The sequence below is a fragment of the Lampetra fluviatilis genome, chromosome 2 (genome assembly GCF_964198595.1).
Source record: "Lampetra fluviatilis chromosome 2, kcLamFluv1.1, whole genome shotgun sequence".
NCBI lineage: Eukaryota > Metazoa > Chordata > Hyperoartia > Petromyzontiformes > Petromyzontidae > Lampetra > Lampetra fluviatilis.
In genome coordinates this window covers 34,426,847-34,493,112 of record NC_136276.1, presented here as the reverse complement: position 1 = coordinate 34,493,112, position 66,266 = coordinate 34,426,847, and the positions used below count along the sequence as shown (strand labels likewise).

At 45.2% G+C, this 66,266-nt stretch overlaps 2 protein-coding genes across 5 annotated transcripts; both read left to right on the top strand.

Moving 5' to 3' along the window:
- Positions 1-15,948: 15,948 nt before the first annotated feature.
- Positions 15,949-30,841, top strand: ELOVL5 (ELOVL fatty acid elongase 5). Its single transcript, XM_078875107.1, has 8 exons — positions 15,949-16,170; positions 20,168-20,237; positions 21,213-21,400; positions 23,877-23,954; positions 24,628-24,799; positions 25,466-25,590; positions 26,869-27,003; positions 27,934-30,841. Exons 2-8 carry the CDS (start codon positions 20,180-20,182, stop codon positions 28,060-28,062), a joined length of 885 nt encoding a protein of 294 aa, XP_078731233.1. The 5' UTR covers positions 15,949-16,170; positions 20,168-20,179; the 3' UTR covers positions 28,063-30,841.
- Positions 30,842-35,878: 5,037 nt separating this feature from the next.
- LOC144946213 (uncharacterized) lies at positions 35,879-62,523 on the top strand. Of its 4 annotated transcripts, none has more exons than XM_078875085.1 (17): positions 35,879-35,985; positions 38,344-38,427; positions 38,557-39,451; positions 39,592-39,749; positions 39,941-40,071; positions 40,293-41,027; positions 41,195-41,816; positions 42,859-43,000; positions 43,950-44,109; positions 44,214-44,330; positions 44,459-44,551; positions 44,671-44,803; positions 48,895-49,285; positions 51,478-51,607; positions 52,082-52,171; positions 53,109-53,304; positions 57,018-62,523. In XM_078875085.1, exons 1-17 carry the CDS (start codon positions 35,964-35,966, stop codon positions 61,241-61,243), a joined length of 8,325 nt encoding a protein of 2,774 aa, XP_078731211.1. In that variant the 5' UTR covers positions 35,879-35,963; the 3' UTR covers positions 61,244-62,523. The 4 variants fall into 4 exon arrangements, with proteins under 4 accessions (XP_078731211.1, XP_078731202.1, XP_078731193.1 ...); XM_078875076.1 differs by having other exon boundaries at positions 38,221-38,427; XM_078875067.1 differs by having other exon boundaries at positions 35,883-35,985; positions 38,163-38,427.
- Positions 62,524-66,266: the final 3,743 nt, after the last annotated feature.

Here is a 66,266-nt window from a genome sequence, read left to right as displayed (position 1 = left end):
CCGCGAGCTCCACGCATCAATAATTATTGCTCCCACTATCAAACAGAGTTGAGATTCTCTGTTCAAGAACTCCTGCGACTAACCGGATCGAGCCCTCGCCATTCATGTGCCCCGCTGCTGTTGACCTCTTGCGAGCACTCGGTTCACGGCCAGTGCCATCCTCGCTGCATCCCGGTGCCCCGGTGGCTAGGAGATGTTTACAACCTCGCCTGGTACACAGGAGGTCGTGGGTTCGATCCCGACCCTGACGTCTGCTGCTGTATATTTGGAGTTTCAGTGCCTCTCTCATCAGCACGGTGGCTAGGAGATGTTGACTACCTCGCCTGGTATACAGGAGGTCGTGGGTTCGATCCCGACCCTGACGCCTGCTGTATATTTTGAGTCTGCGTCTCGCTCTCTCCCCGTAGAATTTTCTCCGGGTTTTTCCCTCCACATTTAGAATCAACGCGCGTTTATAGTATTTCGCTGCTATCCATTTCCACGTGATAAACCAATTTCGTTGAGCTATCATTTGTGATAGCCAGGTCGCTTCTGAAAAAAAGAGCTCCATAGCTCAGTGGGCCTTAGCCTGGTAACAAAAAAAATGTTTAGTGTCGTCTGTGCCACCAGACCAATCACGTTGCAGGCTATGGACGTGGTGATGTGAGCTCGAGGGGTGGTGATGTGACCTCGATGGTGAACCGGGGCGAGCCGGAGGCGATGGTATGCGACCGATAGTCAGTGCCGGATTATCGTAGTAGCTAAAGTAGCTGCATATGCTAAAGGGCCCCGCACTTTCAAGGGCCCCGCGCTAAATGCTTTCAAGCTATCAATTCCGGTTCAGTGATTCTGCACTTGCTCTATTACTATAGTACTATACCGCCTTCGACTTTTATGAACGACTGGGTGTTTAAGGTTAGCGATGTGTCGTATTATCTGGCTGTATAACAAATGAAAAAATACAATTACTTTACTATGCAAGTAAAAAATGTGTGTTTTAATATAATAATAGGGGTTTTCCCCTTTTTTCTGGCAACAAAACTGAAACCTTTTTACAAGGAATCATGTGTGCATTAACCACGATACTTGTGGTCTCATTACTTTGATAGTGCATTGTCTTTGAGCTGGACGCCTTTTGGCGTCCTCTGGTCTAGCGCCAATTGAGACGAGGCTCAAAAGAAAGCCGTCTCTGGTGTGGACCAATCAGTTTCAAGGACAATGCATATCTATATTTGAAGTTTATATATTATCAGAGTGTGTGTTTTTCTTGCATTTTGACCATAAGTATTGTGGTTAATGCACACATTATTTTTATAAAAAGGTTTCAGTTTTTTGCCAGAAAAAAGGGGGAAAACCCCCTATTATTATATTTTAGTACTGGCAAAGGAGGTCTAATGATGTGTGTTTTAATGTTTACGTTTTTTTTCCCTTTAGGGCCCCTTTATAACAAATGCTACAGGCCCCACACTGGCTTAATCCGGCACTGCCAGTAGTCCACACAGCCCCAAGGATGGTTCCCGCTCGGTTGCCCCCCTTGTTCGCTCACGTCCGAGTGACGGAATCGCCACCCCCTATTTGACCACGCATTGCAATGCGCTGTTTGGAGACGTTTTACTGTGGAATGTCTCGCATCGCGACCCGCTCGCTGTTGAGTGACGTTCCACTTCAGTCGTGCCACGGGGGGCCATGTCGTACCATCGTCTGGTCTACCTTGTGTTGATCAGCGAAGGGGTTAGCTTAGTCATACCATCGGCTGGTCTACCTCGTGTTGATAAGCGAAGGGGTGAGATTAGTCATACGGTCGGCTGGTTTGGCTCCTGTTGGTTAGTGCTAAGGAGTTGCATGAACCCATCACAGCCGTGAAAAAGAGCTTAGATACGACCAGGATAAATAAATATTCTCATTCTGATCACAACAAATAGGAAATGTATTCTAATCCATTGCATCTAACATGGGCAACGTTACACTCCTGAGTCTGGCTGCGTCCTGCGACTGTCCCTCTCCCCACCATCCACAGATGCCGACGTTCGTGACGGGGCTGTTGGGCAATATCCGTTCGGAGTTCACCTTCCACTGGAGCGTCAGCAAGAGCGACGTGGACGGCGATACGCGCAAGCAAACGATAACAATAAGAATGCGACTCTAGCATTACCATTTACGACATCACTACCATCAGCAGCCACCACAATCATCACCGGCATCGTCAGCATCACCACCATCACCCGAATTACCAATAACGACATCATCACGACCACCAGCATCACCACAATCACCACTGGCATCATCAGCATCACCACCATCACCCGAATTACCAATAACGACAACATCACTACCACCAGCAACCACCACAATCATCACTGGCATCATCATCATCACCACCATCACCCGCATTACCAATAACGACATCATCACTACCACCAGCATCACCACTATTACCACTGACATCATCATCACCACCATCACCAGTATTGCCAATAACGACGACATCACTATGACTAGCATCACCACAATCACCGCCATCACAGTCACCAGCATTATCAATAACGACATTATAACTACCACTAATATCATCACAATCACCACCAACGTAATCCCCATTACCCAGGAAATTCTCACCGAGTCTGGTGACTCTTTTTCAGGAATGTCTTGCCAAATGTTCACAGGAGGGCAATTATTGATATCTATAATCCCAATTGAGTAATTTGCGGGTATTTTTTTTACATTGGGATATAAAAAATACATTATTGAGTTTGCCGGGCGGCTTGGAGGTCAGAGAGCTGAGCTAACACATCTGAAATCCACGTTTTGTTAATCTTCATTAAAGTTTAAACACGTGCATTGTACAGTTTACTTGGTGGGCAGCAGAGGGCAGTGTAGCTCAATACTGTCCAGTGCTCCCTCGTCCATGCATTTCGCCATTATACCCCCACACTGACAAACGTTGCTCGCTCAGTATGGTCATACATCTCCCACTTCCCCCACACCGTGGTATTTAGTGGTCGCTGGGCCACCAACAGGGCCCTTTCTAAATGTATCCTCCAGGTGTCGACATTCCCTCGCCCCTAGTCCAGGCCTCGTGGACAGGCTGGTCGTCGACATCGAAGGCGATGATCTGTCGAGCACCTGGTTGAGCGTGGGCATCTCCCTGGGATGGTGAGGCCCACGTACGGTTGGGATCTGATTTCGACGCTCAATCGCAGGGCCAGGGAAGGCGGAACCTTCCGTCTGGGTGAAGACGAGCTACATGCCCGGATAGGCCCAAATGGCAGGTGTCAGATGAGGTCCTTCAAGTTCAAGTTCATTTATTAGGTATAGCCCTGTGAGCCATTCGGCTCTTGAATCGGGTGCAACCGCAACAAACAAAAAACAAAAACATGAACAAAAACATCTTAAAGTGAATATGTGACTAAGTGCAAACAGAAAATCCAAGAAAAGACAGCAAAATATTGCAGAAAAAACACCGTACACCAACGCCTTGATGTTGGCGAGATCAATGCGGGGATGTCATCGTGGCATTTGTGACGAAGGCAGACCACCTGATCTCAAGAATGCACCGAACGCTCGAGGGAGGTCTTCATCCAGCAGTAGATAGACGAAAATTCTATACAATGTAGATGTACATTTCTCCCGAGTAATATATTCCCGCTTCAAACCGTGGTCTCCGTCCATTGCAATGGAGAAACTGCTAAATGCTTCGGTGATAGATTTGCCCAATATCTTCAGATCAAAATCCATAATATACGATATATATACGTAAATTTTGCTAAATATTTTGGAAAAATACTTAAGATTGCGGATGAATGTTGACCCTGCATTTGACCCTGCATTTTTTAAAATAACTTTTCTATAAAATTTTGACTTAAAACTTTCGTGACTGCAGGAATTCGTATTCTTTGATTCTTTTAGTAAAGTAACGCAAATAGAAAATATAAAAACCACGACGTTTCGATCGCAACACAAGCGGTCGTCATCAGGAAAAGTGGCTAAGCCTCTCAAGGCAAACTGCTTATATAGGTTTAAAATTGGCGTAGCCCAAGTGTCAGCAGCATGGGCGGGGCAGCTAATGTTAATGTAAGTGATGGTCACTAACGGCGCTGGTGGTGGGTTTCCACCAATTAAAGGGCTGCCAGGTAAAAATTAGCATGTTAATGTAAGATCGGAGAGCAGCCTCCACGGCGAGCATGCTGAGGTGGCTATGTTAATGTGAGAGATTAGCATGTTAATGTGAGAGATTAGCGTGTTAATGTAAGATCACAGAGCCCCCGCCACGTCGAGGTCGGCACGCGGAGGTGGCTGTGTTGGTGTGAGAAATTTAACCTGTTCATGTAAAATCGGACAGCCGAAAATAACAACTAACATCGGAAGGTGGCAGGATGGGAACATCACAGGCAGTTATGACTTAAACTGGTTGATCACGTCCTTCCAATGACTGATAAGTTTGTACCCATCCTCTCGGTTGAAATTGTGTCTGTGTCTATATATGGATGACTTCATGAACGAAACTTTGTTGATAGCCAGTGGGTTTGCAAAGTACCTTCGTCTTAGAGAAATCAATTTCGTGTGAGCCCACCGCATTAAAATAATGATTAGCCACGGCAGAAGTATTGGTCCTACCGTGTTTCAGATCTGCCTTGTGTTCACGAACACAGTCCGAGACATGTCACTTAGTTTCCCCAATGTAACTACTGCCAAACACAGCTCAGTTTGTAGACGCCGGGATATTGCACGTCAGAGACCTTGTCCTTCACAGATGGGATCAGATCACGAATTTTATGTACTGTGTTAAATCGGACCTGGATCTTGTGTTTGCTCATGATTTTGGAAATATTTTTGGTTACCCCTGCTATGTATGGCAAGGTGATGGTTTTGATTGGATCCTCAGATGGCTCCTTCCTCATGGTTGGGGTGATGGCTTTGCGGATTGTGTAGTCAGAATATCAATTCGCCTTGAGAGCTTGGTGTACGTGTTTGAGTTCATTGGTTGGGTGTTCATTGAGCTCTATGGTGTAGAGTTTTGATGAGGGAATTCTTCTGGGATGGATGGTGGTGGGAATCATGTTTTAGGTAGGCATCAGTTTGGGTTGCTTTCCTGTAGACAGAATGGCTCATGGAGCCATCTGGTCTCTTTTTGATGTAAATTATATACAGTGTCTCGACACTATATCAACATTGACGCAGATTTGTTTTCTCCTACAAATCGTTCACAAATGAAAGAACGTCGATAATTTCATGGCGATATTTTAGTGTGCGTCGATGTTTTTATGAAAAACTTTGCGTGTTCGAAAAATCGATGTTTTTATTTCGAAGCCCCATCCCTACTGAAGGTCCTTCTGCCAGCAGTGGCACGAGCAAGTATTTGCAGGGCTGCACCTTTGCCTCTCTTTATCTTTCAGATAAATATAAGCATACAATTGAATGCACGTATACAGTGTTTAAGCAGAAAACTGCAGTTCTATACACCCCACCTTTGCCCCACCTCCCCCAACCCGCACTGACCAGGGTGGTGAAGTATGGTCAGGTAACCAAATGGGCTGTACTGTATGCGAATTAGCAACCCATGTTTAATAATGCGTGTTTACACAGGAAAGTCACACTGTTTCTCGATACTTTTTTCCAAAGAGGATGTTGTAACGAGATGTTGAATCAATGCCATCAATTAGTGGCATATTGAAAAGCAAAGTGTGTGAAAAAGCAGAGGATAATACTGTACCTCTAAAAACACCAATCATACACTGACATTGTTACCTTTGCTGCACTGCCATCTCTTGGCCAGATTCGCGCAAATGAATACAGACATTTATTCACAGTGATAGAGGGGACCAAGTTTGTATTGTTATCCACGGGGTTATCCGCGGAATTACTCCACGTACCTGGACAAAAATAATTGTGGATAACAGGATGAATTTGCCGATGGTGTGCACTTATCCACAACATTTTGCAAATATGAGTTTTACTTTCTTGTGCTTCAACATTGCCATGGCTAAACGCAAATAGGTTGAATTTGCCAACAGACTCCACTCATCCGTGAAAAATTGGTGATAGCCATTCCAAAATCCAGAATCAGAAACCCCACGAATGATAGGAAGAATATGGTCATATATTATATGAGTTTTTGCAGACCATTTAGGAATCGTGGATAACAGTCCTTCAATTGGGATGCAAAGAGCGAAAAGCTTGTATTTGAGATCACTATTAGCTTGTTTGCAACACATAGCTACCGATTAAAGCTACATTTACATGACCCATTATCATAATGATCAGCAATAATGGCCATGTGCTTGTAACGCAAATGTAAAAGTGAAAACCCAGTTGTAAACATCTATTCGTCACCGAACATTGGCATTCAGTAGGTCATTTTGCATGGCTAACATAATGCATATTTGCATTGTTTTGCAACGTGTAATTTAAAATCATTGCAAGGGTCATTTAGTTTATGTTGGTGCCGATGCTGATCCAGAATGTTTATAGACCCTTGTCAATCCACTGCTGGATGAGGGATTCCCTTACCTCTCCATAATGGTCAGTGTTGATTGGTGAAGGTGGGGAGCATAGTTTTTTTCAGTTTCATTTCATTTATTTGGTATAGCCCTGTGAGCCATTCGTCTCTTGAATCGCGTGCAACCGTAACAAACAAAAAACATGAACAAGAAAACATCTTAAAGGGACTATGCGCAAACAGAAAAATCCAGGAAAAAATAGCAAAAAGAAGTCCAGTAGCCTGACCAAATCGCCTAGAATGTGTCCGATGACCTTATCAGACCTCGGAAGCGAAGCAGAGCTGACACCAATTGCAGATCCCTAAAAGTCCAGCACGTGGGAAAGCCTACATGGATGACACCACCATTACACAACTGTGCATCGATGATCGGTGCACATATTCTTACGAGTAGACAACATTAACCGTGAGATTCACCCCATTAGGTAAAGCCCTGCCCCTATCTCCTAAATCCGAGTGGTAGGACTTATTGACTGCTCATTACTGTGCTTCATTACATATAATGCGCACACTAATGACCTCTGCCGAATGCTGCGAAAAGAAGCCACAGTAATGGAATTTGCCAAGTGGTCCACTTAAAAGCACTTTGCACAGAGTGGATATCCTTTAATGTGTTACGCTAATACATTTGTGTGAATTCAAAACCACAAAACAGGCGCATAAAACGAAGGGAGAACAGATAATTGATCCATAAACAACGGCTGCATACACAGCATGACCGCATTGCATTGTCACGGTGTTGCAGTTATGAAACAATAAAAACAATTATATAACATATATATCGGTGCCATCACTGCGTGTAATTGCAGACAATTTGTGTGAGAAGTGATTAATGTTGGCAGCTTCCTACAGTGTTCTCATAATGCTTAAATTCGATCCTGCACGAGGCCCTACCTTTATCCTGGGTCTTTTCCAGAATTCTACATCTTTGCCATTACATCATTTTGGGAACAGCTCTGTGTGGCGGTCACCGATCTGCCATGGATTCTGAGAAGCCCCTGTGGTATTGGGCAACGCTGACACTAGGTTATGTGACAAGACCCCCACATGGATGGGGCTGTTGGCCGACGGAGGACACTGTCCCGATTATGTAAGAAAAACCTCCAGGAGACTTGTGTTTCGACTGAAAAGCGCTCGCAGCCACCCCCATTTCACAAACTATATTGTCCCAGTGCTGGGCCGGAGATGGCCAATGTCCAATATTGGCCCCATGTCAGCATGTGTTTTTTTTGGCAGCTTCAGTTTCACGGTCTGCGCTGACTCTTTATAGAGTGTACACTGCACAAAGTATGTTGCTGTGTGGGCTTTACCTGTAAATGCTTTCTCAGGGTTATGATAAAGGTTACAGACTTAAGGGTCAAAGTCACTTAGGAGATAAAATAAGGGGCCGTCCATAAATGACGTCACGCGCCTAGGGTGGGGGGGGGTCAGACATTTGTGACGATGTGTGACGAAGGGGGGTTCAAAAATCGTCCAAAATCGCGTGACGTCATTTATGGACAGCCCCTAATACTGATCCAACACATTTGTTGTGATAGTCGTGTGTGATCTGTCTGCACTGTTTTCAGTTGTGCCTATATATCTGGTTGAACATTAGTCTCAGTACATTGTTAATACGTGTCCTGATATCTATTTTTTATCAAAGCATAGCAACACGCCGTGTCATGTGTTGCCTCCGAAACGTCGTGATTTTTTATTTTATTTCTATTATTATTTCTATTATTTGTACTTTTATTTTATTATTTCTTTTAACCTACGTGACTTTACCGAAAAAAACCTAAGAGTATGAATCCTTGCAGTCACGAAAGCTTCAAATCTAGAATGAAAACAAGAGCCAAGTTTGCACAAATATTGCTACTACGATTGCGCTTGACAGGCAAAATGTCGGTAGCGGCCTCCACCCAGCCAGTCACTTTCAACATCAGTCCCTGTTTGTGGAGCATAAGGACCCACGCCCATCTCGATCTGGCACGGCACGTTGTGATGAGGTTAGCCAAATGGATGCATCCAGTCACCTCTTGGCATCGACCTGACACATAGCTGTACAGCGGCATGGGCTCGGGTGTTCTGCATCCATTATATGTGGCAAAACAGTGGTAACCGCCTTTCGGTAATCACAATGTTAAAAGTGTCTTGTTTAAATAACCACTTTTACATGAACTTGACTCTATTTGCAGCTGCCACGTATTTAAGTGTCTGATACCTTTATCTAACTCATTTGTAAATTCCTTATGGGGTTTGATCAAATGTGTAAACATAGGTACAGCAGAGAGTCCATTCATCATCAACCAGCCACGGATTTATCGAAATTGATTAATGGGATTTTGCCAGATTGTCCTGGGATGCCCTCTGGGCACTGTTCAAACCGATCAACGTGCGTTTTGGACATGGCCTGATACCCAGGGTTTCCTCTCAAAAATTATATCTAAATTCATAGGATAAACCACAACACGCTCTCACCAATAAAATAATCAACACTGCTGAATAATATAACTGAACAATATGACAGGACACCAGAACATATTCATTGAAATGTTTAATGTTGGTGAGATAAAAAACAATATCCTGAACATTTGGAAGGAACACGAACCCCCATCCTCAAAGCATTGGTAAATACACTTTATCAAATGGCATCAATAGAACACATGGGGTGTAAGCTGAGAAAAAAAACATAGAATGCTATAAAATGTGGTCCATTCCTAGCCTCTAAACTAAACTATGAACTCTTTTTTTATCCTTTATATTAAGTTCGCTTGCTTGCTTGCGTGCTTGCTTGCGTGCTTGCTTGCTTGCTTACGACCGTGCAAATCTTTCAGTCGTTTTTTAACCTACTTCCCGTGATCCAATCGAGCTGACATTTTCCACACAGACTCGTTGTGCGAGACAATTAATGTTCGTGAAAAAAAATTCCCAACATTTTACACTTTTTAAGCAAAAAAAAATTATTTTACATATATTCAAATAGAACGCACAGTGTAAGAGCCCAGAACAGGCTGTGGCGGAGTAGCGCAGTTGGTAGCGCCCTCACTTCCCATGCCAAAGGTCGCGGGATCGATCCCCGCGTCCTCCACAGGCGAATGTATTTTTAAATTCTTTATATTAAGTTCGCTGCCACGCATATAAAGGATTTATAGTGAAAAACGTCGTTTTTACGGGTTATACTTATATTTTACCAGGTAAGACACACTGAGCTATATCGATCTTTTTCAGAAGTGATCTGGCCACAAATGATATTTCGATGAAGTGGATTATCATGTGAAAATCTATTGCAGCCAAATACTCTAAGCGCATGTTGATTCTAAATGTGGAGGGGAAAACCGGAGGACCCAAAGAAAAATCCACGCGACCACGGGGAGAGAGAACACGCAGACTCCAAATATACAGCAGGGTCGGGATTGAACCCACCATCTCCTTCATACCAGTAGAGGATGTTAACATCTCGCCAGAACCCCTTCACTGAAATAGAACTCTACCCCCACCCCCTCCAATACAAAGACATACAGGAGATGTGATAATTTCGGCAGATTTATTCTCAGAGCACATTGCCACCACCTTGCTTTGTCTAAGAGCCAGTCAGGGTGTTCATTGGTTCGGATTTGTTATAGACACAATTGAAAATAACATTTTGAAATAAAAAATATAGAAGACTTTTTGGACGGAAGCATCTGGAAAACAGGTAAATTTGTGTATCGAGTGCGATATGTGTGGCAGATGTTTATGGGGACGGCACGGGACAATGTGATAAAATAATGCATTCCAGTATCATACCTCTCAACCCATAAGGTTTACCCGTATTCCTGTAAAGGGAAATTGAGTTTTTAGGTCCATACGGCGTACAGCCGTTTCAATAGGGGCAACAACAAAAAGTTGTTGTCTGTTTCTGTTTCTCCCTTGTGATGGGAGTTTGTAGGATGAACGTTGAGATTTATATGGGCATGGGGTGACCAATAAGGTCTAAATGGTTCTGGAATAAGCTAGGCGCTGATAAGGGTATGCAGTCTACAACACCCAGAGAGGGAATCAATAAATAAAGTGTGAATAAACAAAGGTTTAACTCGTGCAAGGCGCCACAGAGTACACAGGACCCGTGCCACATTCTTCAATTCTCGCACGGGATGACTGCCACTTTTCTCACCGCATCCACACGCCACCCGACAGCCAAACCTCACGCCCCCTGCCGGCCACTCTCACGCATTGCCCGTCAGCTGCCAACACGAGGAGCTCGCTCTCAAAAGGCACGTCCTATAAAGGATCAAAGGCGCAGCCCTGCAATTTCTCGCTTCACGCCACTACTGACTGAAGGGCCTCCGCAACGAGAGGGAGGCTCTTCGAGAGCGACGTCTCGCTTCCTTACGAATGGTGTATTCGGCCTGCTCTTTCTTTCACGCTGGCCAGACTTCTTGGAAGATGTGGGAGTTACCTCCTCTACTTTACCCCACCGTCAGCAACCTGCTTGCTTGCTGATAAACACATTCCTGCGGAGGGAGCTGGTAGGAACGTTGGGTTGGTCGGTCAATGGCCAGGGTCAACGGCGGCGTGGTGTATTCCGCAAATATGGCCGACTGTGAGGGCGGGCACAAGCCGGCGTGAGTCGGTTAAACGTTGAGTTTTATAAGGGCACCACGAGGTGAGCAGCCCCTCCCCACCCAGCCCCACCCCTCCCACCTCCCACCCAGCCCCTCCCCACCCAGCCCCACCCCTCCCACCTCCCACCCAGCCCCTCCCCACCCAGCCCCACCCCTCCCACCTCCCACCCAGCCCCTCCCCACCCAGCCCCTCCCTCCCCACCCTCCCCTCTCCACCCAGCCCCACCCCTCCCATGTTTGGATCCACGACGGACGGACGGACGGACACAATCATCCCCTGTGGGCTGGTGTAACCAGGAGGTTCCTACCAGTATTAGTTGTACCAAATAATTCTGCAGCTGCACAGTGGCCAAACGTAGTAGGGGGAAGCAATATTCAAGCAACCTGCACCATTGTTTAAAATGCCGCGCCGAGGGATCGAACTGGCGACCTCTTGTGGCTTACAAGCCCCGGTGTGCGTCAAGACCCTGTAAGATCCCCCCTACCCCCCTCACGGACCCCTGTGAACCCCTGTGAACTGGGGTACCCCCCCCCCACCTCTCTCTCTCCTACCCCCCTCATGGACCCTTGTGAACCCCTGTGAACTGGGGTACCCCCCCCACCTCTCTCTCTCCTACCCCCCTCATGGACCCCTGTGAACTGGGGTATCCCCCCACCCCCCTCTCTCCTCCCCTCGCCCCGCCCACCCGGGTTCAGGGTCGCCTGGCGTGGCGCGTGGGGCCCGACGAGCCCGGTTCTGATTGGCTGCCCGGCGCAGTCGCTTCATGGCGTGACAGCGCCTCCAGCCAATGCGCTGCGGCGTGCCGGGAGCACCCCGCGATATACACAGCGGTGGTGGTGAGGGAGTGGTGGTGGTGAGAAGGGGGGTGGTGGTGGTGAGGGAGTGGTGGTGGTGGTGAGAAGGGGGGTGGTGGTGGTGGTGAGGGAGTGGTGGTGGTGAGGGAGGGGTGGTGGTAAGGGGGGTGGTGGTGGTGAGGGGGGGGTGAGAAGGGGGGTGGTGGTGGTAGTGAGGGGGGTGGTGGTGGTGAGGGGGGGGGTGGTGGTGAGGGGGGGGGTGGTGGTGAGGGTGGGGTGGTGGTGAGAAGGGGGGTGGTGGTGGTGAGGGGGGGGGTGAGAAGGGGGTGGTGGTGGTGGTGGTGGTGAGAAGGGGGTGAGAAAGGGGGTGGTGGTGGTGGTGGTGGTGAGGGGGGGGTGGTGATGAGGGGGGGGGTGGTGGTGGTGAGGGGGGGGGGTGGTGGTGAGGGGGGGGTGGTGGTGAGGGGGGGTGGTGAGGGGGGATGGTGATGGTGAGGGGGGTGGTGGTAGTGAGGGGGGGGGGGTGTTGGTGAGGGGGGGAGTGGTTGTGAGGGGGTGGTGGTGAGGGGGGGGTGGTGATGGTGAGGGGGGTGGTGGTGAGGGGGGGGGTGTTGGTAAGGCAGGGGGGTGGTGAGGGGGGGGTGGTGAGGGGGGTGATGGTGATGATGGTGGTGATAGTGGTGGTGATGGTCAGGGGGTGATGATGGTGATGGTGGTGAGGGGGGTGATGGTGGTGATGGTGGTGATAGTGGTGGTGATGGTGAGGGGGGTGATGGTGGTGATGGTGGTAGTCTAAGCCGGCCAACTGCGCCGCTACAGGCCGACGACGCCAGTGACGAATTATCCAAAACCGGTCCCGGGCCAACCCCTATAGGTCGACTCAGCCGCAAATGAGTCGCCTGGAGTGGTGTGTGTAGTTAAACGTCGCCACTCGGGGAGACAAAGGCGGCCGGGCGTGGTGCCGTCCACCCCCTTCATAGATGCCACACGCAAACAGCACGTGCCCCATCAGTCTGTTCAGGCTATAGGGGAAGGGAATATTTTAATATGGCAGGGGCTGTGGTGTCTGCCTTGTTAAAGTGCACAACATGGACCAAACACTCCTCCTGCTTGAACTTGTTAAAGTGAACAACATGCACCAACTACTCCTCTTGCTTGAACTTGTTAAAGTACACAACATGCACCAAACACTCCTCATGCTTGAACTTGTTAAAGTAATACAACATGGACCAACACTCCTTTTGCTTGAACTTGTTAAAGTACACAACATGCACAACTACTCAAGACCACGTGCAGCTGTGCACTCACTCACTCACTGGTAACAATGCAATGCGGGTGGGTTGGACACTGAGCGTGGACTAATTGAATTGTCATGTAACGTTGACCCCAAGGGTTGCAACCACGCGTCATTGAGAACGTTAGCATATTTACTGAATGCATCAATAGTATCAATGCATGCACACTACGGTGTGTAATGTAGCAACTGCTATACTTGGTGGTAACAAGTGGTTATGATACAGTAACTTGCGGTACACTGCATGTTGTACGAATAGCGATGGAAAGTGCCATGTGAGACTAGGCTCTAAGAAAAGCTGTCTCGGGTGTGGACCAATCAATTTCAAGGACAATGCATACATTATCAGAGTTGTGTTTTTTGTTTGCATTCTAACCGCAGGTATTGTGGTCAATGCAAACATGACTCCTTGTAAAAAAGGTGTCAGTTTTGTTGCCAGATAAAAGGGTAAAAAAACCTATTATCAAGTACTAAACTAGTATGCTTTGCACATGTGCTGACATTTAACACGGGAATATTACATGCACACTCTGGGAATACAATGCTCTTGTCGTGCATGCGTTTATATTGTACTGTAATTGTGCAGCTACACCCAGTGATGGGAACAATATTCACAAATAGATAAATACACGAGTCACTCGAAAATGGTGCAATGTAACTGCTTATTATATAACTCGTATCGTGCTCTGCAATGATTACCTTAAGGGAATTATCCAGCTGCACTCATGTTCCCAAGATGCATAATACCCTTAAGAATATAATCAGAGCACACACACACTGGCATAAGTGTTTGCTTTGTGTATTTTATATACAGTAGGCCAATAAACCCTCTAGGCAGACTCTCTCTAGCGCTCCCTCTAGCTGGGGCCACTTCCACCAGCAGTGACGTGAGCCAGCAATTGCAGGGCTGCGCCTTTATTACGCATTACGTTCCTGCTATATAGAGCTGGTATCGTCTTGGTTCTTTCGGTAAAGTCACGTGGAAGGGAAATAATAAAATAAAAAAAAATAAAACATAATAAAATACAATTCTTACGACGTTTCGGCCACAACACAAGCAGCCGTCCTCAGGTGAAGACAGCTGTCTGAAAGACAACGCTCCAATGAACACTGCTAAGTGTTGTCTTTCAGACAGCTCTGTCTTCACCTGAGGACGGCTGCTTGTGTTGTGGCCGAAACGTCGTGAGAATTTTACTTTATTATGTTTTATTTTTATTATTTTATTATTTCCCTTCTACGTGACTTTACCGAAAGAACCAATAATATGAATCCCTGCAATCACGAAAGCTTTAAATCGAAAAGAGCTGGTATCGTCAGTGTGAACTTTGTGGATTTGCTCTCCAACACACCGGAGTGCTGCTTTACGTTTAACGAATTGGCCACGTTCTGTTTACGTGACAAACCTTACTACTAATTGGCTGTGTCGGGTGGTGGCGGGTTTAACGACACATTTTCGCGATCTAACCGACAAAAAACCTTCCATTATGGTTGTATCGTCATGTCGAACTGAGTTTCTGATATCCATATACAATTATAAATCACAATATTTCTATTATTTTTTATTTTTATCTACGTGACTTTACCGAAAAAACCTAAGAGTATGAATCCTTGCAGTCACTAAAGTTTCAAATCTAGAATCCATATAAAAACTACAGCATTAATGTTAGCACATCGAAATAAAAAAAAAATCACCATGGAATGTAACACAACACACACACACACGTGTTGCTGTAACACACAACATGTGTGTGTGTTGTGTGTTACAGCAACACGTGTGTGTGTGTTGTGTGCCACACCGGTTTCCCCTATACAGAACCAGCAGCGTCTGCAACCACGTGCGCCGGGTCCAGTTTCCCGGCACACCCTGCGCGTGACGCCTGCTGCTGCCGCCCCCCCGCCTCGTCTCCCCCAAGCCCCAACGCCTTCATCTTTAAACTCCCCTCTGTAGCCCCACGTGTGAAAACCCAGTCACCCTCCGGGTCCTTATTCCCTCGATAATACTCCACGTAAAATGCAGCTCTCCTTGTCCCCTCTATAGCCCACGTGCCATCCAGGTCCTATAACAGACCTCATTCAATCTGTATGCCACACGTGTATCCCAGCTCCCCTCTGCACCCCACGTGCAAACCCAGGTCCCCCACAGCCCCTACCCCCTCTCTACACCACGTGTATCCCAGCTCCCCCTACCCCCTCTCTACACCACGTGTATCCCAGGTCCCCCTACCCCCTCTCTACACCACGTGTATCCCAGCTCCCCCTACCCCCTCTCTACACCACGTGTGCCCCAGCTCCCCCTACCCCCTCTCTACACCACGTGTATCCCAGCTCTCCCTACCCCCTCTCTACACCACGTGTATCCCAGCTCCCCCTACCCCCTCTCTACACCACGTGTATCCCAGCTCCCCCTACCCCCTCTCTACACCACGTGTATCCCAGCTCCCCCTACCCCCTCTCTACACCACGTGTATCCCAGCTCCCCCTACCCCCTCTCTACACCACGTGTATCCCAGCTCCCCCTACCCCCTCTCTACACCCCACGTGTATCCCGGCTCCCCACAGCCCTTACCCCCTCTCTACACCACGTGTATCCCAGCTCCCCTACCCCCTCTCTACACCACGTGTATCCCGGCTCCCCACAGCCCTTACCCCCTCTCTACACCACGTGTATCCCAGCTCCCCCTACCCCCTCTCTACACCACGTGTATCCCAGCTCCCCACATTGCCTCCCTCCCGTTGTAAGAGGCGGGACCCCGGGGTTACTGCAGGTCACTCTCTACCCCCAGCTCCATCCCCTTCTCCCCCGCGCCACACAGCACGGGCGGCGGTGGGTGGAGGCAGCTACCGGACAAATCTCCATCATCTCCTCCTCCCCATCATCATCATCACCACCACCAAGCCTCCTCCTCCTCCTCTAAGTAGCTCCTCCTCAAGGCGTTCCAGCCATCATCTACATCATCTTCATCACTGTCGGCATCGTCCTCATCGACTCCGTCTCGTTCATCTGGAGTCGTCGCCTTCTGGTGAGAGAGCCACCAGCAAAACCAGCGCATTTGCTTTTGCGAGATTAAATGTTATATTAATTCAGTGTTCTACTGTCGCGTGAATTAAATATATATACTGTAGCAAGCCGTTATAGCAGCGTGTGTGTGTAGTATTGCTGATATCGTACATACATCATTATAATTTACGACGTTTTAACAGAACAGCGATTACTTGGATTCACGTGGTCGTTGTAAATCAGCACCACCACCACCTTTAACCGAGCCAGGCTTAATCCCTTTTTACATCACAACACGGTAACTATGGTAATGGCTAATGAACGTAATTGGGTAATAATTTAGTTAATTACCGAAATACTGTAGATGATGTGTTATCATTTGCTCATCAAAGAAAAGCCAATTTGTACATTTACAAACATAAAACAAGGCCCCCCCCCAAAAAAACAAAAACCTTCGTGGTCATTTTTGGTCAAATTATTTTCTGGCATTCTGCCCCGTGTGTTGTAGACTGTGGGTGGTGGATGACTAGTTTTTTGCGTGTGTTGGCAATGCTCACGTGTTGTTTGTATGGTGTAAACCCATGCTCAAAAGCAGTTTCATCCGCTTTCCATCACCACCACCTGCCACTGCATTTGAAGGTCGAGGCAGAATGCCGTACACAATGTTGTCTTTCTATAATTATTGTGTTATTCCCAACCAGACGACTCGTCCACGTCAATTCTGTATTACACGTGTTGCACCGTGCTTATATGCACCACAGCCATGGTGAAGTATGGTCAAATAATGAGGCAGCTTCATCCAGCAGTGAATTGACCAAGGGCCTGAACGCGTGCAATATGCACACACACACCGCAAGTGTCCACGGTGAGAGATAAAGACGCAGCCCTGCAATTGCCTGCTCATGCTAACTGCTGGCGGAAGGGCCGTTAACTTCTCGAGGGAGGTCGAGACTGGAGCGAATTCCTACAGAGGTTATTTGGCCTCTCTTCTGCACTGGCCAGGAGTCTTGAAAGAAGTGAGAGTACTCACACTTTACCCCACCACATGCAAACCTGCCCATTGAACCTGACCGTGGCAGTGTGGTCCACAAATTTATACGGCTTTGCTAAAAAGCACGATACTGCACTGACGTATTTCACACTTTTTACTGCAAAAGAATGGTACAGTACTGTGTTGAAGGGTACATCAATATCGGTGATCTGCCAAGTGGGATGATGGTGGGATTGAATGACATTTGTCTGCTTTGAAATGACTGCATTGTGTCATGGAATATGCTCTCTGTTAGAATTCATGATTCAAGGCCAAAATGTAAAATTTGTTGTAAGAATCAAAACACTCTTCAGCTTACATTTTGTGGGGTTTTCTTTTATTGAGTGAATGTTTGACACATGGGAAGGAAGATGGATGTATTCCTCATGCTTTCTCTGGAGGTGCTCTTGCTGATTTTGAACTGCGTTGCGAGCCAGAGTCATGGGTCATTTCTCCATGCTTTTGCCTCTTAAGGACATATTACCTAATACCCTGCAATGCGCCCCACGGTAACCTAGGTAGCATTACCACTGCAAGGTTGAATAACGCAACTTTAAGTGCAAGTATAAATATTACCTTTTCTCCCATTGAGATCAATATCAATTCAGGGAAATCTTCACTCAAGATGTTATTTCGTGACTGGCCCACAGGTCCTTAACTTATTTATATACAAGCCAGTACACTACCGTACAATGCAACCTTTCAGAGTTGTAATTCTATCATGGTATATAAATTTGTGAAAAAGAAAATATATGTACGTTAAATTTGGTTAATGGCATCATTACAAGGACAAGAATAATGACAGTGGCGATGGAGCAATGGAACCTGCCGGGACGTCTAATTGAGGAGGTGGCGCTTTAAATCGGATTGTGCGCAAGTGCTAATTGGATTATATCTCAGAATCGAGATGGGATTGGGACAGCTTGAGGTGGCCTTCATCCAGCAGTGGATTAAACATGGGTGATGATGATGGTGGTGGTGGTGACACGAAATCTACCGCCGCAGATTTAATGGAACGTGTAATGTGACACACTCGTACATTCCCGCAACACGACCTGCTATCTGTGCTGGCACATTTGTGGTTGTTTCGTGCGTGGGCATATTATGAACTGATCGGAGGGAGGATGTGGCTTGGGGATTGTTACATATTTTCCAGGAGATGGCATTGCTCCCAATTATTTTACAGTACGGTAGCTGTACCCCAGTGCATACTGCGCCTTTATTAAAGGCTAGGTGTTATATTCAGGTGTTGGCAATTAATTACATCGATCACAGGAGACTGGCATTACTTGTGCAGTATTGTACAAGTTGTAACCCGCGTTTGTCAATCCACTGCTGGATGAGGGCCTCCCTACGCCTTGTGGGCCGTGAGGCAGAGGTCGCAACCGGGTACCCGATACCCGTACCCTACCCGATACCCGGCTACCCGTACCCGGCCGGGTACGGGTACGGGTACCCGTTTGCGACCCTGGTGCGGCCGGGTACGGGTACGGGTAGGCCGTGAGTCACCGGTGAGTCACCGTTTGTCACTCATTTCCCAACGTCTTGTCTCTTCTCACAATTCAAGTTCCTAGAATCAACCCACCCGCGCCTGCAACATGGCTTCATCCCAGAGGTCGCAATCAGGCACCCGATACCCGTACCCTACCCGTACCCTACCCGTACCCGGCCGGGTATGGGTAGGGTACGGGTACGGCCGGGTACGGGTACCCGTTTGCGACCCTGGTGCGGCCGGGTACGGGTACGGGTAAGGAATCAAAACCCGTTTGCGACCTCTGCCGTGAAGATAATTTGACCATCCAGGTCTGTGAAGTTTGAGGGGGAGTGCTGAACGAGAGTGGATCTTTGCTGCACAACCCACGTGCATGGTGGTCAACCATCCAAGCATTGTCCAGACTGAAGCATGCTTAGCTTCCTAGATATGAGAAAATTGGGGAGTATATTGTGTCTGATTTGCTCATAGGCACGATCGTGCTGTATGCTTGTTTGGGCATTACATTCAATTCGCTCCAATCAAACATCACATCTTTTTTGTCTTGATTGTGGTATGGACCGCACCTAATTGTAAGCGCGTGCTAGCATTGGCTTTGGCTTTCACAAGAGTGAGTGCTGGCGGCTGCAGTCATCTGATACACATTGACAACTTTCCCACAACATATGCGGCCAAGACAAGCACACCCTGCATGTTAGAGTGAACATGGCATGACTCAACTTCATCAGCACAACGTTAAGCAAAGTTGGTTCTTATGAGTGGTTGGCCTGTACAAAACAGTTTTGCGAGCATGGACATGTATGTCTGTCTTTTTTGAAGTAACAACGCACGTGCCTCCGATTGGTCAGTGGCAGAATGGGTGGGGAAGGGTTGTCCCCAACTATGTGGGGCAGAGGTCATTTGAAGGCATTTCAGAAGTAGTTGTCAATTTTCCGCTTCGATGGACCATTATTAAAACGACACGAATGGTTGCACTGCTCTTTCACAGCTCTTCCACAGTTCCGATTGGCTACTTTTTGTCTCATGATATTACACCGTTAGCAAAATCAGGACAACGTTCTTGAATCAAGTCTACTCCAACGTTGGGCTGGCCAATAGTTTTGTGTACAGTACTGTAGGCTAAAGGGCAAACGATCACAGAATTCCTTTATAAAAATGGCATTTACTACATTCAATTTTTACCTTTTAGATATCAAAACAATAACAGAGCTGAATGTTTGGCGAAGATGGATCACTGTACTATGATTAGAATTAGGTAAATGTATTATCAGTCTCTTGATTACCCACTTGACAGCTTCTAGCTTAACATAGTGCATCTAGAAATATATCAGTCATGGGACAACATTGCTTTAATGGATGACAACATATAGATGAGCACTGACAAGTAACGAAGTTTGTCTGTGTTCTGGCCATGACATCGTACTCGATAGGTGTGCAAGGAGTGTGCCAAATCTACAGTGCTGTGCTTATGCTCACTGAATGTGTTGTGTGTTGTAGGCTGAAGGAACAATGGAGGCACTGGACACAGCACTGACAAAGATGCTGGACGACAAAATCGGACCACGCGGTGAGGCTTTTAATTCGTTGCCGTCTCCAGCAGCATGCTAAAAAACGCTGGGTTCATCAGCGTGTCAAAACCATTGCCCCAATCCATTACCTCGAATTGTGTTTGGTTTCTGAAGGACCTTTACATAATTTTCCAACTTTGAATTGCTCGGCGCTTGCCTTTATAATCTTCTCAACAGGCTGCCCTGGGGATTAGGTCTCTAAATTGCCACTGAACATACCTACACGTTCATTATCCCAAAGAGAACCAATCCATCCACTTATTTAATAAAGTTATGAAAATAAAATGTATTAATATGATTTATGCCATTAGCATCGTCATCAAAGCCAATAAACTTCCAGGCATGTGCCAATAATCCCCCACACAAGCACACTGTCTTCTATATCACGACATTAAATCCGATATTAAATTTCACAATACGACGATTGCTGTGATATCAGCTTTCCATAACTTTAAAATTGTATTTTCCATTTTTATTGTATTGAGTTTGTGCTTGGCAGTGCTTCCAATGCAAATACAGATTAAAAGATCTTCAATTCCCTTTTACTCAATACATGTCTGGCTCCGGGCTTCTTATCATTGCCGCTTTACAATCTCTAACACTTACAATGCTATCAGAAAACGGTGACGTCATATCACCACCATACTGTCCTTTATCCAGAAAACTTTTACAAAGCACTCATTTCATGGGAGACAGCTACCTGTTTTACTTGAATTCTTGTCAATGTTAATGGTTGTTATTTCACAGACATTTAGTCAGGATTTAAAATCTATGTTTCAAAAAATTTACAACAATAATCACGATATGACAATATCGTGCCAAAGGGACGATGTACGATTTGCGTGGACTTCATGTCGTACGACATATTGTAGCGCTCCATCGCCATATTGCGGCAACCTAAGCTGGAACCAAACTTGTGTAATGAGGGGGACTACTCCTTTTCCTGCTAATAACCCCCCGTATGCGGGAAACAGACCCGCGCATCCGTGGGTGGCTGCTGCTGGATTCATACCTGCCCACGCTGGTGTCCACGCTGGTGTACTTGCTGGTGGTGGCGATTGGGCCCAAGCTGATGCGTGAGCGCCAGCCGTTTTCGCTTAAGGGGCTGCTGGTCGTCTACAATGCGCTGCTCACTGGCCTCTCCTTCTACATGTTCTATGAGGTCTGTCTCGCTCTGAAGGTCCATCCAAAAACGTCACGTTTTAATATTGACAATTTTTACATATCAGGTGATTGCATGCCAGGTGTCTTTAAAAAGAGGATGACTGTGTTATGATGGTAACATACATACTCTTGAATTATGATGCAAAATACCGGTTTATGTTGTCATTGTATCAGTTGTAAAACAATTAAAAAGGCTTATCACTGAAATAATTTAATGTTATGTACTTCGAGAGAAAACCAAACTGGTTAAAATTAAAAGGTGTATTGCCGTTGACTGCGTGACCTTTAACAACCCTGTGGATGTTTCCGTAAAAGGAGGAAGAGAATATAGCTAAAGGTTAAGCTGTTTCTTTTTCTTCTGCTTAAATGCATTAGGATTAACTCCCAAACAGAAAGTTTCACACAAAATTTTAAATCAGCCTTTGTATGACATCACATATATCATCCATCTGCTATCTTGAGCAAAGCATACAATGTTTTTTAAAAATGAATTGAGTAACCGTAGGTTTCAATAAATAAATAGCTAGTTGATAAATAATTGACATGTCATGAGCCCGACTTGATGCCACAGCAAAGGTTGCTGTCACCTCTGTTAACAACTCGTTTACGATTGGCTTCTCTTCTGTGGTCTGATTGATACAAAGTACGGCGCTGCGTGGCGATGGCATGTCTTTCAACCTTGGTCCCACAATTAATATACCCTGTCCAATTCATTGAAAGTCAAGTCTGCCCTTTCACATAGTGGCTATCTTGGTGACATTGACGCTAAGAGCAAAGTCCTCCGATTTGGGTCACTGTGCGTCAAGTTGAGTGAACATGTCCTCGCGTGCCATGTCCCATGCTGTATCTCGGATTCGCATGGCAATATCGTATGTCCGTCACCCAATGTAGTGAATCATTAATCGTAGGTCATTGCACCATTGGCTGAAAATTAAGCACCGCCACGTCTACAGTGGTGTGATGTGTTCCAGGAAGACACTGTTCGGAGTTTAGTTTTTTTGTGTGCATCACACGTGGAGTACAGATAATGAAATGTATTGCACGACCTGCCCAGTGAGGCACATACTACAGTAACTCCATTTGTGTCGCGATATGAAACCAAAATATTAATAAATATCGTAGATTACCAACGCTTTAAAATGCACTACGATTTTAATAAATCGCATTAACGGCTTTAATGAAATTCCTAGGAAAGGTCACTCTGTCATACATTAATTAATCTTTTTTGTAAACTGTTGTATTTTATTGTCCGTTTAATCAACGCTTTCAGAGAACATTTAGCACCTGGCGGGATTAGGTTTGAAGGTACAATTCGTGCACGGCATGTGTGTGCCTTGTGGGTCTCTAACCTGACAGATTTTGGCTGTAGCAGTCGACCAGCAACCCAGGGGGGGTTCTGGCTACATTGTGTCTGCATGGAGTCAGGCTAATGGCATGGAGCACATCATTGGTGCCAAATGAATGAGTGAATACTCTCTGTGGACTGTATATTCATATATTTTTCTCCACCAACATCTTATTGTAGCCGAAATGCATTCCTGCCTCAAAGTGCCCATAAGCGCATGGGATTTTTTGTTTCTTGCAAATGCCTTAGAAAATTGTAAAAATACAATGGAATTCCTTAATGTCCTCCATGTTTGAATAATTTTGTAAAACGGTACAGTACTTTAAAATGTTGATTTTAAAGACGCAAGTGAAATGTGTTTATCATACCATGAAAACATATTACATCTTGTTCTTTCATTGCCTGAATCCTATCATCGAATGACATATTAACCATTTTTGAGTGCAAAAAAATGGAACATGTACAGCCTTTTGTAAAAGCCCTGCAGGATTTGAACCTACAACGCCTTGCAGATTGTGTATTATTTGACCATACTTCACCACGCCGGCCAGTGTGGGTTGGTAAAAATGAGGAACATAAATATGGGAGGATAGAAGTACAGTACAACAAAGGATTTTTGCTGCACTGCCCTCTGTTGCCACAACGTAATATGGAATAATAACAAAGTTCGATTTATAATGCCCACAAAATGTGTGGTGAGTTGCTGACGTCCTTTAGAGGCACGTAGTCACACAGCAGCCTATAGCACCTGTTGTAAGCATACTGAGCACTCTTCCAAGCACCATCTAGGCTCAATCCTGCTTAATATCCAAGGTCTGACGGAATTTGGCACATTCCACATGATTTGGTCATAGATGTAAAAAAACTATACATTCATTTCACCTTGGCGTGAAAAGGGGGAGTTTTCTCAACTGGCAATCAAGCCGTTCCATGTTCAAAGAAACCTAAAGCACTTTGTCCTGAACTTCCATACCTACTCTTGCAAATGCTTCTAATTAGCGGGCTTCAAAACAATAGGTGGGTCTGCACTTGCAGTGAAGCTGTGGTGCTGCCTCGCATCGCTGGAATGCAGCTTGCAAGTTCCATGATCGTGGTTGCTCACAAGTAGTTGCTTGTTGGTGCCTCGCAGCTCGTGGCCGGCGTGTGGACAGGGGGCTACAACCTGCGCTGCCAGAACACGCACAGTGCGGGGGAAGCTGACATGAGGGTACGGCTGCTGACATTTTTTATTTATTTTCTCCTTGTGAACACATCCACCAACAATAGAAACGTGTGTACAGAACAAGTTGATTCACCTGCTGGTGTTTGGTTTGTACCCAACAGCAGTGTCGGTTTGCGGGAAGTCATTGATGGGTGTCCAGTGTACATACTCATCTATCCCATTTCTTTTTCTCACTCTTTTTAGTCTTTCTGCGCACTTGTGGGTCCTTGGCTCAGACTCTTTCCTTCCTGTTCAATTTTTTAAATATTTCTTCTTCGTCATGCTGTTATGTGCAACCCTCTCCCTCCGCCTTTCAATTGTCATGCAGTATCTTGCTTTTCCTACCGCTTGGCCATTTTCCCAACATCATATTTTCTCGACAAATAGATATCTGAATAGATAATGGGAGTTGAACTATGTGAGCTGTGACTATTGATGTACAGGTCCCTATCGGTTAAACCAGGAGTATGAAAGGTAACTGTTTTGCAGGCAAACCCAGCCAACTATGCAAGTTGGCTGGGTTTTCCAGTTGGTGTATCCTTGTTACAGTTTATAGCATTGTCATAAACACTCAAGTTATTTACAACACGAGCACTATTTGAAACTTTTACCAGTGGAGGGGGTTGTGTACTGTGACATTAAAATACATTCGATTGATTTTTTGTTTCTCACTGCACAGATTGCCCGTGTACTCTGGATCTACTACCTCTCCAAGCTCATTGAGTTCTTGGACACGGTGTTCTTCATTGTGCGCAAGAAGAACACCCAGGTCACAGTGCTGCATGTCTACCACCATGCCTCCATGCCCACCATCTGGTGGTTCGTCCTCAACTGGGTGCCCTGCGGACACTGTAAGCTACGAATGCCTGCCACGGAGCACTTGACTGAGCGAGGTTTTTGAGCTCATGACCTTTAAATTCCACTTCTGTTTGCAATGTGAAATTCACATCAATTTTCTCATTTTAAAATTGCTTGTGAAAATATAGAATTGTATTGACTCGCCCCCTGCCAAACTCTCCCCTCTCATCTCACTCTACTCCCCTCCACGCACTCTCCTACCTCTCCCCACTCAACTCATCTCACTCTACTCCTGTCTGTGCTCTCCGTACTTGGGCAACCAAGGCTTTTTCTGTCAGAGCCCTCAGATAACTTGTCAGTGGAAGATCCCTTATTCTCCCCTGCTGCCCCCATAGTATGGAGAACTTCCTTCCCCCAGCCATCCATGCTGTCGACTCTACCGCTGCTCAAGTGGAGGCTCAACAACTTCCTTTTTTCTTCTGCCTATAAATGGCTGCCACTTTCTTCGTATAAAATAAATATGCCCACTGTTTCTGTACCGTATCTTGAGATGCGGTCACATCTAACCGCTACATCCAAATTATGTTGTATAATTGAATGAAACTGTACTAATGGTGACTACATTCCTTCCCAAAGAGAGGACGGTAACCCTGCACAATTTTTCGCAAAGGTATTTTGATGTTTAAAAAAACCATGCCGTGCATTGGTGTGCATTGCAGCGTACTTTGGGGCAACGTTCAACTGTTTCATCCACGTGCTGATGTACGGATACTACGGACTCTCTGTCATCCCTGTCATGCGGCCCTACCTCTGGTGGAAGCGCTACATTACCCAGGCGCAGCTGGTATGTGTGTAGACCCGCCTAACTAAACTGCCTTAACGTGCTGTTTGCTTTGACATTCGTTTTTGTAAATATAAAACACAGGTTCTTGGAGTGGGACTTTTGGGTGAGGTCACATATTGCTCTTGCCAAAATGTGTGTCACTTGTACACGTGACATTTTCATTTGTTGGGGTATGTTGAGTGGTGGGAGGGTCTTAATGACTAAAATTTGGTAATATTTTTGACGTGGCCTAACCCAAAAAGTAACTATGAATCATTAATTGTTCTATTGCATACTGTTAAACCTCAGCGTGAATATTGCATGCACATGTAGTTAATTTTGATTATGTAAACAATTTATTATCCTGTCCAGTGATCCGAAGCCCTCTGCTGCACGGATGATTGGATAATAAATGATCAATGCTGCTATGTGTACTGTAAATGCATCCGCAGCATAGAATTACATTACATAAGAGAATTCATGTGTATGCCAAATACCATGGGTGTTTAAGCATTTAATAAAGAAAACCTGTATTTAAATTATGTTACCCTGTTTTTGCCGTGGTGTAATTATTAGGACGTTCGACTTGCAATCCAGAGGTCACTGGTTTGATTTCCTGGCATAGAAGTTAAATCAATAGTGCAATTGTAATAGGTTTTTACCCTTTTAACTGGTACAAAAACTCACACCTTTATACAAGGCATCATGTTTGCAATAACCACAACACAAGCAGTCAAAATGCAAACAAAAAGAAACAACTCTGATGATGATAATAATATGCACTGTCCTTGAAGTTGATTGGTCCACACCCGAGACAGCTTTTCTTAGAACCTAGACTCACATGGTGTTGGACCAGATGACGCCAAAAGGCGTACAACTCAAAGACAGCGCAGTTTTTGTACCAGTTGAATGGGTAAAAACCTATTACTATATTTTGCCACTGGTAAAGGAGGTCTCATGGTGTCAATAGTGCAAGTTTCTTAAATCCTACCCGCCTCTGTCCACCCGGCGGTATAAAAAGGGGGCGGCACCACAGTTAGTCGATCGGTATGTTGCTCATGGTGGGGCAATGTATGGGTTCTCCCAGCTCTTCCAAGACATGTGGCCAGGGTTGCTGAGTGGGCCAAATATCCTCCAGAGGGTCTCTCCAGAGCTCCCTTTAGTGGAGGCCTTTCTGTCAGCAGTGGAATTAGCAGGGCTAGGCCTGCAGTTACCTTGAGTTTATTGATTCTTAATTTCAGATGATACACGCTGGATTTGTATAAATGTATGTTTTGTGTTGCTCCTGGTCTCGTTTAGACCCAGTTCGTGATGACAATGGTGCAGTCGGGGAGTGCCATCGTGATGCCGTGTGGGTTTCCAGTTGGCTGGCTGTGGTTCCAGATCTCCTATATGATGTCACTGGTGCTTCTGTTCTCCAACTTTTACATCCAGGTAATTTTTACTCATGGTTTGGGCTCGGGAAATGATCATCGTATTGAACAATAACAACAATAACAAGATAAATGGGAAACATGTAGTAGCTGTGCTCAAACCCACCCTAATGTAACAGTCCAAACCCTCTCCCAGTAAATGACATTCTCCTGAATGCCTGTCATTGAATTACTGATAATTTATTGGTTGGCTTTTGGAAGATGTACGTATCTTTTTTTTAACACACTATTCAAAAGCATAGACCCAAAGGACAAAAATGTCAAGCGGCCAGCTACAAACAGTACGATCCAAGTCGCGATAGCTAATTAACACACTTCTAGAATTGAGAACATTGGGAAGAAGAGACTATGGGAGGGAATGCCAAGTATATGTTGTTGCACGGCCATGAAAGGAGAGAGGAGCTTGGCTCCTAAGATGTTCGCACAAAATGTTCCTCGTTGAGAAAACACATTGTACAATCAATATAAGAGAATCAGCGTTCACCATTCATAAATAATGACTTTATTTATAATACAACGGATGTATGACTTCTACAGATAATACCCGAGCATGCCGTTGCTCGCTGCAGCACTTTGGGCGGTTTACGTTGTTGAGTGGAAGCACGTCTGCCGCACTTTGCTCACGGTTCAAGTCCCGTGGTTCTACCCTGGTTAATGTTACGGGTGTCCAAACTAAAAATACGTTAAGTTCCCTTCACAGTGGACATTAAAGATCCTGTGACGCCCTTCGCAAGTGTAGCTAAATATGTGCCGGCGTCACGGTCAAATTTTTTTTTTACTTAGTTGGCATATGCACAGCAATCATTTCCCCCCTACTGTCTAAACTTGGCTGGATCTTCCTGAAAAAGAGTGACGAGACTTCGCGAGGATTCTTCTGGGTAAACAGTCGTAAAAAGAACGATACTAAGAATTCTTGGTGTTTGCTCCACAGACGTACATCAAGCAGGGCTCGCGCCCGAAGCTGGAGAGCCACGCGAACGGCAAGATGGAGCCACGGAGCACTGGGGACCTTCACGAGAACGGCAACAGCACGCGGCAGCGCAAGCCCAAGCGCGTGTAACACAGCGATACCCCAGGCCCATTTATTGGGCAAGGCCGACACGCTTGGGGGATTCCAACTTTCCCACACCCTGTACATGAGCCGTTGACTTAAGCCCTCAACTTGGTATGTCAAAATTGGAAGAGAAGGAAATACCAGTTAATTTGTAAATCTAACATTTTCCTAATAAGTCGGTGCTCACGTTCTGTACTGATCATCAACACAAAAAGCTGACACTGCATTGATGACAAAAGTGATTGTTTATGTCTGTTCCCAAGCTGCAACATTGGTATGAAATGCAGCCTTCTGCAGTGTGTAAATTCGTCAAATTACACTTATCTGGGAAGATTCAAGCTGCTCTGGTTTGATTTACATTTTCATGAACTCCACGATAAATTTCTCACACTTTAAAGCGGGGCATTTAAATACTCTCATTTTGAGGACATTTCACAATGAGGATACACATTTCAGAGTTACTAACTTGGAGAAAAATGCACTTCAAAATGCAAACAAAAAGAAACAACTCTGATGATGATAATGATATGCACTGTCCTTGAAGTTGATATGCACTGTCAGAATGAAGCGTTGTAGTGAGGCGGTTTATTTCAACAAATTGGTGGCACGTCTCGCGGCTAGCCGTTTTCTCAGACATGTCCTGAATAATGTAAATGCCCTCAGTGACTGCGTGCGTCATCTGCGCGCACCGTGACATAGCAACTCCTAAACGCTTGACTTCCTGGCATTCTCACAAACTTACACTGGCACAATGTTGCCACCTTTTGAAGTCAAGAACATGGTCCTTGTCGTCGTCGCTTCAGGATAATATGAGCAAAAGGCAAATGTGCAAAGGTAAACGTGTGCTGAAGTGTTTGCATAACTATGTTTAAATTTGCTTAGATTTTAAGTCCAATGCAACTTAAATATACTGCTGACAATTTTGGCGTTGCTACCTCTTGAGTCCGCAGTTATTTCGTTTTTATATGCACAGATAAAAAGTGGCTTTCTCTAAATTAGTTTTGTTAACAATGTGCGCATTATCTTGTGGCTATAGAATAAGAAAGCCTGCCCTAGGACTAACTGCTTCGTGTATTGCCATGTAACCCTTGTAGCCTGCCTAAAGCAACTGGTAATGTGTTGGTGTGATGTTCACACCAAACTGATGAGGTTTTTTTTTTATCCACCGTGCCTGATATGGTGATTATAATCATCTGTTTACCAACGACTCCAGCTTAAAAGCACTTACCTAATGTGTAGTTTTTAGTGAAATCTTGTATTTTTATTTGCAAAAAGGGTTATTCATTGTGTTGTCATTTTAAGACCAAGAAAGACCATTGTATAGACAGAAAGTATAATTGTGATGGACAGGGATATACACTTAATTGTTGTGGATCACAAGGAAATCAGTTGTAGAATGAGCACAGCACAAAACCTGCAGCTGTTGGTTTATATTCGACTTTGTGTTTTGTAGCAAGGTAGCACGTGGAGGTATTTGCTTCCAAACTTTGTGAAGCCTTATTTTTCGGAATATACAGAAAAGACATTGCCTTAATCTGTATAAATGTGTTTTTCACAAGTATTTTGTTCACTGACTGTTATCACTTTGCGAAAGAGCATCACTTGTTGTGCCACTAATGGCCATCTTCTACGGGACACTTTAAACACCCAGAGCGTGACTTAATGATGTCACAGTGAGTCGAATGTGTTGATCCACTTCATCTCTTACAAGACTGCTCATGCACCCACAAAGCTTTGGTCCCAGACCTGCAATCGTATTCCTACATTTGCGCAGTTATAACCTGAGCAAGTAGTGCTGTTGCCTCGTCAATTTGAGGGGGGTGTTCTGGAAAAACACAATAACCCACAAAAGCGTATTGTCCAGAAAGTAGTAGGATTTTAGTTGACAGTAAGTGAATTAGGTGGTCGAAGTAAGTAAATTATTGGGGTTATTTGTGCGGCCATCTTTCGGGTAAGTGACACAATCAAATCTATCAAAAATGGATCGTCAGGCGATTCAATGAAATAATGTATTTTCTACTGAAATTTAATGTGGGTTATCCCGAGTTTTGCAGAACATTCCTAATTTTCTAACCCGCCACACATAACAACATTCCTGCGGAGGGAGCTGGTAGGAACGTTGGGTTGCTCGGTCAATGGCCAGGGTCAACGGCGGCGTGGTGTATTCCGCAAATATGCTCGACTGTGAGGGCGGGCACAAGCCGGCGTGAGTAGGTTAAACGTTGAGTTTTATAAGGGCACCACTGGGTGACCAGCCCCACCCCCACCCCTCCCACCCCCCACCCAGCCCCTCCTGCACGACGGACGGACACAATAATCTCCTGTAGGCTGGTGTAACCAGGAGGTTTGTTCCGATCGCCATGCGTGTTCATGTTGGTTCACATGAGCGGCCAAGCGGCCTCATCGTGTTATGACTACCAAGGGCAGACAAAGCACCATGCCCTCATTTCTGGCTTCCCATCACTGTTGTGGAGTTGGGGTGGATCAAACAGGGCTCTGTTGTGTTCGTGTTGCTGATGCCAAGTGGATATTTGCACATTAGAGCAAAGCCAAGGAGACCGCATTGCAACCACCGACGCCATGCAGATATGCGCTTCGACCGTCTTAATTTTATTTCCGGATGATTTTTAATATTGTTTTTACTCGTATTGTACTAAGAATGTGAAGTGTACGTGATAAGATCTTGCAGAATTTAAATCGCCCAAGGTTTGTCACCACAACGTGCGCCTGTCCTGCAGTAACTGAGGTTTGGCTTGCTAACAATAAAAGCAGTTGAACTTAATAATGAGGCCAAACGTATTTGTGTGTGCAGCGAATGGGGCACAGTCCTCCTGCTTGTTGTCAATTGTACCGTTTCCTTTAGCAGAGATTGCTGCTGAACAGAAACAATGGCTTCACAACCGGTAAATGTGCTGCGTCTTAATAGATCCATGTACTACATTTTTATTTAAAGTTTTCGTGACTGCAGGGATTCATATTCTTGGTTCTTTCGGTAAAGTCACGTAGAAGGGAAATAATAAAATAATATAAATATAAAACAAAAAAAATTCTGACGACGTTTCGACTGCAACACAAGCAATCATCATCAAATTTTCTTGCTGTGGATTTCACACCTGATGATGATTGCTTGTGTTGCAGTCGAAACGTCTTGAGAATTTTTATTGTTTAAATATTTATATTATTTCATTATTTCCCTTCTACGTGACTTTACCGAAAGAACCAAGAATATAGATCCATGTACTTTCATAAATACCGTTTACCGTTAAACTATGTTCCTTTATGGGCGATCTCATTTACTGCTGGCCCATTTTAAATTGGTAATTTTAAATTATCCCTCGGTTAACATTTTAAACTACTGAATCATAAAACAACTACCTATTGCGACAAGACAAATGTAGTACCAATGTCATTTAAGATGGTTAAAACGCGATTAAAGAGCATACAACCGTGCCGCAGACATCATTGTCAAACACTCTTAACATATTTTGAGCGACAGACTGACTCATACTCGTTGAGTGCTTACCACTTTCAATCCGCCCTCAGTTACATTTAAACAATACAATAATTTACAATTGCTTTCTGTGCACTTATATTATTTAGTAATGCATTTGAATAAATGCACACATGCTAATTAAATGTCACCCGTAACTGAGCGTATTTACAATTGGCAGTAACGCTGCAATTAAATTTATATTTGGAGTGTTTGTCCCACGAAGCGATGCCCGCTTTCTGAGTCATCTCTCACACAGTCTCATCTCCACAGTAACGCCACGTGCTCCCAATTTCTCGTTTACAAACATTGCATGTTTTCTTCAGTTTGCAATCATTGCAATTACTGGAACTTTATATTTATTCCTTGATTACCGTATTACTGAAATGTTCGAAATCCAAACATCGCCTTCAAGATAGCCCAAGTTCAATTGAGCAATTGTCTCGGTGTCTGGTTTATTTTGTTTAATTCCCGAAAGTTTATAGTCCACAGAAATTGGTACAGTACCACCTTAGGTAGCAAAACCTTAGCAGTAGCGATGTATTTATATGGATGATAAAATTAGATTATTTGATAACCCCATTAATTTCAAGCAGCTATCACATTATTGACTTATTAGCCACGCGAAAAACTTGGCACCAGTATAGTTATGCCACCTCGAGTGATACCGATCAGTGAAATATCAGACATGGGCTCATGTACTATGGGCAGAGTTGAGTACACATTCGCAGGCTTTTTCAATATTGCCAACTTGCCCACCAAACCGAACCCTCCATATATCCTGGAAACCATAAACTCTCAGGGGAAGCTGTCCTCCCATTTCTTGGGCAGAGCCATACGCTGTAAAGCTGTGCCCCCGACTTTATGCCACTAACAAGGGAGGGACTCAATCCCACGTGTGATTCATTGAGGCAAGAAAACGCAACTGCAGGGCTGGTGATCACGAAAATATTTAACGAAACTAAAACGCCATTGCAACCTCATTTGCCAGTAGCAAAATATGATAATTGTTTTTTTTACCCTTTTACCTGGCAACAAAACTGACACCTTTTTTTCTCAATTTTCTTACCCCGAGCTCTCATACTCTGATGGTGCATTGTCTTTGCGTTGTGCGCCTTTTGGCGTCATCTGGTCCAATACCATGTGAGACTAGGCTCTAAGGAAAGCTGTCTCGGGTGTGGACCAATCAATTTCAAGGACAGTGCATACATTATCAGAGTTATTTTTTTGTTTGCATTCCGACTGCAGGTATTGTGGTCAATGCAAACATGACTCCTTGTAAAAAAGGTGTCAGTTTTGTTGCCAGATAAAAGGGTAAAAAAAAACTATTATAACGAAACTAAAACGTTTTTAATTCACAGGGCAAGGTCCACTGAGTTGCATACTGTAGCTATTTTTCAGAAGCGACCTAGCCACAAACGATAGCTCAACGAAGTGGCCAAATACTCTGAATGTTGAAGTAAAAACACGGAGGACCCAGAGAAAAAAATCCACGTCACCACTGGGAGAGAGACACGCAAACTCCAAATATACAGGTGAAAGGGTCAGGATCGGACCCACGACCTCCTGTATACCAGGCGAGGTAGTGAACATCTCGCCACCGTGGTGGGTTAAGAACTGGAGTTGGTAAGCACTGCTGTACATATTCATCGCCATCAGTCATTCTCTATCAACTGCAGGATGAAGATATTTGCTATTCATTAGGCTTAATCAACCAATGCCTTTTATTTTACACTCGGACACGGAGATCAACACATGGATGAGTGAACAAGCACAATAAGTTGGCATGGGCAAGACATCACAGCAAAAAGGGCCTGGGCTCGATTCCCGCATTTTTGTGTGCAATATGTATGTCCTGTTCTGCTTGGGTATCCTTTGGCTCCTTCGGGTTTCCTCCTATAGCAACGAGTACTACTAATGGTAAAACATCCCAATGCAAATTTAAAAAAATAAAAATACACAAAGTATCTGCAAATTACACATAGCAATATCGCCTCCTACTGTGAAAACTTTTTTTTCACAAAACTCACGAAATAAAATGTATTATAAAAAGCCCGGCGTTCCTAACGTTTATCCGTCAACTAAATTAGGCGCCCTGAATCAAAAAGTTATCGAAAGTGGACCCCCCCCCCCCCCACAGATGTGTGGGTAACACGTTTATCCAATAGGTTAACAACAAATTGTCGACCCCCTCCCAAAAATAAATGTATTTTGTAGGCATATACACATACACACCCTACAGACAAGTTAGTAGTATGGGGCCATCCATTTAGTAGGAACGCAAAAATCTATCAAAACTTGACCCCCCCTCCAATCCTATAGAACGGCCGATATTTAATCCACGCAGAAACGATCAAGGATTAATCATATTAACGTGTTTAAGCAAACAGATAGTCCACCGCCGGACAATCTGACTCATTTGAAGGCCAATGTAGACAAATTATTATCGAGGCTTCATCCCCCACCCCCGTTTCCTATGTGTGCATTGTCAGTAGACCCCCCCCCCCCATACACACATAAGTCAGTGGTATCTACATTTCTGCTTAGGGGCCGACCATAAATGACGTCACGCACCTAGGGGGGGGGGGGGGTCAGACATTTGTGACGATGTGTGACGAGGTGGGGGGTTTTGAGAAATGTGACGTCACATCAAAATGCGCAACTTTAAATAAATATAGACAACACGTTCTACTTAATTAAATAGGCTTTTTAATAAATGTTTTCTCCTACAACATCAGAGTGCAGCGCCACATTAAATACGCACTACAATGGCAATAGTTTAAAGCACATCGGGTTGTGTGTTGGAGAGCCAAGCCACAACATTTACAATCAGAGTACGACGTTTCGCAGGTAATTGCTAGTTTTGCGTGCGCGTTCCTGCCAACGCTGCAGCACCACCTGACGATTTGGTAAAACTCTTAATACCCCACACAAAGGAGATACGCGTGGGAGACGTAATTCGGGGTATTACTGATGTGGATTTTCATTGGCCATACGAAATCATCAGCCAGCTATGGCTGCAGGGTTTTGGTTATTACATGTTGTTTATGTCGTTTATTGTGATAATTCCGTCACAGTTCCTATGATCACTGTTTCATTGCTTTCATGGCTTTATTTAGGTGATTTCGAAAAGTTTTTTGGTTTGGCCATGTTTGATTGTTGTAGTACGAAGTAAGACTGACGGCCTTAGTCTAAGTTGTCTTGTGGTTGTTGTTGTTGTTTGACTTGCATCCCACTGGGATTTTTGCACACAGCGTTGGTGTACAGTGCTTTTTCTGCAATAGTTTGCTGTCTTTTCCTGGATTTTATGTTTGCACTTAGTCATATAGTCACTTTAAGATGTTTTCTTGTTCATGTTTTGTTTGTTGCGGTTGCACCCGATTCAAGAGCCGAATGGCTCACAGGGCTATACCTAATAAATGAAAAATGTAATGAAAAAACTGAACAAATTTCTAGAGATGAATTAGCACTCTAGTGCGGTTGTGGCAATGCAATTCAAACTATGGATGAAATAACGAAGCGCTGCCAGTCTGGGGGCTCCTTCAACGGAGGAACAGCAACGCCTGGTGAAGTCTCCCTCCCCCATGTGAAGGCCCTCTCGTGGTCGCCAGCTACTACACCACCACAACAGACTCTTCTCGACATTGGCATCTCTCTCACTGCTAGTCACTTTGCTGATGCTGCCGCCACTACAACGCCACTACCACTACAATACCACTACTACGACAACACCACTACTACTACACTACTACACCACCACTACTACTACACTACTACAACAGACTCTTCTCGACATTGGCATCTCTCTCACTGCTGGTCACTTTGCTGATGCTGCCGCCACTACAACGCCACTACCACTACAATACCACTACTACTACAACACCACTACTACTACGCCACCACTACTACAACACCACTACTACTACACTACTACTACAACACCACTACTACCACACCACGACTACTACAACACCAACACCACTACGACTACAACACCACCACTACTACTACAACCATTACTACAACACCACTACTACCACTACACCACTACTACCACTACACCACTACTACCACTCAATGGAATGGAATTACCGGCCATCGACTCTGCAGCCTCCCCTCATGGGCGGACCCCTTCCCCTTACTGGGTGCCCCTCCCCTCATAGGCGACCTCCTCCAATCATGGGCGGAGCCCTCCCCTCAACAATGGCCCCTCCCCTCATAGGCAACCTCCTCCAATCATGAGCGGAGCCCTTCCCTCACCGGTGGCCCCTCCCCTCACGGGCGCCTCATGCCCCGCCCCCTCCCTCCCCCTGCATCCCGTCCCTCTGCCGCGTCACGTGACTGTCTCGAAATGGCGGCTCTCGGTTCGTGCTGATTCCCGTCCTCCTGGGCCTGGCGCTCTCCTTCTAAGAAACGCATGAGAAGACGACTTCGCCTCGGTAAACTTCGCCCGTCGTCGTCGTGTTTCACGAGCATAGTTTACGTTCGCGATGTACGGTGTCGTAACCTCTATGCGCGGGTTGACCCCCTCGTCGCGGCTGGCGCTGCTCGTGTTGTGTGCTCAGGCGAGGCCTGGGCCTTGCGTCGTCCTCCCCGTGGCCCGGGGCTCTCACGCCGCTCATCCGAACCGTGCCTCACTTCCTCGGGGGGTATCCTGCTCTGCAGGGTCTTTCCCCCTTGGGGTTCTCCCCCCCTCACTCGACTCTTTATATCGGGGCTTCATTTCCCCTTACTGGGCGTCTCCCGTTGGAGCGCCCCGACTGTCTTGTCGGGTTTCCGAATTCAATGTTCACCTTCACGAGGCGTCTTTGCCACCATTCTCACCTGAGAGACAGAGAGGTCTCGTTAACGAGGTTTATTCCATCTCAGCGGGCAGCCCCCGCAGTCGTGAGCGTCCTGGGACGATGCGTGGGTGAGCACGAAGCTTTTGTGGTCGGTGCAGTGGCTGCACTTTTGTCGCCTTTCTGTTCGTGTGTTTCTTTCAGCTGAGTGCTCGAGTCGGGATTTTGTGCCGTAATTCAGCCTCGTTCGTGGCAGAGAGAGAGGAGCGTGTGAAGTGGTGCGGTAGTGGAAATGGCGATGGTTATTGGGGCCCCGACCTAGTGTTGTTTATAGCGAAGTCCGTTGCTTTCGATGGGTTGTATTCGTACATTTCCTTGCTTATTGTGGTGTTTGGGTAAATAACTTTGTAGGTCCACGAGGATAACAAGCCCGCTTGTTATGGGGGCTCCCACGCGGAGTAAGATGGCGCTTTTCCCAGTGTTCGTGCAAGGCTTTGATAACTCCGCATGGGGGAGCGTGTGGATAGGTCAAGTCTATTGGGCTGTGAAGTCTTAGTTTATACCTCGTCGTCTCGAGTTGTGTTGGTGGTGCGTGTTGATTTATTTAAAAGAAATGCCTAGCTGGCTTCTAAGTTTAACTACGATGCTGTTTGTTTACATTACACGCTTTCAGTGAGTACATACAGTATGTTGTACTGTACTGCACGCTGCGGCACAATCATATAACAATGACACGCATCGTTACAACTAATTTACTTGAACAAAAGTCACCACATTTAATGTTGAATCCGATAATTATTTAGTGCATACTTAAACACATTTGTGAATGGTAGCCAACGGAGAAAACTCGTCCAAGAGGATGACCATCGCGTAGATAGAGCGATGAGATACTGAATGGACATGCGGTGGAATGAAATGGATGCAAGTTGCAATGGACCGTGAGGGATTGCGACGGTGTGGGGAGGCCTTCATCAGGCAGTGGATAGACTAAAGCGAAATATTAAACAATTGTATACTTTTTTATCGCCACACGGAGCGGATGTGTTGAGAATTGTAATGTTTATTTGGGGTTCTTAATAGACAACTTCGTGGCAGGGTCAATGAACTGTACCTCGTCAAATGTGTGTGGCTCATGAGTCTCGAAAAGTATGCGTTGTAATGGAGTTCCTATGAAATGTGTAATGGAAAGCGTCGTTGTTTTTGGTAATCCTTGTTTATCGCGCTGTGCTTTCGCCTTTAATTATTGAGATATAATTCACTCGATAATCTCAGCAGTACGAATCCGTGTCGCGAGTGGCTTTGGAAGATATTTTAAAACATCTCAAAACCCCTTGTACAGTGGCCATTTCTTTATTTATTATAATGTGGTGCACGTTTCCACACAGCTGAGTGTTGTTTTTCACGCGAGTTAATTTTGACAAACACCTGGAAAGGCTAATCTTTACTCTAGATTTTATTTGTGCAGTCATTGGAGACCAGACAGACGATCAATCAACTCGTTCCATATCTTAACCCGGCTTCATCAATGTTGACTGTCCAGATTCGATCACGAGAGTTCACTTTTCTGGTTTCTGATCTGAGCCACACCGTGACCTCCCGTTAGCAATTTTATAGTGATTCTAGCAATTTCCGCAAATATAAATTGCTATGCATGAATTGCGCATGTTCAGGTTGGTGGCATTTATTGTGTTACTGTGTATAAAGATTTAAATTTGGGCAAATAATACATAACTGTGATACGAATCCTAGCTGTTAATGATGCGTATTTTAAGCACGTGGTGGTTTTTCCGTAGACAAAATCAAGAGTTGTGTTTCTCCTCTGTGTTTTTGTTTAGCATTGAGATGCAAGTATTATGGCAGACACTGACAAATCTGATGCTAAATTGATGTCAGTGACGAGCACTGACCAGGTTTCTGCGAATGCAGAGAAGAGCGCTACCGAGGACGTGAACTCACAAGCGTCTGACGGTACAGAAAATAAGCTTGAAAGTGATAGTTGTGTCGGTGGTTCAAAAGATCCTGCAGAGCTGGAGTCTATGAGAGGAGATGCTTCCGGAGGATCAGAAAGTGAACTTCAAGAGACTGCCTCCCAGCCCGAAGGTAATTTTAAGCTTCTGTATCATAAGCATGACACTATTATGAAGAAGCGCAAATTATTTTTTTATAAATTGTTTTCAGGTTACACGTGTCGTGCATTGCATAGCTGAAGTGGTAATTTTGTCGTGACAGAAAACGACGAGGGTGTGGAGGAAGAGGGAGACAACACTGAGGATGAAAAGAAAGCAAAAGAATTGCGAAAGACTTGGGGGTTCAGACGAAGCACCCTGGCACAGCGAGATGGCGAAAGTCTGAGCGATTCACAAGAGGAGAAGCCCATGACACGGGGACGCAGCTCTTTTACCTTACAAATCATGCCCAGGCGCAGTGGGCGGTCTACGAAGCGTTCGCCGCATGTACAGGCCTTCCTCGCCCCAAAAAGTCGGAGTAAAAAATCGTCTGGTTCCCCTGCAAACTCTGGTAGCAGCTCGCCAACGTCGAGCAGGTCAACAGCTGGCTCGCCCGTGAAGGAAAGTAAAGACAAAATTGACTTGAGTAGTGATAGTAAAGGCTCTAGCAAGTGTGATAAGGATACTGTGATATCTGAAAATAAAGAAGCAGCAAGTTACTTTTCTGAAATGTCCATTAACAGAGCGTGTCGAGATAAAATTGCCAAAATAGAGTTAACACCTCTGCCGACTGCTATTCTGAGGAAAGAGGAAGATTCTGCTTTGAAGCCCATGTGTGGAAGTAGTGAAGATGATCTTCCTCTCAAAGAACTGCAAGAGAGGTTAAGGAAGAAAAAATTGGAGCAGCAACAAATGGAAGCCCGTTTGGGAGCTGTGGTTGAAACAAGCAAAGTCACATCAGAAAATTCAACACCAGTCGCTGATAACAAAGTTAATGATGTGCAACATCAAAACAAATCTGCAAATGAAGGTTTGCAAGATGTAGCAATGGTTGCTGCTGAAGAGGCAAACACTGATGACAAAAATCAGTCCCTTGGCTGTACAGGGAACCTGCTAGATCATGACTACGCCTTTCAAAAGAGAACTGGGTGCATCTGTGGGAAAAATAATTTTGACAGGTAAGCATATTGCCAGAGCATTAGTTGCATTTAACTTGTGACCATATAATTTACAGCCGGATTTTCATTGCAGCACTGCACTTATAATTTGGCGTGCGTTCTTTCGTGAAAATGTAAATGCCTCCGTTTCCATTGTGCAGAGTTCAAGTGTTGTGCAAGCAGTGTGAGGAGTGGATTCACGGCAGCTGTGTGGGCATCACGGTGGAGCTGGCACTTGAATTAGAAAAGGACAACAAGGTTTATTTATGTCCGCGCTGCTGTCCTATGGAGAGTGATGATGAAGACCCACATACGAAAGGTATACATGCGTGTTGTTTTTATTTTGCATTTTATACTTCTTTAGTTTTACAGAAGAGTAAAGCATTTCACCAAAATGTTATCTTGTTACAAATGCCACTTTGAAAGCACCTGAGAGAGCAAGCTTTCATATATCTGGGTTTTTACTTGTTTAATATTTATTTCTGTGCCTACCCGTTTGTTTAATGCTAGGTCCTGGTCTAAGTGCAAAACCGGCATCAAAAGGGGAGTCTGGGGACTCGAAAAAGTATATGGGAAAACTAGAGCAAGCAACTGAACCTTTGGATCCCAAAAGACCAAGGATTAAGATACAACAAGAAGAGGTAAGGAATGTGTAATTCACCGTCTCTGCCTTTTATTTATTTGAACATATTGTGTACAGATTATATGTTAACACTGCTGATTTTCCTATTTGTATGCTTAGCATTCAGTTATTTTTCATTACAATTTGTTGAACCTCGAATGGTGGGATAATTGTTTGGGGTGCTTGTTCAGCTTACTATGACAATCTGATTGAAATGTGGTCTATTTCACTCTCTTAAAGCCTGCAAAGGAGCCAGAACCTGCTGCAAAAGACCCAGAACCTGTTGCAAAGCTCCCTGAACCTGTTGCAAAGCTCCCTGAACCTGTTGCAAAGCTCCCTGAACCTGCTGCAAAGCTCCCTGAACCTGCTGCAAAGCTCCCTGAACCTGCTGCAAATGATCCTGAACCTGCTGCAAAGCTCCCTGAACCTGTTGCAAAGGCGCCAGAACCTGTTGCAAAGGGCCCAGAATCTGCTGCAAATGACCCTGAACCTGCTGCAAAGCACCCAGAACCTGTTGCAAAAGACCCAGAACCTGTTGCAAAGGATCCTGAACCGGCAGAAAAACAATCAGAACCCGCAACAACGGAATCGGAACGGTCGGCAAAAGTCTCGGAACCCACGGAAAAAGAGACGCAGCCTGCACCGAATGAGCCGGAACCCACATCAGTCTCACAGAAGTGTGTTGTTGTCGAGTGTTCCAACAATGCCCTAGCTGGCTCGGTGTACTGTAGCAACGAATGCATCCTAAAGCACGCTGCCGCGGCACTGCAGAGCATGCGCGAGGATGGTGCCAAACAAAAGGACAAAAAAGGCAAAAATGCCGTCAAGGGTAAAGGAGGGAAAGTTAAGGATAAGAAAAATAAGAAGAAAAAGAAAGGTTTGCTCGACAAGTCCCGGGATCAGAGCCCGGCGAAGCACGAAAAAATGCTCAAGTCCAAACTTAGGTCCACAAAAGATGACAAGAGTTCCACACAGGTAAATCTTGGCACAGATATGCACATTTTTTTCATTCGTTAAAATATACATTTAATCAACTCTTGGGTTAACGTAATGGTGTATTAATCCATACATTTGAATTCACGGATATTATAAGTTATTTAGTTTATTTACCATGTTGTGATGTGGTGAATGTTGTTTTTCAGAAGAGTAAAGCTGGAAAGATTGCAAAAAAATCAGTGGCGGCAGCAGCAGCAAGTAAGGACTCCAAACAAGCCAAAGAGTCTCTTCCCACAGATAAGGGAAAAGGAAATCCTCAGGCTTCAGTCACAAGGACTGCATCAGAAGAACGATCCCAGGAACATTCGGCTGCAGAGGTGGCCAAAGCTGCAGCAAAAGTAGATGCTCTTAAACATACTGTAAAGCCGGGTATGAAGCAAGCAACATTTAAGCCGATTATTAAGGTAGAAGGCAAGTTTAATGTGAAGTCGGACAATGCTAAGCAACTCATGAAGCATGACATTGGTAAGTCTGTTGTCAAACAAGAAGCTACTAAGCCATTGATCAAGCAAGACATATCTAGACCAGGTACCAAGTTAGAAACGTCTAAACCTGGTTTTAGGCCAGTTGTCAAGCATGAGATGGGTAAAACGGTTGTCAAACAAGAGGCGAGTAAAACGGTGTTAAAGCACGAAGTTGGAAAAACAATATTCAGGCCAGATAAGTCTGCTGGAACACCTGGAGTCAAAGTGGAGAAACCAACAGCTGCTTCCACAGCTCCTAAAATAGAAAAGACTGCAGTAGCTTCAACTTCTTCATCTCATCAAGGTACATAATAAATAATGGATAAATATACACTATTTTTTTGCAGTAATCAATACCCTGATTCATTTTAATATATTATTTCTCACATCACTACTCTGATCTGTGTTTAGTAATAGGCCTGAAGGGGTGACGTGACACTTGCCCGACACTCATCTTACTCACGGCTGACGTTCACCTGCTAAGTCTCCACCAAGGAGACCACTCACCACTCACCTGACCACAAAAACTACTGAGTACAACTCTTACATCACACCCTCGTCAATTTACCACTTGCCAATCACCACTTAACTGACACCTAAAACCAAACAATTTTACGTGCCTTGCACCACTCGCCTGCTACTGCTCACCAGAAACTCAAGACATCAATCACCTGACACTTTTTGCCTTGCACCACACGGTCACAAATTATGGACTGATATCTAAACGTTTAAAATTTTCATGTTGACATAAGTGTCTTTCATATTTCCACCCTGCTTTCCTGAGCTGAGCATGCTAATTAGTCTAGCATTAATTCTCGATTTGAAGTTTTTGTGACTGCAAGGATTCATACTCTTTGGTTTTTTGGTAAAGTCACGTAGTTAAAAATAAATGAAAAAAACAACTGTATTACTTGATACAGTAATTTTGCCGTGACGGTTCTACCTGAAGACGGAAGCTTGTGTTGCCTCCGAAACGTGATTTAATTCAGTTGTTTTTTCATTTATTTTATTTTTAACTACATGACTTTACCGAAAAAAACTAATAGTCTAGCATTCATCGGGAATTCGAATCTGGCCATTGGGGGGTGGAGGGTTTGGGGTGATGGTCACATGACTTTAAGTGATGACGGACTTACAGGAAGACGTGGGCATGCTTGATTGGTCATTGACGACAGGCAGACAATGGGATGGGGACAGTCGCATTTTATATTTGAGATACAAATGAAATGTTTTCGTACATTGAGCTACATTTCCGTTAATCTGGTTCGCTACCGTGTTTCTTTGCAATTTAAAATGAGATGTGCCTTAATACAAAATGTGTTTCGTGAAATGTTTTTTTGGCGCAGTTTCCAAAGAGAAAATACTGCATAAGGAGACTGTAGCACCCTCTGGCAGCCACCCAGCGGCGAGCCACCAAAAGAACCACCCATCTGTGGAACAGATCCGTCAGAATGTTCGAAGGACACTAAAGGATATTCTTGCCAAACGGTAAATAGACATGTTCGTGTAACATGAAACACAGCTGATGTTTAGTCGAGCCATCGGTGCTTTATTTTGTTAAGTTGAAATAAAAGCCCACATTTGCCCAACTGGTTTAATTTGAAAATTATATAGGCTGGTGCTTCTCAATCGTTTGAACTTGATATATATATTTATATTACGTGCATATATTTTATCCCAGGAGGCCCCACTGTACATAATAATTCACTTGCAATTATAGCAATCTATGTTAAGGTTCATAATCTTGTATAACGTTATATATTGTCTTGGTAAAATACGGTTTAGACTTAATAGATATGGTTTTACCAGCATTAAATAACACTTGCTAATTTAGCATTTGGGTCTCATGAATCAATGTTTATCCCAATCTTGCCTGTTTAAACAAATTGTGTGAACATACGTTGATGTGGCCCTGCAGGACTATAGACTAAAATGTTTCACTTGTTATATCTTGGTTGTCAACGACCTTTGTCAGTGTATTTTTTCACAGCACTATTCTTATATCTTTCTTGCATTTTAGCAAACAGTTTAATTTTAGATTGGATTTTGGGTTGTGAATGTTTTACCATAGGCTCTGCCATAATATAAAGGTTAATGTACCTGACTTGTAATGCAGATGTCACCGGTGTAAGCTCCTAATGTGGCTGTTGAAACAAATTTCACGTTTCTTGAATCCCACCTCGGTGCACCTTTGAGTGTAAATGGGTACACCATAGTCACTTGGCAGATTTCATGTTGTGGCATAAAATGTGGGTACTCCCAGTTCTTCCAAGATGTGGAAGAGTGCCAAATACACCGAGGTGCTCACTAGAGCTTCTATTAACAGAGGCCTTTGCTCTTAGAGTGACATGAGCAAGACATTATTGCAGGGCTGCACCTTTGCTGGACGTTCTGCTGTGTTGGACCATTGATGTCAACCTGCCCTGGTGCACAACAGGTGCAGCGACTCAGACGACCTCACCGTGGCGGAGGAGGAGTTGGTGAAGGTGGCAGGGCGCATCGAGAAGGAGCTCTTCTTGCTTTTCCAGGCTACGGACAGCCGCTACAAGGGCAAAGTCCGTGGCCTTATCCTCAACCTGAAAGACCCCAAGAACCAGGTTGGGAGTCTAACGTCACACATTTCACACAGAGCTGCTGCCCCATTGCTTGTTGGTGTGTGTGTATTAAGTGGCTGACGATTACTACTGCGCTGTGTATGAAGGGCCTCTTCCGGCGCGTATTGGTGGGGGACATGACGGCGCCTCGCCTGGTTCGCTTGAGCCCTGAGGAGCTGGCATCCCGCGAGCTTGCGTTGTGGAGGGAGAGGGACAGCAGTAAGGTAAGATGTCTCTCCTCGGACGTTTTTCTTGAGCTTTATAAATACATGGGTGCCTTGTTATTTTTGGTGACGTAGCATATCTTCATAGAGCGCATTTAAACATGAATGTACGTGTTGGTCCTGTCCAGATGATGAAACGAGAGTCGTGGGAATCGGAGCGGAGGCATCGGCACAAGGTGGAAGTGGACATGGAGGAGAGTCCTCCACATCCTGACTCTGAGGTCGACCGTTGTCCAGTTTTCCCATTTGAGTTTTGCGGTAACTGCTATGCTGTGTCATGTCGGACCATGCGCTGCACGCTTTTTTTACACCAGCTGATGACCGGGTGTGTGGTCTGCAGGAGGCAGAGGAGAGCGTTCCTGAGGGCTGCAAGGCTGAGACTGCAAAGGCCGACATCATGTCTAGCATGCTCACCGACACCACTGACCAGCACAAGGCTCATCTTTTTGACCTCAATTGTAAAATCTGCACAGGTAACCGTGATGGATCTCAGCAAAATGGAAACCCTCTACACTCATGCAATATAGGACTCGAATATGTTAAGCTGTTTATCAGTGCATTGCCAGGTGGTGTGCCCCCACCACACCTTGCAGCCCGTGAGAGATGTTTGACCTTCACGCTGTTCAGTGTTTTGCGGGGTTGGTGAAGTGCGGAGAGTACACGACATCAATGGAATTTCCTGCACTGTCCTCTGCTGCCCACAAATCCTAGATTGTTTTTTGTGCATGGTGGTCACCTATCCAGCACTGTACAGGCTCTCTACTTAATGACTTGGGGATATATCAATAGGGCTCAATTAAAAGTGATTTGGTCCTAGCCGTTTTATAAATATGAACCGTATTAAATCTGGGAAATGTCTGCAAGGACTTAAGCTTTCCTGTACTTTGCTTTGTAAAGAGGATTATTGGAATAGTTAATTTGGTTATTGCGCTTGAGATAGTTTTTTGTTGTTTCAATGACAGTGCACAAATATGGAGTGCTTGAACAACTTGACTCATGCATTTCTGGTTTGCCCGAGTTATTTTACATATATACATGACTCCGAAGAGTAAAACACTGCACCCAGGTTTCATTTATGAAATAACGCATTTTTACTGAATGATGGATAAGGTTTACGCTGGCACTCATCGGGTGTGCCATTGAGTAATGTAATTGTGGGATATGGTCCAAATGTAATGATTTAGCTTAAAAAATATAGAATTGCAAATTTTCAAGCAACTGCCGAGTTTCCACGATAAAGAAGGAGAGATCAAGAAGTCATCACGAAGTTGGTGTCACTGCACTTCACCATCACTTCCTCCTGCGAAATCCTAGAGTTTCAAAGTCAACACCTGACTTCCAATGTTTGTAAATTGCACGGTCCCACCATCTGGCTTTTCCCAAGGTCACGGACCTCTGCCGAGTACAACTCATTGGCTACCTTGATAAACTGCCAACTTATATCATCATGGCATGTTATTTTTCACCTTTTACCTCCATGAAATTCCTACCATACTCTGCATACACAACCTGTTTTGAACCCAGAAGCTTTGCTATTTTTTTAAGTCCAGCCCATTGAACTGTACAGGCTTCCTCTCACCGCACCTTTGCTAAATTTGATAATTTACAAAATGGATCTGTGTAGTCCAGGGGTTGGCAACCGGAATAACAAGAAGAGACATTTTTTTCGAATTTGGTAAAAAAAACCTCTATTTCAAGAGCCGCAATGCATGTGAATATGAGAGGCGGTCCTTGATAACGTCACGAAGAAGTCATTAAAGAGCCACGTGCGACTCCAGGGCCGTAGGATGCCGATCCCTGGTGTAGTAGATAACCTGTGATTAAGGCGCATGGGACTTAACCATATCCACTGTTGTCAACTTTAGGAAAAGGTAATTTTAAGTCATCAGTGTCAAGCTCAAGTATCTAAGACTAAGGTTGCTATAATATGACGATATGATACGTTTTACGATGTCTTATAATATTTCGTTTTGTAAAATATTGCTATACAGTGAAATCTCACCTCATTATACAGTGTTTGTGGGGGGACCCTATATACTATGTTTTATAGCGAAAATATTTTCTTGTGACATTACAAGTCCTACAAAAACATACATCTGTATACATAACCAGATACAGATACTTGTACACTCACAAACACACTCGTGCATACAGATTCACACCATGTACATTGGCTACCTATCCATATATATGCATCCCTTTCCATACACAAAACCATATACACTATAGGAACCTCATTTGCCAGTAAAAATATGATAATTGGTTCTTTACCGTTCTATCTGGCAACAAATGACTCCTTGTAAAAAGGTGTCAGTTTTGTTGCCAGATAGAAGGGTAAAGAACCAATTATCACAAAACCATATAGTTACACATCTATACGGTAAGCCCTTGAGATTTGCGAAAATCTGCGTGAAAGAATTTGCGAATGTAGATATATGGGTAAAGGGGGTGAGGTTCCCTCCGACTAAATATGGGAGAAGATTCAAATGTTTAATAACATTTATCCTGTACTGTACACACAAATAACACCCATATACTCTAAGAAATTATACGTAGTAATTTAGGATTTTTTATTTATCTCGACACAACACGTCATGGTCACTTTCATGTTAATGATCACGCCATCGAGGCATCCGTAGGGGGGGCACGTCCTTGACGAGTGGGACGGCCAAATGCATGCGGCAACGTCTCTGCGCACCCGCAGTGCGTGTGAGCGCATGGAGTCCGAGTTACACAATGGCTTCGTGTAAGCACACGGGGGCGTGATGCACCACTGCAAGTACCCTTCCGCCACGTAAAATGGTGACTAGTGGATGTAAAAAGGCGTGAAACTTGAACTGGTATAGAAATCTTGATTTGAAGCTTTCGTGACTGCAGGAATCCATGCTCTGGTTCTTTCGGTAAAGTCACGTAGGTAGAAAAATAATAGATCACGACGTTTTGATCGCCACAAGCAATCGTCTTCAGGTGGGAGGATGTATGTTGAACCTCCCACCTGAAGACGATTGCTTGTGTGGCGATCGAAACGTCGTGATGTATTATTATTTTTCTACCTACGTGACTTTACCGAAAAAACCAAAGAGTATGTTATACAAATGTAAAACCGCGAATAATTCAAGGCCACTAAAGAAATTCCTCGGATGAAGAGATTGTACTGTATCCTATATATCCACATACATAATAATACACGGTCACACATCCTTCCAGCCACACATTACAGAATCTATTTAGGTGTTCCATATGTCCAGGTAAGCTCACGTGTACATTTAGAGACCGATGCCTTTTTCAGTCTTCATAAACTTGATGTGGCATCATAACTATCGATTATTGTTACTTTTTGTATTTTATTCCCTGAACAAATATGTATGTTGAACCTCTTCGCACTGTACGTTGCCAACCGCGCTAATCGGAGGTGCGGGAGAAAAAAATTATAACCAATGATTTAGATAAATGGCTACTACCCATTTAATTTGTATGTTGTAAGTGATGGCATGGTGATTAAACAATGCCATCTTTGCATAATCTGTCTTTTTATGTTATTGCACGTATTGCTGGCAGATTGTTATAATATAGATTGTTGAGTGAACAGTAGTTGAATGACTAAATAATGATTACTTAATTGAAGTATAGCAAAGCCTGAATACAACACCATGAAAATGAGAGAGTTGAAAAATTATGGGATTTTTGTTCATCCCAACAATGTGAAATTATCCTACCTGTAAATGGAGGTGTGTGGGTCTTAATGCCCATGACGTCCACAATTCAGGTAACTCATGCTCACTTTACCAAATCGCCAAACACTGGATATACAGTAGTCATGCATCGGCTTCCCCTAGACATCCTACCGGCATCATCTACATATGAAAAGCAACGTTATTTTCAATTGAAATCATGTATTGGTAATATTCTTTTACACTAGTTAATTTTGCTTTGGTAAAGTAGTTCTGGGGGAGGAAACAATCATTTGTTTTTTTTGTTATTCGTGATGTGATAACTACGTGCAGTCAAGCTTGATCATGAAACATTTTTCATGGATTGTCATTGCCAAGTTATCTGCCTCCGTACTGCGAATATAATGCTTCTGGTTTTCCATGTAAGTCCCATCACTCGTTCTAGTAATATTAATCGAGAGGCTGGGGTATTGCGCATTTTTATTGTAAGGCACCAGGGATGTATGGTATTGATTAACTAAACTACCCTATGACTTGACCTCGGTAGAAGTGACAATATTTTTGCCATGTTAATCTGCGTAGTGCACCACCTTATGGCCAAAGTGCGGTATTGCAACTAATGAAATAGTTAAATCCGGGACAGCCTAAAACAACTACCACAATATTACAATTCAGTTTTATCAAAGCGTTTTAGTTTTATTTTGGGAAAGAAATCACCCATTCTTAGGACCAAAGTTGGTACATGGTTATAAATAAGCACTCTGGTATGGGCTGCTTATAGAATTCGTCACCGGTTTATGGGCCGTAATTTCTAATGCATGGGTGTTGGTCAGATGGTCATTATCTTGAATTGTCTTGGCGTGTGTGTGTGTGTGTGAATTTGTCTTGAGCAGGCCGCATGCCGCCACCGAGCGAGGAGGCGACGGCCAAAAAAGTCAAGTTTTCCCTGCCAACAGCCAGTAGCGCTTCTCCCACCAAGCGAACCGACTCGACAATGGACAGGCCAACCACCCACCCTCTAGCCGAACCTACACCGATTGCGGACGTTTCTTCCCCCGTCGCGACACCAGCGAGCCAGGTTTCCACACAGGCAATGCAGGATTCACCAGAGGAGCCTGCAGCTGTGTCTGGAGGGACACCAGAGTCCGTCTCGGCTTCACCAACGTTGTTGGCATTCACAGCAGTGCCCCTTCCTGCCTCCGCTGCAGAAGTGATACAGGAGGAGAGATCAGCCAGTCCAGAGCCTGTCAAGCCTCCCCCGATCATCTCTGTACCTGTCGTCAGGTGCTGCAGTCACATGCAACTTATTACCCGTTTCAGTTAGTGTGGGATGTGGTATATTTATAGTGTTTCAAACATTCACACGGCACTTTACACATAATGTTAAGATACTGGTCATTTTAATTATAACGGTTGAGGTTTGCTTCAACACATAGTCGTCAGTCTGTTGCTAAAGGGATGGTTTCACATGAATTCACACTTTGCTGATCATTAACTATTGTAAAGGTTATACTTTTACATATACTCATGACATTTATAATTGAATGGGTTTCATTAATTATCTCGTTTTTAAAGTGTTAAATACTATGCATGTTTAATGTGAAACAAATCGGCAAATTTAAAAATGTATTTCATGCGTTTTGGTTTAATGAAAGTTAATGTTTTTGATTATACAGTTATGACACGAGGTGTAGTAGTATTGATAACCGTTTTAAGGTTGGAAAGTTAAGTATTCTCTCTGGTCAAATATTGCCAATGTTTTACATGTTTAAGAGTAACATGCAATATAAAACTTGTGTGATCTGATGAACAATTTAGTTTTACGAAGTATATATGCAGATGTAGCATGTTTCCAGATTTTATAGTGTACTTTAGTCGACCCCATCAGGTGCACAAAGATGAACATGTTTGTTGTGCCGAATTAGTTTAAATAGTGGCCAGCAAGAAAGAATGTGATGTTTGTGGGTGATTGATACAAAACGTCGAGCTGATTGCTGTTGCTTGCACCATAGTAATGATAAGCACATAGGGTCGACTGCCATAAGGGGTATGTTGGATGAGTTGTCATATCACAGTCATATCTCCAATAGAAAACTATTTCTCTGCATTCTGCTTTGGAAGCTAGGTTTTAAACCTATTATCCTGACAAAAGTCTTAAAAGCTTTTTAAAACGTTCCCAACCTGGGCAGGTCTCGGTTGCATTGTTTGTGATGAACATTAGGCATGTAATGTTTCATTATTTAATTGGTAAAAATCGATTCTTATGCTCACAAAACATTCATTGAAATGTGGGTTAAGAATGTATTTTCGTGAAGATTGTAATGTAAGAGTTTTTTTCGGCCAATGGTTCGAATGAGAAATTAATGTGTGCAAAAATTTAACAACTCGATAGTCCAGATGAAATAGACTTAAATATGTTGGTACAGATGAAACAACAGATTAGGTGCTACAATATAAACGGTACACACGAGACAAAAATGAGGTACAGATAAGACTAATGAGGGTACCATTGTAACAAAACAGATCGAACAAACAAGATAATGCATACTCTTTGGTTCTTTCGGTATAGTCACTAGGTGAAAAATAATTAATTCATTGGATCCTTGCAATCACGAAAACTTCAAATCTAGAAGATAATAATGGGCAAGACAAACTGCAGATGACACGAGTACATTGAGACCATACCACGTGTGACAGTACAGACAAAACGAATGAGGTTTGATGAGACAAATGGTACAAATGAGACGGTACAGACGAATATTTCAAGTATTCGCACAGATATGACAATATAATAAACAAAACATAAGAAGGTAGTGCACATGAGACAAACAAATAAGACAGGCAGAACCAAACTTACTAAATAGACTACTACTAACGCTTGAAACAAAATGAACAAGATTGTTTAAAAGGTGATGCAAACAAGGAAGAAAAACTCTCCATGTGCATTTTTCTCTCCAACGCTTTCCAACGTGCATCCGGTCTCGGAAGCATTTAATTCACGACAATGTAGTCCTCACTCCAGTCGCACAGGAAGCGGTGTGACCTTAATCTGCGGCGGGACCACAGGGCCTGGGTTAGTCGCTGTGCCGGAGAGGGCACGCGCAGCTCTTTGTTCAACTAAACCAGTTGTTTTTCTTTCGTGCAAATCCCTAATGGCAGCACAACCTTGGTTTACATGGTCATGTTGGATCATTTTTACGGGACTAACTTAAAGACGGACAGCTCGTGCATAATACTCTCAATCTTAGTTGTAAAGTGTTACATTTTCTTGAATTGCGACCATCAAATCATGACATTGTGAGGGACAGTATGCATTATCACATGCCTACTGAACATGCCTCTTCGATAAGATCAGTATGGTATCGTGCGTCGGTATATACATTTCCACATTTTGTTTGGATTTCGGTTCGGCCGTGCAGTGTAAACATTGTATTTTTTTTATGTTATACACTTTTGTATCGCCTGCACTTGTGTAGCCAGGAGATTGAACCACAGAATAATGCACGGCTGGATAGTCTCTGGAAAGGCTTCATCAATATGCATGGTGTGGCCAAGGTGGTGGCTAAGGCCTACCCCGTTTCTGGATCCATGGCCAATGTGGCGGAGGTAAGATGATAACGTCCTTTGGTAACAGGCTTTGTTCTTTGAAATATGAAGTGTTTTAAGGCTCGGGGTGAATTTAAACATGTCGGGAAATGCATTTAAAAAAACACGGTGGACAGTTTTCATCTTTTAAGACGAGATGTTTTTTTTTTTTACGGGCAGAGAAATGTGTGTCCACATCTGGAATATTTAAGGTTTCTGCAGCCTTGATGACAATCTGATCGCTTGTGTTACTCCCTTATTTCTGAATTGTGGTCTCAGGCCCCAAAGGCAAACATTTTATATCTACACATTTTTATCAACGTTTATCAATCTTGTTGAGTTTCCACCGTGAAGTCATTATTTGCCTTTGATCAAATGAGACCGGGTGGATGAGTTTCGTCATGCACAGTCACAGAATATGCATCGTTTTATTACTTTTCATTGTAATTTTTAGCATTTCTTTTGAAACTAACTTTTCATGCCTTCCTAATCCAGGAACTTCCCGACACCATCCATGTTGGAGGGAGAATCTTAGCAAAAATGGTTTGGGATTACGTGGGCAAGCTTAAATCTTCGGCATCTAAGGTGAACTTGAGTGTCTGCCGTTGTGCTTGATGTGAGAAGGAGCCGGTTTTAATTGCATTCGTGTTGAGTATCCATGCCATGGCAAATGTGCTTCTGGCATTTGGCAGTATCTGCTTTGCCAATGTGTGAGCAGATGTGTGGCTTTATCTGCATTAATCAAAGCTTGTAACATGGTAAATGCAAAGCGTTTATCATGTTCAGCTGGCTGTGGCCAATTTTTACCTGTTCTTTGTAAATATTATTGAAAATTCTCGACTTTAGAATCCGTCTAAAATAAATTTTATTTTGTGATGCCAGTCTACTGCAAAGACGGTTAAAGATTTACCCCACTTATCTCAAATGGTCCTCATCAACAGGTGATTGGATATTTTGTTAGATTAGTTAGATAAGTTTGCCTTTTTTTGCCCGGGCAACGCCGGGTTCTTACCGCTAGTGTTAGATAAGTGTCTCTGGAGAGATTTAAAGATATTAACACATACTTTGAGATTGGTGGGAGTTGTATATAGGCCCTGATTTCTTATGATTTTTTCCTATTTTTAATGGGTCATCTAATTGGTTTGCCCTGTATTTGTGGTCTTTACTGGTATTTTAAAAGAACAACACATTTGGAGTGATGTGTTATTTACTTCCTGTTAAATGTCAGCTTAACCTAGTAAAAAATACTCTACATTTGTCAGTAACACGGCCTGAAAAATGTTAATATGTAAATGGTATACATTTTGGATAATCGCCCTGCACTCATTATTTATATCACCTATGACTTTTTTTCCCTTTAAGGCAATGTTACTGACGAATTACATGTTTTTTGTTAATTTGTGCTTAGAACCACTGCCATTGTGGGAAATCGTCCAGACCTTTATTTCAAAACGTGGTCTCACACCTTAATGTTTCTTCCCGCTTTGCTTTGTTACTGTGCCCACGACCGCACCCCCCACAGGAGGTGTGCATCATCCGCTTCCACCCAGCCACGGAGGAGGAGGCGGTCGCCTACATCTCGCTGTACTCCTACTTCAACAGCCGCAAGCGCTACGGGGTGGTGGGCAACGCCTCCAAGTCCCTCAAGGACATGTACCTCATCCCGCTGGCGGCGCAGGACCCCATCCCCCATCAGCTGCTGCCTTTCGACGGTCCCGGTAAGCCTGTCACTCGTTCTTGTCACCATCTCGTGCTCACCGTTTCTCCGGTGCATCTCTATCCCAGATCAAACCTAAGATTGCACTTTCCATGCTCGACCTTGGGCTTCATTACCTTCCTGAGAGGGTCTTGCGACGTGCACCTCCGCTTTAAAGTAACTTTTCTTTCAGAGAATGCCACCCTTTATTCTTCCTTCACATTCTTGCCTTCTCTAAACGGGAAAGTCGGTAACCTTTGCAATGAGTTTTTTAAAATATGGAAACGCTTTTTTACAAGATGTTTTCTCAGCCTCTTTCATCCGTTCCTGAATGGTTTCATTTCCAGGTGGGTATTGTTGTATGGCAGTAACTTTATGTCGTGGATAACTTTTGCTTGCCGTTTTATTTCAGTGCGTGCAAGTTGGTGACGAGTCTCTGTTAATGTTGAAATGTTCTCATCGTAAAACCTTTCCACGTATGATTCAGTATCTCGGTACAAATCGTGTGCCGTTTCCTACGGTATAGATTTCGAGTACAGTTGCTCTGTGTGTGTAAATGTTGAAATGTTTCTCTTTTTGCAGTGAAAAATAAATGTTTTGAGACCCCAGACTGGATCCTTGGTTCACTTTCCAGCCAGATTACTGAAATGCCCCGTCCGTATCGGCAGCCGCGGAGCAAAAACGCACACTTAACCCGTCCTACACACACTTTCACACGTGCGTTAGACACTCGCCTCACATTTCAAATGCACCTGCACACATACGTTTTTCCTGAAAGGTTGCGAGGATGTTTTGATATCCACTGTACATGTTTTAATGTTAATATTTGCAAGTGCATCACACAGTGTTGCGTGCATGTGTTACCGCAAAGCAAGACGAACTCGTTTTAATACTATCGCAATGGAAGAAAAGCCCCGACATCTTACGCTGCAGTTGGAAAAATAGTCGTGGTGCATCTTTGAAAAGGATTTGTACATCGGTGGAAGTTACTTTGCACTGAATGATTCTCACAGTGCCTTAAAGAACACTTCTACTGCGTGCTATTTTGATTGTTTAATATGGACATGTGCATTTCACTACAACTGTGGGAAAGGTTGACTTAGCGACTGGTGATACTGTAGGCGCATGAACTGGTGGACGAAAGCAGCAGGGTTAGCGTTGCCACGTGGGCGGCAACAGCAAGCAGTGTGAACTTCGATGTGGAAAGACGTCTCTTGGCCCACCTGCCAACGCTTCGAGTTTGAAGGGACGGGCCCCCATCTCCGATGGATTCACAGCCACCAAAACCTGCCGACCTCTTTCCTCGGGCGACCGGGGAACGGGCGCGTTGGCTGCGCTGTGGCCACGCGATGCAGAGGTGATCGCCAGTTTTGGTCTGGAGCAACACGACACGCAGGAGCCCCGAGACCTTGTGCAGTGTCCGCTTGAGTCGTCGTGCGTTTGACCATTGTGTTACCCAGTGCCCTAATTGCGGCTGGAACAGTCCGTCCGCAAAGCTGTTTCGGGAATAATTGTGGCACGCCACATCTGTGTCGCTTCATTTTGCCGGAAGATTACCTTAACTCTAGTGGGAGTACCTTTTGCTGATAATACCTGCTCAAAGCCAGCCACGTAACGTTCCAGAAAGTTTTGAGTGAGAAAATAAGCCCCGTTTACGCATTGGCCAATAAATACAGTGGCACAAACATACATTTAAGCAAAATCAAAGTGTGGATTACCTTACGAACAGTTGGCAGGGTGCATTTTTACAGCCTCAGAGCAATTTAAGCTCAGCTGTTCACTTGAGAGTGGACATTTTTCAGGAAATTGTAGAAACGGTGTATTATTGCACACTACTGCAATTACACATGGTTTAGGTTATCTGAAACGGTTACTTTGTACAAGTTAACTTTTGAAGTTTTACCAATTAGTGGTGTAGAATATTGTTTGAGTCAATCTAGTATGCCATTGATATAATCGTAATTACGCTGGTGTACCAATTGCACACTTGCAGTCGTGTATTGGGTTCGGTGACCTAAAGAGGTGTTAAGGTAGTTCTACCAAGTAGCGAAGACGTTACATTGTGTTCTTGGGTAATGAATAAACATTCCATTGGCGACTGAAATTCACGCATTTATAAACGAAATGGCAGCAGTACAACAATCCGTAATCGAATGCACAGCCCTGACCTTGGCAGGTCAGAGGTTACTTCGGTACGGAAAATATAGGAAAAAAAAACCCACTCGCGTTGACATCAGTCCCACACCAAAGGTGCTGCAGCGCCTCAATGCGCCTGCAAGGCATTCTGCAGGAGCCTTCGCCGCCGCCCCACCCCAGTGAAATTCTCGTGCAAGACCTTCCGACCGAAGAACATTCTCACAATGCACTGAGTGGCGCCCCCTGGTGGCCGGCCAGGGCTAATGCACAGGTACTGCCCGCGCGTGCGTGGGCCCTGCCGTTGAATTTGATAAGTGGGGGAAGCGTGCGTCGATCTCAATGACGAGAGATGCGCAGAGTTTCGGCGTGTCCAGCACGATTGTGTGAGTTTTTGATCAATAAATTGAGAGTATTTTAGAAGTTTGTGGTGGCTCAAGTTGGGCGAGTGGAACTGCGTGGGTGGCTTTGCAATTGCATTGGCAGCCCATGGGAGAAGCTTGCAGGGCTTTTTATACACCTGTTTACGTTGGCAGATATATTTTGTCAACTTGTAACGGTTAAATGCCCACTGATATAGTTTTGAGGAATGCATGAAGCGGGTTTGGCTGTGCGTAAATTTAAATTGGATGTGTTCTTTACGAACACTGCCGAGTGGCTCAACAATACACACTTTAGATTGCTATGTAGCGTGCTTGCACTGGTTGAGGGTTTATTACATTCCTGGAATGGACGACTACAGTGGGATGAATTCGCAAAGCCACATGGTAGCCACATCTGTCTCCTCGCCATGCTCTTGGTGCTAAGGTATGGCAGTAGGTACTGCTACAAGCAAGGATAACCAGTATAATACAGTCGTGAACAGCGATTGCAGTATAGCTTGTTTTTTTAAAGATACAATCAACTAATATGGGACTTTGTAGTAATTTCTTGGATGCTGCAAGTAATTGGCCAGTAAAATATTGCACTGCTGGAACTAGAGTGCAGAAGTACGTTTTAAATGTCTCTTACTGAACGGCATTGCACTGATTGTGTCAGTAGATAATGTCAGTGCATTGGCATTGAGATGCATTCCTTACAATGGACATCGATGGGCCACTTTCCCTGTGTAGGCGAATGTATGTTGTTGGTAAGTCTAGAGACATGTAATACCTATATATCATATGGTGTATTTTGGTTGCTATTTAATCAAAAACTAGTTTTCGAATAAAAGCTTTTCATTAAACGTGACTTGATGTGCATGTCCTTGTTTTTTTGTAATATGCACCAAATTAATCACACTGACTGCAGTTAAAAACACACTGACAATATTACATACCTCCACAATAAGAGTGTCGAAAAGTACCACTATAGCAGCTATCTTCTTAAAAGGTTGGAGTTCCAAAGATCCAGGTCTGGTCGTATTTATATGGAAATAAGTTTATTTACAAATATTTGTCTTATGGTTATGATCTGTGTGTGATTCACCTGATAAGTAATGGGCATTGACCAATGTGCACATCTTTTCCCTCTCAAGGCAATTGTTGGCGTATTTCAAGACTAAACAGTTTATGCATTTGTTAGCCCGTGACTTCGTAACCTCATTGCGTGTTTGACTTGCAGGCTTGGAACCCTCGCGATCACACATGCTGCTCGGCCTGGTGATAAAGCAAAAGTCCAAGCGTCGGCATCAGGGAGATTCTTCCGAAGGCGGAGCCGAGTACGAAAAATCTTCTCGAAATAGCCCCGAGGAGAAGAAGGGAAAGTACTCGTACGACGCCGGCGAGTCATCGTACTCCCAGCGCAGGGAAAGCAAGAAACATCGGCACAAGTACGAGGACACGAACGTTGGCATGACGCCGCCCGACTTTCCTCCACCGCCGCCGCCGCCACCACCCGTCGCTCAATCAAACCTCCTGACAAAGCTGTTTTCAGACAAAGCTTCAGAGCGGCCAACTACGTCGGCTTCCCAGCAGCCAATGATGAAGCCACTGGAGCACATCCTGAAAACGCTGTTTGGCAATAAAGAGCTTCCCAAAGAGACTCCCAAAGAGCCAGAAAAGGAAAAAATAAATTTGCCATTTTCTGCTTTTGGCTCATCCATTCTTCCATTTAGCACCAAGGCAGGTGGTTTTGACTCAATTATTCAACATTTCAGTGGAGCTGCGGATGTGAATAAATTAAATGATGACCGACCGTACGATCCAGAAGATGCATACGATCCAGAAGATGAAACCATATTTGATGAGAAAAAACGTGTTTCGGAGACGACACCTTACGTTACACTCGAAAGCCTGATTCCAGGACTGGGAAACCCTGAATCTCTTTTCAACTCGGGAGAGCTGCAGAAACGCCTGCCCGGAGAGCAAGACATAGCACCAAAAATCAAGGAGACGGCTGCTCCCCAGTCATACCTCATGGCAAGCCGGGACCCACGACAAGCAGCCAACCGGAACCAGTTAGCGAGTTCCATTCCACTTCCAATTTTCCAAATCCAGGAAGCTGTTAAGCCTGATGTGGGAAAATCAAGCGAGTCGTCAAACTTTGACGTCAAATCAGTTGTTGAGGCCAAACCTCAAGAATTGCAAGTGGATTTGAATGTTCCGGCTAAAGAAGTCGAAGTGCCCATTGCCTTGCTTCTTCCTCCAGCAGTTTCCCTTGAAGTCACGGACAAAGTGGACACGCCTGTTGAAGAGGTGTCCACCCCCGAACCATCGGAGATGGCTGAAACGGTCTCGGAACCGAAGGCGATTGAAGAAAGTTCTCCTGCAGTTGAAGATACAACCGTAGAACATCAAAAGGATCCTGAAGCAACTGACGAAGAAATGAGCATTGCCGAGGTTCCGCAAGACACAGAGCCAATTATAAATAAAGCTGACAAAGTACAGGAGGATAATCCTGCTGTGGAAGAAACTACAGAAAATAAAACTGAAGAGATGTCATTGGAAGTCTCAGAAGATAAAGACGAGGTTAAAGAAGACGATAAAGATGACTTGTATGATATGGAGGAACTTTTTACTAGTTCGGAAAATAAGGATGAAAGTGTCGTTGAAGATGCTGATGGTGCGTCTTCTAATGAACAGGAAAATGCAACGCCCGAAAGTGGAAAGTCTGAGCAAAAAATGGATGCGCAAATCATACCATCGTTTATCTCCGATGCCCCACAAAACATTCAGTCCATCAGTACATTCCACAGAGCGGTGCTGCCTCAGCAGTCCAATTCTGAAGATGACATCGGGTTACCTTCATGTGATCCTGAAACAAGCATGACAGAAAGTCTGTATGAGGAAGACAATTCTTCACGTAATATGTCTTTAGTTGACATGCATCCATCGAGTTTACTGATACCAATACCCGATGTTTCGAGAGACGCCCCTCCACCTGTTTCCCTCGTCGGGCCTCCACTCACAATCCACGGACAACAACGTTCGGTGCCGCCTCCACTTCACCTCCTGAGGCCACCGCCACCAGGTCATCCAAGTGGAATACCGCACAACGTGCCTCCACCTGGTCATCCTTTAGGTCCTCCACCAGGACACATGGGTCTACCCCCTCATGGACCACCCCCAAGCCATCCTATTGTTCCACCACCAAACATGATTGGACATCCACCAAATATGCCACCACACCTTGGTCCACCACCTGGACACGTGGGTCCACCACCTCTGGGCCCACCGCCAGGACAACTGTTGGGCCCGCCACCGTTCAATAGGCAAGGACCTCCAACTCAACAAGGGCCTCCAAACAGTCATCAATTAGGCCCACCACCAGGTCATGTCAGTGGACAGCCACCTCATGCCCCTCCACTGGGACAGTTAGGCAATCTACCGCCTGTCCATGGACAACAGCATGGGCTTCCCGTTGGTCATCATTTGGGTCCACCTCCGAGCCACATGGCTATCAGGCCACCTGGCCCACCGCACTCGGCACCCTATGGCATGCCTCGGCTAGGTGCCCCTCCTCCACCAGGGGCGCTACCTCCACAACATTTCAATATGTTGCCACCAGGACCCCCGGTTTCAGGCCACGTTGGTGTCCCCCCAGCTCACATACGTGGCCCACCTCCAGGCCATGCAAGTAACCCTTTGCCTGTTAGGGGGCCACCTCCAGGACACATCAGTGGCCCGCCGCCCAGATTTCCATGTGGTCCACCGCAAGAGCAAGGTCCACCTAAAGTCATGCCTGATAATCAGCCACTGCATATACCTCGATCGGGTGCCTCAACCGGACCTCCCCCAGGCTTTGGCAGTGTTCCAGTTTCTGCACATCACGGTCCCCTAGAATCACGAAATACACCACCTTCAGATGCTCCACCATGGGGATCTGATTTTTCTCGAGGGCCGCCTCGTAGTCAGGGTCTGCCCGCAGCACATGCTCAAAAAAAGGAGGGTCCTCCAGAAATCCCACAGGACAGGGGAAGCAGACAACACAGAGAGTACCCGTCACAGCCTGGACCTGGACCCCAGCAATCACTTGGATTTCGCCCACAGCGGGCATTGCTTCCAACCCCTCTCATTCGACCAAATGATGGCCTTCGACCAAGATTTCCTGGAGGTGACCGCCAGGCTCCTGGATTTCCACGACCTCTTTTGCAGAATCCTCCAGGGCAGATACCTTCAGGGTTCCAACCAGTGCATCAGCATGACAAGCCAGGGCAACCGTTCCCTCAAGGGCCGTTGCTGCAGCCTAACCTGCAAGGGCCTCACAGTCGACGACCTAATTTTCCAGAGCCATTCAATGATCCAGATAATCGAAATGTGGAAAGAGAGGGAGTTGATTCCCACAGTGATGACAGAATGATTGAAAAACATGTTGAGGAATCATGGGGAAGGCCGGAAGATCAACAGGAGCACTTTCTATCAGAAACGTTTCCGAGAGAGGTAGAGGGCGGCATGCCGTGGGAAAAAGAAACTCCTGAGGATTGGGAAAGACCAAGGGGTGAAAGAGACTGGGATAGAAATAAAGAGAGATATCGGGAGAGAGATCAAGAAGTTGAACGTGTCCGAGATCACGATCGAGACAGAGACTGGGAAAGAGGAAAAGACAGGGACAGAAGTAGACACGGCCGAAGTAGCAGGCACCATCGCGAAGGAAAGGGAAGACACCGGAGCAGGAGCAGGGAGCGAGATCGCCATCGCGAGCACGGCAGAGAGAGAGATCGCGATCGAGGCAGAGACAAGGAGAAGGAAGAAGAGCTCGTGGTAGGCAAGGATCGTGAACCTGAGGCCGACGTTAGCAAGGGAGGGGGGAATGTCTCCAAGGAAGAGCCTGAGAAGGACACGGAGCCAGAAAACGAACCGGAGAAAATTCGCGAGAAACCACACGAGAGAGAAAGGGGAAGAGATCGAGACCACCACGAGCGAGAGTACTACGACAGAGAGCGCGACTACCACGAGAGGGACCGGGACAGAGAGCGAGACAAACCCCGCCACAGGGAGCGAGCGAGAGACAGATCCCGAAGCAAGGTTCGTGACAGACGGAGGGACCGCTCCAGGAGCAGGGACAGAGATCGACGGGACAAATCTCGGAGTAGGGAAAGGGAGAAGGTCCGGGAACGGGATCGTGATCGGGACAGGTCCAGGAGTCGGGAACGGGACCGGCACAGGGGCAGGGACAGATCTCGAAGTAGGGAGCGCGAGAGGGACCGAGACAGAGACCGAGACCGAAGATCACGGAGCAGGGAGCGGAGGCGTGACAGGGATCGCGAATATTCGCGCTCCAGGAGCAGGGACCGCGACAGGGATGCGGGTCGGAACAAAGAAAGCGATGGAAACAAAGAGAGCGATGGAACCAAAGTGCGGGACAAGGGCAAGAGCAGAGAGGAGAAGGAGAAGGCAGACGAGAATTGAGAGCCACGCAACAGAGCCATCTTGACGTCTGCAGGAGGAGGGCACGCTGCCTTGTATTTTATAAATTCTGGACTGCTCTGAAAAAACGCTGTTGCGATCATATGGACACACCGGATGCATCGATAATTGCATTTCTTGCAACGATGTTTTTGTTTTTATAAAGCCGAGTTTTATTTCTGACTCTCGCTGGCAATGACATCACGGATGAACATTTTCTTCCCGTGAGTTTTGGACATTATGCTTTCACAGGTCTGCACAACACACACAACAAGAGGAAGACGAGCCGTGCCGCAACACTGGATGTCATTGAATTGAGAGTTGCTATTAACAGCTGTGTTTGTGATTCGAATTTACTTAAATGAAAAAAATCGTGTTGCTAATTGTTTTAGTGGATGCAGTTAATTAACTCTTTGTAAATCTTTAGTTCTGCATCATCACTTGAACGTGTGACCGACCACCTTTGAAACCAATTGGGATAAATATTGTTTGCTGTTATTTACTAGTTTAAAACAATAACATGGCTCTTCATTGACAGTTAAGTCTCTTTAAGCGCGTTTAAGTTCATAGCCGAGGTGTGGTTGTCAATTTGTAAGATTGCGTCGGTGGATGTACATAATGTATTTCGGGATTTAAACAAAGTGCTGCATGAATGCTTGGCTTTGTTAAATGAACCTTATGGCGGTACCCCGGGGTGCCATCGTACCCCGGCTCTCGCATAATGTCCGTGATGCAGTCATTTTTAGTCTGTTGATGGCCGGCGTTGCGGCAATCGACTCATCTCGACGAGCTGTACACGATGAACCATTATGGTGCGTACGAGCGTTCAGGGTTTCAGCGCAATCGTCCTCGCTGTGTTTCGACATCGCGGAGTGGCACTGATTTCGGATTGATTGGAGTGAAGTACACCCCTGGAAAAAATAGTGTCCCAGAAATAAACAAATGAATTGCCTGGGCCATTCTGTATTATTTGGTACCCCGGAGTACCGCCATCAGGATCAAATGTATATTGATGCTTTCGATAAAAGTAGTCTGGGTTTAACCTCTGTGTAGATAGTATGGTTTTATTCGACGAGATTTGTGTTTTCCCATGCCGCCCAATTGCTGTTCACATCCTTCCGTGTGTAAGTTAGTTGATGTTCTTTTCAAGACTTACAGTGCAGTATATAAAATCCCAGTGACCCATAGTTGGGCTCTACGGTGCGATTTCCCCAAAAATAAATCATGCCGTTTTTCACAAGCGCCGAGTCTGAAAACAACGACTCTTGTTTTTTGTAACATGCTCAATTTATTATTAAACATGACTTTACATCGGTCCCTGCTTGCAACTTGGAGTGATTGTATTCTTCTGCCTGCTATGATTGCTCTCGCCATTTCGTTTCGATTTGGTGAAAACATGCCGGCGTCTATAAGATGCATCCCTGGAATTGCAGGTGAAAGGGCGTTTGCTCGAGGGAAACCTAGATTATGAGAATAGGTTTTCCCCTTTTTTCTGGCAACAAAACCAGGTATTAAGATGTTAAAACACCAAACTGAAAACTTTTACAAGGAATCGTGTCTACATTAACCACAATACTTGGGTTCAGAATGCGAACAAAAAACATCCTCTGATAATATATGCATTGTCTTTGAAACTGATTGGTCCACACCAGAGACAGCTTTCTTTTGAGCCTCGTCTCAAACGGTGTTAGACCAGAGGACGCCAAAAGGCGTGCAGACACGATTCCTTGTACAAGGTTTCAGTTTGGTGTTTTAACATCTTAACACAGCTGTTTTGTTGCCAGAAAAAAAGGGAAAACCTCTTCTCATATTTTGGTACTGGCAAATGAGGTCTCATGATGCCTCCTAGATTATATTGTGGCCTATTCTTTCACATTGGCCAGACCTGGAAGAGGTGGGAGTGTACCTCCAGTTTATATTTTATAAGATGCCACATGATAAGCCGCTTGAATGGGCTATCATTTTTGGCCAGGTCGCTTCTGAAATCAACGCGATTTAGCTCTGTGGGCCTTACCTGGTAAAATACAAACTTTTGTTTAACAATAGCTTGTTCGGGAAACCTGACTCCACATTTAGGAGTCTAACTCGACTTGAGACATGGATACCTCCTGACTCCAGAGCACTTCATTACATTGATGGTCAAGCTGGGGAGGCCCAATTAAGTTTACGAGCTCTGGAACTTGGGACCAAACACACATCAACTCCCCTTATCTCTGATTCATGGGCAAGCTATCGATGTCTGGTTAAATCTGTAAGGCAGTGCTCTTCACCAATTTCCAGAGGGGTGCGGGTCGCCACGCCGCCTGCAAGGGGTGTTTTTACATTCGTAACAGTGAAGAACACTGGGGGAAGGTCTCCATTGTCTCACAAGAGCGAGCGTGAATCCGATAGGAATTGCATGATTTACTTCTTATACATATGTAGTGGCATAGCGGACGTCACTGTGTAAGGCTGGCCCGAGAGAGGCACGGTGAGCGCTGAGTGGCACCACGCTCGGCGTGCAGTGCCGACCCCTACAGGATGGGGTGTGGGAGTGTCAGCCATGGAATGGGGTTACTCTCGGCCACGGCACTCTGGTTGACACCGGAGGACACGTGACTGGTAAAGTCGACACAGGGGTCCCAAGGGGGGGCTCGGGGTGGTCACGTGTTGGGGCGAGATCCCGCTTGGGCAGGGGTGGGGGACCTTTTATCTGCCAAGGGCCATTTGAATATTTATAACATTATTCGCGGGCCATACAAAATTATCAACTTAAAAATTAGCCTGTTATATTTATATTCTTGGTTCTGTCGGTAAAGTCACGTAGAAGGGCAACAATAAAATATTTTATTTTAAGAATATTAATCCCTGCAGTCACGAAAGCTTTAAATCACTGTTATATTTAGTCAAACGTTTAATTAACTCACCCCTAATGTGATGAACTGCTTCTCTTTGGCGAGGCGTGTGATGTTAGCTGGTATTGATGATGTTGCTACTCGCAACTGCTTTTCCAGGTTTGCTCCTAGATTCATTGAATTTCGAGTCCCGCCAGCGGTTGCCTTGGCAGGGTCAGACCCAAATGATTTCTCGGGCCTCATACGGCCCGCGGGCCGGACGTTCCCCACCCCTGAGCTAGAGGATTCGAGAAGGTGGTCGTGGCCAAGGGCGGAGCCAGCCACGACCAGTGTGGATATAAGCCGGGGGTTCAGCGTTGCTGTTATCATCTGAAGATCTACGATCTCCGTCCGTGAAGTCACCGACACATGGACCTGGACCCAAGCTGGGGTCCTGTCCGTTGTATCTACTCCCAGTGTAACTAGTGTAGTTAGCCTGGTGGTCCACCACCATAGGTTATCTAGTGAAGGGGCAGTTACCCCTTTGTGTTGGTATCAATAAATGTGTTGCCTTCAAAAAGTGCGTCTGCGACTCAGTTGAACTCACGACACACACGTGTAGTGGTGTATTCACACGGACACTCTCAGCTTCTCCTGTGTCACTTGATTACTTCGCATCCCACACCGGATGCTCCTCACTTTTTACACAACGCACTCTTGCTCCGAACTCTCTCTCTCTTCACTAGCCTGTCACTAACTACTCCACTAGCCTGTCACTACTCCGCTAGCCAATACCGCTGGGGAGGGCGAGGTCCCAGGCTCCTTGTCTCCTGCTCTTGTCCTCTTCGTTCCATCAGCTCCAACCAACTCAACCCCGTGTCCTCCGCACGCCCCTTTATATCCACCATCCTCATTAAGGGCCATCAGTTGCCCCTATGACGCCGGCGTCTCTGCCTCGCCTACTGCAGGTGCTCTCTCTCTCTCTCCCTCGTCGTCTCCGTCTCTCCGGCGCCTGCTCCGTGTGTGCACGCTTGGACTGCCTCTCCCCGAATGCACCCAACCTCATTTCCGCTTCTCCCCTTCATTGCTGGCTCCTCCTTGGCGCCTGCTCCATGTCCTAACGCGTGCACCCGCTCGCCCTGAAGTGCACCCGCTGTTTGCTACCCAGCGCGCGTCACGCCACTACACTATACACATGCAACGGTCCATTTATAGAACGAGTAGAGCAGTGGGCTACGTGAGAGAAGAATCAGGAGCAGAGAAAGGGAGAGGGGAGGAGAGCCCAGAGCGAGGGCGCGGCCCTGGCTCTTCACGTTGGCCGGGTCGCGTGCGCTCCCGTGCTGTGAAAAAGAGCTTCATAGCTCATCGGATTCCTCCAGTGTGAATACATTGAAGAAAGAAGAGTGGGGGTAGAGTGGGGGGGGGGTACATTTATCCCATTTCTCCCCCCTTTTTAAGTGGGGGGGGGGGGGTGGGGACGTCTATCCATTGCCCCCTGCGTTTGAATCGTCACAAAGTTGCCAACTAAAGCGCCGAAAACGCACAACCAGTAAACAATACCGAGTGCCTGTTTCCGGCAATGACCCTACTTCGCAGCACATCAACTGGCTGACATTTTTAGCTTGTGCACCACTGGCAACGCAGCAGCATCACCAAGTATAATTAGTTTCATGCTCACGTTGCCATTTACAGAAGAGGTAATTGCGTCCTTACCTATCCTCGCGTGATGTAACACGTCGTGCGTGCCTAATTCTCTTCAGTGGACTACCCACGTGCGTTGTCCAAGAGAAGAGGAAAACAACGCGCAGATATTTCGCGGAAGAAAAAAACAAAAACCGACGAGACGATTATCGCGGCCAATATGCCGAACGATAATATCGTGGCATCGCCGTATCGCGAGGACCACATCGCCGCAGGGCTGCGTGTGTTGACTTAACAGGCGGGTGACGGCACCGCGTCGCTACAAACGACGGGTAGCCCCCGCACAACTGGAGCCGATCGCTCCCATCGCAAGCTCGTCCCGGTCTCTGGCAGACGCAGGCTGGGGCTGGGGGTTGAACCGTGCCTCCTGCTGGCGAGAGGCTGTTGGGGAGGCGATGTTACACGGTGGGGTGTACTCCGAGCGCATTGGGCTCTCGTCTCGTCCGCCGTGTCCCAGTTGCCCTCGCTAAACGCGTGTGGATGGATTCGTTACCAGCAATCATCGTCGTCAT

Bases quoted from the DNA above. Each gene is read 5' to 3' on its own strand.
- LOC144946213 (XM_078875067.1), top strand. From the start codon at position 38,181: ATGGCAGACACTGACAAATCTGATGCTAAATTGATGTCAGTGACGAGC. The intron at 41,817-42,858 runs GTACATAATAAA...TTTTTGGCGCAG, and splicing joins AACTTCTTCATCTCATCAAG to TTTCCAAAGAGAAAATACTG. The intron at 44,804-48,894 runs GTAACCGTGATG...TGTCTTGAGCAG, and splicing joins CAATTGTAAAATCTGCACAG to GCCGCATGCCGCCACCGAGC.
- ELOVL5 (XM_078875107.1), top strand. From the start codon at position 20,180: ATGGAGGCACTGGACACAGCACTGACAAAGATGCTGGACGACAAAATC. The intron at 20,238-21,212 runs GTGAGGCTTTTA...TGCGGGAAACAG, and splicing joins CGACAAAATCGGACCACGCG to ACCCGCGCATCCGTGGGTGG. The intron at 21,401-23,876 runs GTCTGTCTCGCT...GGTGCCTCGCAG, and splicing joins CCTTCTACATGTTCTATGAG to CTCGTGGCCGGCGTGTGGAC.